Source organism: Abramis brama, assembly GCF_963993115.1.
Source record: "Abramis brama genome assembly, chromosome: 10".
Lineage (NCBI taxonomy): Eukaryota > Metazoa > Chordata > Actinopteri > Cypriniformes > Leuciscidae > Abramis > Abramis brama.
This window is the reverse complement of record NC_139972.1, coordinates 24,994,351-25,066,439: the sequence shown is the minus strand read 5'-3', so window position 1 is coordinate 25,066,439 and position 72,089 is coordinate 24,994,351. Positions and strand designations below refer to the sequence as shown.

The window sequence follows — 72,089 nt, the reverse complement described above, 5'->3', positions numbered from 1 at the left end:
CTCTCGTAAGAGAACATTACATATCAGTTTGTGCCTTATATTGTGATCTCACATAGCAGAATATTTTAATCCAGACACATGTGACGCATATAACAAATACATGCATGCAGTTTTGACAGCTTTAATCGCCTTTTTGATTCTTACATGAGTTAATTGACGACAGAACTACGGCTACAGCACGCCGCATTTGCACGCGATGTGCGTACCACAAGCACAGTAGGCCTACAACAGCTGTCAGCCGTATGACAGAAAAGTTAGTTTTGCTGACATTTGACCTGACAACATCTCATCTTCCCGAAGATAGCCAACTGAATAAGGACAACGCCCTTTTCTCAGCATCTGACAGAAGTGTCACAAGCTTTCACACACATCTTCTAAAATAAAAGTAGCATCAGAAAAAAAGAGAATTACATTTGTTGTTGACTGCACACTATTCGACTTCCTCAAAACGGTCTTGCAACCCACCAGTTGAGAAAGATTAACTATATTTACTATGTGCATATCACTGTCTGATGTTCTGCTGAAGCTCATTCGGCACTTGCTCATTTCCGCACTCGTTTGGCTTGCGCCTGGCGTGTGCATCTGAAAAGTCTCATGTTTTTTGTGGTCTTAAAGAGACGGTTCAGCGTTTTAAGAAACGCAATTTTTGTCAATAAAAAAAGAGACAGAAACAGCAGTTGTGAGAGGGGTGGCCAAAGGGGTGGCCAAACTTAGACCAAGGGTGGCCACGGCCACCCCTGGCCACCCCCTCCGCCAGTGCAAGTGGGTATTAATAAATCCAGCAATGGTTCCTCTTCAGTGTAACTCCCCATTTCAGACATGTCACATTGCAATGGTTGGAAGTAATTTGTTTAGTGCCTGTTTTGTTGAGATGTAAAGGTCTGGGGCCTCATTTATAAAACTGTGCGTAGGAACCTTACTAAAAGTGTACGTGCGCCCGAAAGCCAAAAATGGCGTACGCAAAAAAATATTCAGACTTATAAAACCGTTCGTACGCCAGAACCTGCGCAGAATTCACTTTATAAATCCCAGTCAGCGGAAGATTGTGCGCACATGCGTCTCCACCCCGAAATAACCATATATGGAGCTTACAATGCCTAGTTTTACTATGCAGATCCTCATCTGCATATCATTTGCATATGATTATTCATCCACGTGATAACGTTTATCGGTACAAGACACATTACATTAATAAAAATCAAGTAGTTGCCTATCCTTGCCTTGTTTTTGAATACATAAATCAAATAGTGTAAAATACATTTCAGAGAAAGTTTTTCTCAATCTTTTCCACTGGCCAAATTGTATTTTTAATTGATTTCTATTTTTAATGGAAACAGATAGGCCTTGGGCATTATTTGCACGAAACTATTTTCTCAGACAATCTGGTATTATCATGATAAGCAATTATCTCTGTGGTTAAAACATTAAAACACAGCACGCCACAGGAAAAGTGTTCAAAAACATCGCATCCACAACAAATATTTCTATATTGATTGAATTTGAATATAAAAAATGTTGTAACTTCTCAGTAGGCCTAATGATTTCATGTTTAAGTGTTTAACTCCATTAATTTGAATGGCATATTTAATCTAAATGTTTATATCAGAAGTAAAACATAGTTTAAATCATTATTTTATTTATTTAAACTGTTATTTGCGTCAGTTTCACTAAACGGCCCAACGCGCTCGCTGGCGCGGACATTTAAGAAGGGATGGATATTTGCTTAAGTGACAGGCTTGGTGAGTGAAATTATATTTGTATTATCTTTTTGTATATGTTTAATTTTCTTTAGATTCTCTGTCTAAAAGTGACCAAAATACACTTAACTCCAGCTCACCATCGGTGTCGCCAGTTCCCTTTGTCTCCATGTGCGTATGCACGGCTCAAAGTTTGCTTAAAGGTGCGCACATTCTCCCGTCAAGTTTGTTTTTTATAGATCACAACCTTTGCGTGGGAACTGGCGTACGTACGTTTCCAGCCCCGTTTTGTGCGTACGCACGCTTTATAAATGAGACCCCTGGTGCTTGTGATTTTTGCCCCTTTAGGCATGGCTGAACCTGTTAGGTCTGTCACAAGTGTTCATATGCGTGTACATTTTAAAGTTGCCATGAAATGGAAATTGCAATAGTACTTTCTTCCCTATTGTAACACCCTTGCCCATACTTTCTAGTTGTCTTATATTGTATGTAAGTCTGAAGATGCACTTATTCAAAAAGCAATCACACCCAACAGATTTTCATATCATTCATTTCGTATTATTCATTTCGTATCATTCATTCGTTCGTATAATTTCAAATATCCGGATAGATTGTTTCAGAGGGAGTGTATGAGTTGCAACCCACCAGAATGTGCCGAACAATCCGTTTCCCAGCTCGCTGCTTTGCGATGCCCCTCTTGCCTGAACAAGCCATTGAGGGCTGGGCTCTTACATAAATGCTCAGGGCTGTAGCTATAGGGGATCCGGGGCCCCAGTGCAAGTTGTTGCTGTGAGCCTTCTCTGGTGAAAATTGCTGGGGCCTCCCCCAAAGCCAGGGGCCCTGAGAATCGTGACCACTTTTCTCCCCTCTAGCGACGGCCCTGCTGCTAATGAAAGATAGTGATATAGCATTTGGATATATAAAATGATGGAACAAAAGCTTTGGAAATTATCACAAGCTTTGTTGCTCTTATAATTAAAATAGCTGAAGTGAAATGACTCAAACATCACTCGTCAGAAACATGATGCTGGTATCTTACTGTAGTTCTTGGAATCAGCTCAAATCAATCCAGCTGCATTTTATGCAAACTTCAGTGGGATGCATGTCACCACTAGCCCCCGTCTAAAGTGTCCTGCTTTGACCTCCACCTCTATTTAGAAAAGAACTGCAGCAAGTTTAGTCTTGCATTCTGAAAAAATACCCTCAGCCTTTGCTTTCTTAGTTGGGTTGGCTGTTTGCATTTACATTTATTTTATATATGTATATAGTTTGATCATTTGACCGGTCCGAACTGTGGATGAATGATTATATTTTTTATACAGTTAAGAATATAACAATATTTAGTAAAAGTAAAAACATTACCATATTGCCCATTATCTTACATAGCCAGCATTTCAAGAAAACTTTGTTTTCAAATAGTTTTCAAATAGAAATTTGTTTTCAAATAGTTTTTTAACAGCTAAAGAAGAAAGTTGAACTACTAAGCTCATACATGGTTTCTTTTTTTCAGACTTTCTTTAGGTAACGTTCGCTACATTCCATATTGACACAAAATGTCAGTGTATGACATGCTAAAACGAAATTCTGGAATAAAGGTGTGCCTTGACTTATCCCACATAGACTGCTTGAACTCAGGCAATAAGAATGAATGTGTATCTCCTGAGGAAAGACAAAAAAGGAGGACAAAAAAATTTCTTAAATGGAAAAGTTGATGAATGCACAAATACATTACACGCTCTGAGAAATTTATAAAACGCGTATAAATATGGACTTTTTGTGCAGATTTCTCTCTGTTCTAAAATATGATTTTTTTCTTAGCCTACATCTCACATTTGAAATATTTTCTAGATATTTCCACATGACAAATATTTTCTTCCTCGAGTAAAATTTAAAGATAGCAAAGATAGCACTTCAATGCTTAAAATATGTATCTATTATAAATTATTTTCATCATTAATATTTTAGATTTTATTGTTATACTTTTATTTTAAATTTTTATAAAATATAAAAAAGAAATAATGACAATACAAATAATGAAATAATATTAACGTTTTGTTACTTCAAAAACTGACACACAATTCCATGTCTAAAAGTTGAGTTTATTATGGAAAGTGAAAAATAAATGCAAAGGAGCCAAAACCTGTTTGTCAAATTAAACTTGGACTGGTAACATAAAAAAAAATTCAGTTTGAGAGTTTTTTTTGTGCAGCACATTTGTGCACGGTTTATGCAAATGTACACACTTACATACACATACAAAAACACCAAGGAAGAACAATCAAACCTCTATCACACCATGAAAAGAAACATGAAAAAAAAGAGAAAAAAAATCAAGATTTTCTAACAAAACACTGCAACATAATTTCTATTTTTATTTTAGATTTTACACCATCTAAATATGAGCACCATAAAATCATTGTCCATGCAACTGTAAACCGTACCCCAGAAAAATAAATTCATACTGCTGGTTTTAGGCATTTGTTCATTTTATCTGTTCCCTATACCATGTATATGAACGCTTCCATTTTTTGAGTTTTTTCATACAAACGGTAATGCATGGTTGTACAAATGTTTCCAAATCATGTAACAAAAACATCAGAAAGCATCAGATGTTGTTTTGTGTAACATCACATATGATCATTTATTCATGACGAAGATGAAACTGTGATTTTTCAGCCCATACTTTACAACAAAAAGAGAGAGAGCTTATTTATATACACATTTGGGGAATTTTGTATCCCCATGTGGACCAAATGTACTTGAACAAAAATCACCATTATCTCTGGAACAAACAGGAATGATCAATATTGAGTTTGTTTTTCTTTTGCCTTAAACTCAACTTCAACCTGGTAGGTTCTGGACCACTGCGCAAGTAAATGAAGGAAGTACTCTTCAGGTCTTGTTTTCTACTTGTGCTCTCTCTGCCCAGTCTAGATCTAGACTCTCCTCCGGGGTATTCCTGAGATTATGAAAAGAGAGGTCACGGAGATCAAAGCTTGTAGCACATTGCTTGTTCAATTGACGTGCATGCAATATAAAACATAAAAAAATCTGATAAAAAAAAAAAAGTGTCAAACTGATGTTTAGTGAATTATTTACCTGGCCTTCTTCCAGGCACCCTTCTTCCCTCTGGAAACAGATTAGCAAAAGACAAAGAGGTCAACCATGTTGGGACAGTTTAGCTTGACATACCTTTGCAAATGTTAGAATCTCACCTTGAATGAAACTAGTGATGCTTTCAGGGTCCTCACTGATATCTAGTGTGAAAGAATAAGAAGAAATGATGAATAATACTGACATTTATCTGATTATACACGAAGAACTAGAGAGAAAAGGAAAAGGGAGTAGAGTTCAGTGGTTGACTGGGTCGGCTTTACTCCGCAGCTTGCAAAAGATTCCAAAAGAGTATGAAAGGAAAAACAATAAATCAAAGGTTTTAGTTGTCTTTTACCAGTACCCTTAGCACAACAGAAAGACATTGTATTCTGTAACCTGGAATAGGACAAACTTAAAGGAAAAAAAAGATTTGGAGTGAGGAAGACAAAATGAGGTTAACTGTTAGCTCTGATGCTAGCATGCTAATAAAGGGTTCAAAGTGTCACACTACCATAAAGCTCCATATCGGAGGAGCTGGTGACTGAATATTCTGGACCTGTTGATACAAAACATTAAGCAAGTGTCAATACTTGTGAAATCCAGGTCCAGGAAAGGATGGGTTCATTGCTAGAGCAACATGCACTGTTGGGAAATATCACACTTGGTTTTCGTAGACATATTCCAAGTCACTTTATCACACATTTGTCTTTTGGAGAATGACCAAACATTTGTAGTATGAGTATGACTAAAAGGCATTCATAGTTATAAGTCGTCATTCATAGTTATTAGGACGTTTCTTTAGCTATGGGTGTGTTTGGCCCAGTGGACTTATAAAATCAATGCATCATAAGAGAAATCTGTTATTTGTTTAATCGCCAGAACATTTTCATCACATCTTATATTATTGCATTGTGTTTAATAGCGTTGTGTGGGGAAAATTACATTTTAAACATTTTAAGAATATAATGTTTGGCTGGTCATTTCATAGCTAGCATTTTACTAACACTTTTTGCAAACAAAAATAAGCAAAATTTGACTGTAATACTTACAAAAGTACAACAAATATACTTAGGCTGCGTCTCATTTCTCTGTCTTACCCCTTACTCTTACCCCTTCCCCTTGGTTTTGCGTGTTCATGTGAGGGGAAGTGGTGTCCCAATTCTCATGTTGATTAAGGGCTAGGGCCAAGGCGTAGGGCTACATAGCCCTTGAAACGAAGTTTGCGGAGGACCACACTTGAAAGAGAGGGGTAGGAATTTCTCAGAAGTGAGTCGCACAAATGTAAGTATTTTCAGCAGTTTAATGACACTCGTGTTTTATGATACTTTTAATAAAATGTTCAAGCGGTTTTAATTGTAATGTTTTTGTTTTGAATTGCTATGTGCTATTTGCCGTTTGCTAATGTTTTGCTTAGCTATGGTGTCGCCGGCGCCGCCGTTAAATACAATGAAACAATGTCTTTGACTGATGGCACACAAGCGTGCAAAGATAAAGAGAGACCAGACAATCGATATCACAACCCGAGACGACGGCATCTTCGTTTGTTTATGTCAACGCGTATCGCCTCTGTTGACGTAGCAGCCAGCTAGCGGAAAGAGAAGATGACGCAAACGGTAATCGAGTGGTGTCTCATTTCTTAGAGAAACGTTCTTCCCCCTACCCCGCTTCACTCGGTATCGAGGGGCAAGGGGAAGACGCAGACAAAGGGGAAGGGGAAGGGGAAGGGGAAGGGGAAGGGGAAGGGGAAGGGGAAGGGGAAGGGGAAGGGGAAGACAGAGAAATGAGATTGGCCCTTACACTTATCTCACCAAGTAACTTTTGAAAGATCTTTATTAGTCAACAAATTGTTGGTTGTGGTTGAAATGGCACAACAGAGGATCAGCCAAAAAGTGGTATAAATCCTTTTTCATTCAATGAAATTTCAATAAGTGGTCACATGTTAGATTTAGGTCCAATTCTCACTAACTAACTATTAACCATTACTTTTGCCTCAGTAAACCCCTAATTATGGCTTATTAATAGTTACTAAGGTAGTCGTTATGTTTAGGTATTGGGTAGGATAAAGGGTGTAGAATATGGTCATGGAGAACAAGGCATTAATATGTGCTTTAAAAGAACTAATAAACAGCCAATATCCTAGCAATATGCATGCTAATAAGCAACTACTTAATAGTGAGAGTTGGACCCTAAACTAAAGTGTTACACAATAAATTTACAATTACTTTACATTGTTTACATGACAATAGCTTTAATGCAATGCTATGTGCAATAACTATCATTGATGTGTTTAATGGTGTTTACCTCCAACGACTCTGGTGACTTTGGTCATAGTTGGTTCCCCTTCGATTACCCTGGTGACTTTAGTGATAGAAGGTTGACCCTCAATCACACGGGTAACCTTCGTAATCCTCGGGTCGCCCTCAATAACCCGTGTCACCTTGGTGATGGTAGGCTCTCCCTGGATGACTCTGGTGACTTTTGTAACATCACCAGGAACTGCATATATAAGAAACACAGTAAACAAACTTCATGCAGCACAGAGTAATAATCTAGCTCTCTCATGAATAATGAGTTTCATTGGTGTCAATTACCTGTGATGACTCTTCCTAGAGGGAAAAAGGTGAAACATGATTGTCAGATTTCAAGAAAAACGAATCTTTGAGAAAACAGATAAAAAGAAACTGATTGCGCTGAAATGAAAACCATTTTTGATATACATACTCATAAAAGTCAGAGGGATCTCCTGAAATCTGTATCCAGAAACATACTACAAAGGAAAGAAAATACACGTTGACACAGAAATTCACTTATGTAAATATCCTGTCTATAACACTTTTTAGGCATGGCGGTAGAATTACACAAATAAAAAGAAAAGATGGCATTAGGATCCCACTGGACATCTGTTTTGGGAGATCATTTATATGTTGCACATAATCGAGTCCAGATCCTCAGGGCAAACGGGCCCCTAAAAACCCTTGCCGTGGTGGAGAGGCTTGTGTATGAACTGCAATGAACCTGAGAGCTATGCCGGCAGGGATTTTATATCCCTGGCAAGTTTAACTAAGCTGGACAGGTCAAAGGAGAGGAGGCAGACAAAGCAGACATTATGACTATTTGACAGAAATGGTGGCCATCTTGAAAATGGTGGCCATCCTGAATTTTTGAGTGGCACATACCTTTTTCCAAAAGAGAGTTCCTTGAAGAGTATTTCTGCCTAATTTTATGCTTGCATCACCATTTGAACAATTTAAATAATTAATATTCGACAGGAACGGTGGCCATCTTTAAAAATGGCGGCCATCTTGAACTTTTTCTATTAACATGTACTTTAGAGAGTATATTTGTATCAAATTTTATGCTTGGATCACTGTTTGAATAATTGATATAATAAGCATTGAATAGCAATGGCTGCCATATTTTGAAAAATGGCCGCCATATTGCATTTTTGAGTGGCCAACGACTTTTTCCAAAATAGTGGCCCTTAGAGAGTATCTGTGCCAAATTTCATGCTTCTATACCAAAGTGAACGATTTTTTTTACTAATCTGCTGCACTAAAATGGGTCTTTCTGTGAACGACTTCAAGCTTGTTGCATGTTGCAATTCAATACCTTAATCTGGATGTATCGGATGATCCTTGTCAGGAGTGAACGGAATTCCTGGCTACCAACAGGTATATCTTTTAAAATAAAACAGACATTTAGTAGTTCTTGAAAAAGGAAAGATTTCCACACAAAAAAACAAAGAAAAGAAAACATCACAGTAACTGCAATTTCAACTCTCACCCTCAGGGTACAGAAGAGTCCTGACGAAGTGAACAACTCCATTTGTGGCCATTAAATCAGACTCAGGAACTTTCACAGTGTTGACCTGCATGCTCTCATTTGCCTGCATATTGCAATATTTTTTTTCAATAAATAAATGTTATCATAAAACATACATAGTATATATTATTATATTATGTAATATTTGCTCATTTTTAATTTTAACAAACAAGTACAATAACAACAAAGATCAAACAGACAAAAAGTGCTGAAATGTATAACAAATAAATTATATTTATGTATATACATCACCTGTATAAAAATTAATAAATAGAAACACACTAATAATATATATATATATATATTTTTTTACATAAATGTAAAGAATGGTAATACAGGTTCTTGTTATGTTTAGGAGCAATGCTGATCTGAATATTATTTTTTTATTTTCATTGGTGTAAGTAAATGTATTCAGATTTAGTAATATTAAATATGCTGACAGCTAATTTAGACTTTTTATGTTATTTGACATTGAAAACCAATTTGTTTACTCTTACAGTATAACCTTACAACATTTTATTTAACCAAAGATTTATGTGACCTTCCCAATGTAAAGGTATATTAAGGTTACAAAAAAAAAAAAACCCTGCTAATCATAAAAACATTCTGTACCTGTTTAATACTTCCGTATATCAAATAAATTCAGTTTTTCTTCTACATATAAATCAGAGGTTGTATCAAGGTAAGTGGTTTACTACAAAGCATGGTTTAATTTTACTCACAGGAAATTCCCACTGTAAAACTCTATATTACAGAGCGGAATCATATAATCTGATGAAGGTTCTTGCATGTGTTCCTATAACAGATGTTATGACTTGAAATTAATTTCAAGGCTGGACAGCAGGAGTGCTTGATACTTACATACAACACCTTCAAATTGCTGCCCTGGAGAGATTTGAGGAGGTTAGTGACTCCAGTCTCCAAGCCTCCACCGATGAAGACGCCGTTACTGAAGTGATAGAGCAGAATGGCTCTGAGGGCGTTAACGTCACCTGATCACAGAGAAGAGACACTGTCATATCCTGTATCCTCTGTCTTTCATCTTTAATCTCATTAATCCTGAATAAAACAAAGCTAAACAGTAATTCTAGATGTGGTGTGCCTTGAAAATGACATGTATGAAAGAACTCACTCTTCAAAAGAGACAAGTCTCTCTCACTGAGCCCTGCAAAAGCCTCATCTGTAGGGGCAAAAAGTGTGAAATCTCCTTCCTGTTTGAGCACATCAGTCAGACCAGCTGCTTCCATCAGAGACAAAAAGATCCTGCAGCAATGAAGTGATAGTCACAAGGACAAGAAAGCAATCTTCACTTTGACTTGATGAAAATTCACTTTTTCTTACTTGAATGCTCCGTTTTTCACCAGGAGTTGGTACATGGTGGACTCTGGTGCCGTGATCAGGGTCTTCATGAGATGGAGGGCACCGTTTCTTCCCTCTTTGCTTCCACGGATCAAGCAGGCGTTCTCAATGCAGACTGCCTTCATAGGTAAAATATTACAAGACAGTTCACTTCCCCTGAGTCTACTAATGGAAACTATTTGAGCTATTACTTAAAAATTACAATGCCAATAAATGTCAATGTAAGTAATGGACATCCCCAAAAAAGAAAGAAAAAAGAATTCATACACCTAACATGTCAGTGAAAACAAAACATCCTTTTTTTTCTCCCCCTGGCTAAAATATATTTTAAATGTATTGTAAATATGTGTAGTAAAAAATATTTTGTTTAAAAGAGGTAAGAAAAATACATTTCAAATACAGTTTCAGATATAAGAGCACATAGAACGAATACATGATTTTTTTTTAAAGTTTCATAAAACTATTGGAGTGTTTATCCATCCTTAAAAAGTTGTTTTATTTTAGTACATTGGAGAAAACTACTTTTTTGAATGATAAATCTGAAATCTGAATCTGAAATACCTGAAAATATATTTAAAATACATTTATATAAATAACATTGAAAATACATATTTCTGTATATTAGCAGTTTCATATGAATACAGTGTGTATATATATATATATATATATATATACACGCATATTTTGGAAATTTGTGCATATTACAATTTATAAATTAGTTGATTAATTAATATAGAAATATGTATATTTTTGCATAATGGAAGATTCTAAATCATAAGAAAATCAAGAACAAAGACATATAAACCAACTGACTGTGCGGTAGACGAAGACTCTGAGAAATTTCCCTGCGAGTGTTTCCAGGAGCTGACCGTTGTACAGCTGACTCAGCACAACCTTGCTCTTGATTATGTGGTTTTCCAGAATGATCTTCAGGAAGCTCTGGTCCATGGACATCACCTCATCTGGATTGCAGAGGAAAAAAATATTTGCACTTGGTTTGGTTTACCATCATGACAAAAAAGTTTTGTGATAACATTTGCCTAATCAATAACATGATATAACGCAACTCGCATTTAGAATGATTAAAAAGACCAATTAACCTCTTCCATGTTAAAACATACACATAACCAAAGAGGCTGTACCATTAAAACATTATATGTTTCAAACTGCAACATGTTAAGACTTGGCCAGCCTTTGGTGGTGAGCAGTTTGTAGAATGTGCATTCCCAGACAGGACTTTTGGTTATTGTAACCGCAGGCACTGTCCCTTTCCCCCATGCAGCCTAGTAAAAGGAACGATTTACCCCTGTAAATATAATGTGATGAATATGTTCACCTGTCATTAGCCACAAATGAACTACAAACATGTGACGATGAGGTGAAAGATCCAGTTAAGCCTCCTGTGAGGTCTTAAACGCTCTGTATGGGAGGTGGGATATCAGAAGTTTTCATCTTCTCTTTCTTTCAACATCTTTTCAGTGCTGGAAGCCCAATGAGGCCCATAGATTAACAGAAGCTGCTATTTTCCATTCACAGGCATTGAATGAATCATATGTTTTTACACCTGCTATCCCGCGAGGAATCAAAGTTATAGTTATGGGACAGCAGAAGTTAACAAAGGCAAGGCACATCAGCAATTGAAAGAACAGAGGTCTTGCTAAGGTAGAATTAAAACAGACAATGACAGAGAAGAAACAAGCAGCTGAGTAAAGGCAAGGAGACTAAGTTAGTTAAACAGAGGGAGAGGGAGATTGACATGTATTTGCTCACCGTTGAAGGCTACGTTAAGTGGAGCCAGGAGTGTGTACTCGGTCTGGGGTCCCATGGCTGCAGACAAGCCTAGCTCTGTCAACATGTCACCGTAGGTGCCCTGCGATTGTCCAACCAGCTCCATAACCTGTTTAGCTTTAAAAAAGCAGAATTACAGGATTTAGGGTCTATTTCAGTCATTTCTGCACTCAGAAAAAAAAAAGATGGTAAGAAGCTTACCAGAGTCTGGCATGAGGACTTGATCGATGAGGTGGATGACTCCATTGGAGGTGACAATGTCCTTCTTGAGCACCATCTTTATGCCATTGACTGTAAGGCTATCGCCATCGCAGCCAATCTCAATGTTGCTGCCCTCCAGGGTCTCATGAGATGTGCCGGCCATGATGGCCTCAGAGCACTGAACAGAGTTCAACAGATGGTAGTTGAGGAGAGCTGGAAGAGAAGAAACATCAGTCTTTGTCATCCAAGCACATCTGTTATTCCTCTTACACGCCTCTTGAGATATGAGGAAATCATGGAAAAAATGATATTATTTATATATTTTTTGGTGTTTAGAGCATACCACATCAGGTAAAAATCACAAATGGAAATGAGTCTGTTTGAAAATGCTTCATACAAACATACTAAATGACAATTTTGCACAGTGATTTAACACAGTATTTGCTTTAAATTAACATGAATGAAATCACTTGTCAAGCACAGTTTTCCTGAGAGAATGGTTGTAAATTTAAAATGCATATCTGCTAGGCTTGCACTAACATATGACACAGTAACTTCAACATGGACTTTGATTTCATGACCTTCAATATTAATTTAATATTTAAATTCTATGATTTAATATATAGATTATGCAGATATGCATGCAATCCATTATGTCATTGCATCTCCAATTAGTTCCCAAAAGGGATCCTGGGGGAGCCTTGGGAGCCTTTGGGTCCTCTCTGAGTGAGTCTCTCAGCAGCAACAAACCATTTGACTGGAAACAGAGTGCAAGTCAAAACTCTAGGGACAAATAAGAGGGCAGAGATCCCATCGCCACCATTTTTCAGTGAATCGTAAAGCGAACAGCTGTTTCCTCTCTATAGGTCTCTGGCAAGACAAGAATTATGCTCTTTTCAGAAGGTCTTAAATCTTTCTCCTTTGGCACTTACAATGAACATTATCGCTTTAATGGTTAAAAAATATATTCCGCATCACTCTGGAAAACATGAACCACTGGGGCCAAATGGGTGCATATGTTCAAGCTGGCTATCATCTCACTGTATTGTTCAATGTGTTAAATGTATTGGTATTATATGCATTCAGTGGTTAACTGTACAATGCATCAGTATCTAGGTTAAGCTTGGAGTTTTTCTTTTTCATTTCCATGGCTTCCCTCAATGAAAGTTGCTTAAGTAGCAGATCAAATGTCTTTCCGCTTGGCACAACAGATTTGGCCATAATATTAGTTTTATTTTAGTTTTCACTCAAGCAGTTAATATAAGCCTTAGGGCATTTCTAACAAACCTTATATTCATGAGAGTGGGGTATTATGTCATTCTTTTACATGATCACTTGCAAAGTTAATGCAACTCCAAAGCAAACATTAACCTCAGTATTCTGAAAATACTGTAAGACGTACCCATAAACTACAGAGAACCTTCAGATATGATCTCTTCTCCAAGTGGCTCAAAGTAGTCCTATAAGTGTTGTTATGGCACTGCTTGCCAACTGTCTGAGAATTCCAGGTCTACAGCTCGGGGTGCAGCGGGCCCATCTGGTTTGAAAGGGGGCAAAATAATCCTTGGCCTCACTCAGTTGACTCATATCAACAAACACGGCACGAGGGAACTGCCAGATCCTTGATTTCCTGCATCTTTGTCTCATTAAATAAGAATAAAGCCTTTCTTTGTGCCAAGTCTGCCATCAATATGGGATTTAACGTGTCCCTTCGACAACTTAAAGCACTCTGTTTGAGAATAGTGCAATGGGAAATCATGGCGCTTTACGTCTTGGGTTTACCTTGGAGGGAAACCTTGTCTTTCATAAGCCTGTCCATAACCTCTCTATCCAGATTTTCAAAGGCATCGTTGGTGGGGGCGAACAGGGTGAAGTGTCCCGACTGACCCAGCCTCTCAATCAAACCGGATTCAGTAGCCACAGTCTGGAAAAGAAATGAAGCATATTACAACTTTTGATTATTTGGTTTGGTTCATGAACTACACAGCTCCAAGTTTCCTCAACACTTACACTCAAAGTGCTTAGTTCGTCATGGACTTCGATTACATCCCTAATGGTGTTGCCAACAGCTGTGATGACGCGGTCAATGACATGGACCACTCCGTTGGTGGCCACCTGGTTGCCGTGAATGATCCTGGCACAGTTCACTGTGACAACCTGAACAAGAACCATGTGTAAATTAAGTCCCTCACAAAGAAGAAAGTAACCTGAAACATTTCTCAAGATATCAAATTACCCCATTGGAGTAATGATTGATGAGCAGGTTCAAGTCGTTGTACATGGAGGTTGCGGTCATTCCGTTCTTGAGGTCTTTGGTGAGAAGCCGTTTGTTGACCATGTGGTAGTGCAGAGCATTATACAGCTCAATATTAACATTGCTCACCAGAGCATTCCTCAACTCCTATAGAACAGAGATGAAGCCAATGCAAAACAGTCAAGGAATTACTCAGTTTCTATGTTTGTGCTGAATATAGAAGGAACAAGATGATACCGTATCCAGAAGATCCCATGCATCATTACTGGGTGCAAAGAAGGTGTATGACCCGGAACCTTCAATCTCTTCCCGTAGCTTGGATATAGCAGAGTATTCCTGGGTATTTTTGGCTTTGACCAGGCCGAGGGTGCCATAAACGTTGTCAATGGGAGCAACTGCAAGGAAAGTGACACAAATTAGCCACAAGATTGCAGCCTAATACATTTTTTCCCTACATTATAGCATCCAAACTAGATATCAATCATACTTAGCATACTTATCATTGTAAATTAGTATTTTATTGACAATATAACCAGACTTTTATGAAATTCCAATGTCAGACTGGTCAGTAAGTAACTACTACGAAATCAACCAACCTGCAGGACAGCCTCTCAAGCCGTCCAACTTCATGTAACCTGGGCAACACTCATACAACACGGTCCTGGACAAAGGGAGGGAAGACATAAAACCAGAAGAACATGTGTTAAGTGAATATTGAAGCCCAGACATTTGGTGCCACTTGAAAAAATAAAATACCGGTAATGTACAGGCTCAAATTCATTTTTTTTTCTTCCTGGATGCCATTCTCACGTCGTTACAAGCCATCCTGGTTTTAATGATAACACAGTTCATGGTATTGGACAGACAGTCTTTCCATATGGCAACCATTAACTGTCTTTGTACATAAACATGCTATGTGGTCCCGAGGTTTGTGCCTTATTCCACTATCATTATGTTGTCATAGCATTGCATTAATACTTAAAGTGCCCTGAAGCCAAGTGCTGAGACCAACTTGGTGGTTTAGTAAGGCTGAGGGGTATTTTTTGGATCCAGGAAGCCTTTAAAGTAAATTTATAACCCAGTGAAAACCCTTGGTTTGGAAGTTACAATGTACAATGGGAAGGAAATGTCGAATCAGCAGTTTTCCAGTAATGGAGGTTGCATTCTGGTTTTTCTGTTTTCATTGAAAACGGCCCTTTAAACCGTCAAACCAAGCTTGTAAATATGTTTCCATGACCACACAAATGGAATCTCATGGATGAGAAGTGCTCTTGGTAGCATTAAGAAACAAAACATTTTATCTAAAAAGAAATTATAAAACTGAAATTATCTTAAAAACTATATTATTAAACCGTCTGAATATAAATCTACACATATGTGCTTTAAAATACAACTATTTTATTAAGCATCATGTAAAAGAAGGAAATCCACTGTTGTACTTCGGAACTTGAATTATAATTTCAAATTGCACCATAAACATCTCCTGTCAGGCCAAGGTATTTTTGTGCATCAATATTTTTTTTCTTTTTTTTCCCCCATTCCATTTAGTGTGTGTTTTGCCAGTTACAAGTTCATATGCATTATAACAGGCTTTTAATATGAATAATGGGTTCAATAAAACTTACCTAAGCTAATTATACCAACTATACAGCAGCCATATTGTAGAGTTAATAAATAGCTGTTAATGGGAAACAGGTTTTTTATAAGGTCCTCTGAGAAAACACCCCTGGAGAGTTACAATCCCTTGAGAAGTTTTCAAAGCTGCTGATAATAAACAAACTCCAGCAGTGGTGGAGATTCAGAGAGAAACACTAGTCAGGGTTAGTGCACATGGAAATCCATGGAAATTAATTCCGCAGAAAGATAAAACAGCCTGCAAATCACCAAATGAGAACTGACAGTCAGTGGTGAGTTCTGTGGAAGAGTGGAAACTGACAAGTCCCAGAGATTGAGCATTCACAAGACTAAGAAACTAATGGGGATTTCAAAGCTGTTCTCTATGTGACCGCCCCACTGAGAATCCAGAAGCAATAGTTTTGGCTCATGGCTGGGCTCCATGTCTTCTATAGAAGTGAAGTGCTGGGAAAGGATAGCTGATGAGATCATTAGAGCCTCACTAGAACATGAGCTTCTAAAGAATCTCTCCCCAAAACGGGAGGAAAACATGACTCCTTTTGACCAGACATGTTGATGGAATGCATCCACATTAATCATTGGGGAGAAGGTCAGATTTTCCAATTGAATTGAAGTTCTCCCTTGTGAGTCACCAGTTCAAAGGATCCACAACATTATGCATATGTTCAAACCATTAGGATGGAGCTAAAACCATCAGATGGAGGAAATTTCTAACAAAATATATAGAGATAAGCTTTGTAGAACATCAAACCAATGACTTGAATGAAAACAGACACTACAAAATGTAGTAATTCTCAAACTTCTCGCATCTGCACATTGAGCCACCATCAGTGATATAATTTTTTGCACCAACCTTTGAAGAAGAACTAAGACTGTCATACTCATTTCAGTTATGTAAGCTAAGCACACTAAACCAGATATTTACAAAGATTGCCAGACCGCTATGTAATGGTCTGCTGAGAGCAGAGAAAATCCTCAGAGCAGAACAATTCCTGGCTTTTCGATATACAAAACTGCAAGATAAGCAGAAAATCTACAGAATATCTCAGGCAAGTCTGGCTTTGCAACTAAGGAAGTTTGAAAACACTGGAGGTTTCCTCACATCAGTGCTGTTTGGTCACATATGAAAGGCCCGGGAAAACTCTTTATGTTGTTGTTCCACTCTTTTCCAACCACAGAAAAAGGACAAGAAACCGGAGGCATGACAAACTCTACATGAATCAACGGTTGTGGTTAACCATGTTGGCCTCCAGAAACCACAACCTCATTACTGGAGCCTTCACGGTAGGACATTTCTGCTCATCTTACGGTAAATTGTTGATCTAGATTTTGAAATCTTTTCTTTGCTGTTGTTGTTTTACATTTCACACATCATTAACTTCACTGAGTTTTGCCAAAGAGCTTCTCGAAATACAAAAGAGCCTGCTGACATTTCCACCTTGTAGACAGCTGTGTATTTTCGCCCTAGGACAGAAATTTAAGGAAAGGTGTTTCAACACAAGCCAAGCACTCCAGGCGAGCTCTACTGCTTTCTTTAATCATCGATGGCATGTCCTGACAACGTCAGTGGGTCTCACCATTTTATACCCATTAAGGTTCTGCAGCTCTCCGGTGGTTTGTGCCGTAGAAACACATGGAATTTGGTTTGTAGCTGTAGAGCAATTCTTTGTCTTTGTTTTGGCAGCCATGTTGAACTATAAATCTACTGTTGCTGTCTATTTCTGTATTTTACAAAGTCATTTGGATAGGAAGCATTGTAAATTAAACTATTAAGCTGCATTTGGAGCTCAGCTTGAGTAGGAATTCATCTGTGAATGTAACTGTTGGAAGTCTTCACCACTCTTACCAGTTGGGACAGTGACCTTTCACCTTTGACCACTGGAGCAGCATGGAACTTTCCAGTTTCTGTCAAAGAGACGGGATTTGTAATAGCCTCCAGAAATCATAAAACATCACACTTACGCTTTCTTTCCACAGATGGCCCCTTGGTACCAATTACGGCAAGTGCTGAAGTATTTCTTCTTTGTCCCCACGACTTGCTGGAGAGCGCACACATTTGGTCTGCAGAGAGGTAAAGGTAAGACAGGACGAAATGAGTAAAGCTGGGAGGTCACACTTTAGATTAGGGTCCAATTCTCACTATTAACTAACTATTGAGAACTTTTGCCTCAATAAACTCTTTAATTATTATTAGTTACTTAGGTAGTTGTTCAGTTTAGGTATTGTAGGATTAAGGGATGTAGAATATGGTCATGGAGAATAAGGCATTAATATGTGCTTTATAAGTGCTAATAAACCAATATCCTAGTAATATGCATGCTAATAAGAAACTAGTTCATAGTGAAAATTGGACCCAAAAGTGCAACAGAAATTATTTTGTGACAGCATGGTGCTTTAAATCATTTACAAAATACATAAAAATAAATCATGTAAAAACATTTTGTGCAGGTAACCTAAATATATACTTATAAAATCAAGTGTTTCACTATAAATAAATATTTTTTATATGTTATGAGTCAATAATATTATTTAGTATGACAATCAACCTGACTAGATTTGTTTACACAAAATAATAATAATAATAATATAAATAATTTCACACAGTTTGCATATGTTGCACAAAGACAAAAAAATAAAAATATACAGTAATAACAACAGCAATGTAATAGTATGTAAAGTAATAACCATATGTAAAATGTTTAAAAAAATATATGTATAAATTATGAAAATTATTCTTAATTGAAATATATTTAAATGATATATGCTATTTATAATTTAACAATTGAATAAATAAAATGAATAATATCTCTTACCCTTCTTTCTTTGCTCGAATACGACTATGGGCAACTATCTTGTCATAGGCTGAGGAGTCTGCCTGGTCAAAGGCAGACAGCACAAAGAGTGCAAAAGTAGCTGCAAAGAGTCGCTTCATCCCTGCTTTCCCCACTGTGAGACTTCAGAGCAAGAATGGGCTCCAGCTGAGGGGGAGAGGTCTTTTATAGCTCAGCTCTCTGCAGCAGGACAGACTGGCAAACTGTCAATGCACCAGCCTCCCCTGTTCACCAGTGTGTCTCTGTGATCTCACCTCCAACACTGAATAAGCAAAACACAAAGAATGGAGGATTAATTCAACAACGAGCTGAGGTGTGAGGAGGAAATGTTGTCGAATTCCTAACAAAAGAATAATTATATACAGTACACGCAGAGCTCTTTTAGTCCATATTAGGACTGGTGTGGAACTTAAAAAAAAAAAGAAGTGATAATTGTTGTTCTGTGCAGGTGCTATTTTGCATATGAAAAAAAAAATCAGCAGAAATATGCAGCATACATATGCTGCGGTTTTCCTAAATGACTAAGGGTCCAAAAATCTGAGAAATGCTTCTATTTTGCTTTTCTGATTCCAAATTTTCATTCCAAATTATATAATCAGAATAACTATTTGAGTGAAAAGTTAAGAAGAAAGTTGATAATGTCTTTGACAGTATGTATGACAGCAGAACTCAAACTAGTTTGTATAAAAACTGATGATCATGTATATGCAACAACTGAGAATGATCCAAATAGCATCTTTTGTTTCAATGGAAGCAAGGACATCTGACCTTTTGAAGATCACATGCTCAATGTCACAAATTTAAATCGTAAATATTTCTTCTTCATTTTACGTTTTATACATACTAAGATTCTAAATATTTTCAAAGATTATTTCTAGATACATGTTTTTTCAGTATAGCTTATTTCCACTTGAAAAAAATCCCATATTTTCACTATTGTCTCAGACTTTTCGACCTCATGCTACATTAATCAGGTATATTATATAATGTAAAATTGTTTTAAAGGAAGTCTGTTGGTAAACCTATTAATGTAAAGTATTTTAGAACTAAAACAAGAATAAAACTGTGCAAAACGAAGGCTGCCGGAGTAAAGTATAAATCAGTTTTACATAACGCCATAGCTTCACTCCAAGTATCCACATATTGACACCAGTACAAATCAAGTCCTGAAGCATCAGACACAGTTGTTTCATCCAGATTCATGTCTCTGTGCTTGGCACACTCTTGTGGCCAGATGCAAACATAACTTTGGAAATATGATGTTATCTTGACAACCTTTAGAACATTTTGAATGAGTGGCTCCATCCTGTGGAAAGCTATTGCAACAACAGCAATACATAAATAAATAAAAACATGAAAAAATATATATTTTTGACTTCACACTGTATAGACATATTAGCATGGTTTTTAAGGATGTCGCCCAATTTGAAGTCAGCCATCTCTCTGCCTGATGCCGCCCTTAAAGTGCACTTTGTTGGCCCTGGACATCCAGCAGAAGTTATAAAAGGCATAAAGGTGTAGTGAACATAAATAACCAAGTTTTTCCAAACACTCATCCCATCTGCCATTGGTCACAAAAGATATCGGCCTTTAAGGGCCTTTCTTTCTTCTGACCTGCAACAACCAAATTGTTTGATTGACCTCATAAACCCTAGTAAACACCAACTACATCTTTCGAAACATGTGATGTTTAAAACTGTTATTTAGAATAAATCGCACAGAAGAAACGTGTTCCTGAAGTGAAAATGTGTAGCATGAGACAGAAGAGACGCATCTGGAAATAGCTCCTATATGCTTTCTTCCCACTCTTTCACTCTTCCCTCCCCTCCCCGTCTGTGCTTTTATAACTTTTGGACAAGCCTGGTGCAAGTGTTGCATGCTATCCTGGCGAACTGAAAGACACTGGTAGTAAATATCAGAACATGAACATAATCCCCTCAAGCTGCGGTGGGATTCTGCTGTAAACAGATGGGAGAGCACGAGATGTGAAAGAAAAGTACACGACAAAAAGAACAACAAAAAGTTAAAATTGAAAAAAGAACACTAAGTTACATAACAATATATAGTTCACTTAACTCAAATGACCTCCACAGTGACCAGATCCAAAAGAGCAGCTTTTGTGGTGGAACGGGAGATTCGCATCATGGATGTGCGGCCGACACATCTGCAGCAACTGCGTGATGCGATCATGTCAGTATGGACCAAAACCTCTGAGGAATGTTTCCAGAAGCTTGTTGAATCTGTGCCATTAAGGATTAACGTTAAACCTTAAGTGCATTAATGTTTTGCCAATCCAGGGTTTTTCCTGGGTCAAAAATGGTCTTCAGTGGTGGCCGACAGACACTGTCATCCTTTTTTTGCCCTCTTTTTGTTTTGTTTTGTAAGATAAAATCCTTCTTTGCTAGATATAATAATTATTTTGGTATATAATCATATCAATATCAAAAAGTAGAATAAAAAAAGTAGCATTAAAAAGTTTATTTTGACTAATAGTATCATAGTCACCCAACCAAAATCACACACACACGCTGTTTAAAAGCCAAAATGACAAGAAAAAACATAAAAACGAATGAAAACTGATAACCGCAATGCCTTGCAATGGACAAGCAAGCAGAGAATGTCCGGGTTAGCTATGCGTACTGTGATTGGCTCATCGCGTTTGGGGGCGTGGCTTAGCCATTGGTCAATTAGCATACATGCGCAGGGAAAAATAAATGTAGAAATGTGGAAATACAGAAATAAATAAATGTAGAAATGTGGAAATACAGAAATAAATAAATGTAGAAATGTGGAAATACAGAAATAAATAAATGTAGGAATAAATAAATGTATAAATAAATACATATATAAATATATAAATAAATAAATATATAAATACATAAAAATATAAATAAATATATAAATACATAAATAAATACATATAGAAATGCATAAATAAATAAATAAATACATGTAAAAATACAGAAATAGCCATTTATATTACCAAAATGTATTTATTTTCACTATTATTTCTGCATTTACTTATTTATTTCTACTTTTATTTATTTATTTATTTATTTTTCGTTCTGTCATTTTTAGTCCTTCATAATGTATAGCCTGAGTATTACAAAACTAAATCCTCAACTAACAGTTTTGGTTCTTGGACCAATATTTATAAAAACATAAAAGGAATATTCCTAGAACAAAGATTCACAGAAAATTTGCACCAATACCACGTAGGCCTACTTAAAGACACTGCAACACAGGGACGCAACACATTTAAACAGAAACAAAGTCTGAGAAACTATCTGCTGACACTTTATTCACAATAATTGAAAACAGCATGGTGTGCCCTCAGATAAAGGAACTACTGTGAAGTCAATTAATTAAAGAACAAGAGCGGGCACTGTGTTGCCATGCCAACAAAAGACAAATAGCAAGCGATTATTGAGAGTGAAAGATTCTCTGACTGCTGTAATATCAATCAGCTAGCGTAGTGCAACCAGCCGCTCCAGACTGGAAAATGAGAGATGACATTGTGACATGACATCTTCGTTTTTCAAATTAGAATAAATGTAACAAAATATTGAGCATTAATAGCCGTGTTTTACAATCCATGCTTAATATGAAATTGAAAAAATACTCAATTGGATGCTAGCAATTGTGGGGAGACTTTGTAAGCAGAACATAAAGATGACAAAGAATCTGAAACTTGGAGCATGTTGCCAGGAGAGAGTTTTTATTTCTCAAATAACCACAGCTGAATTATTACTGAATGTCATGTGGTCCATGAAAGTCAGGTGAAACTGTAACTTATAAGAGCACAGAACATTTCAAGAGTTTCCAACATCACAATATTGAGGATAGTGCTTAGAAATCTGGTAACCTGACCCATAGACATCTGTAGCATATTATGAGTGCTATACTTAAATTGCATAGTCATTATTCTTTTTAAATTAGGCTGTGCATCATATGGAACTACATCTAAATAATTTGGAGCTCAAATGCGATTAAACTCTATTCTTATTCATTTATACACTACCGTTCAAAAGTTTGGGGTCGGTAAGATTTTTAAATGTTCTTGAAAGAAGTCTGTTATGCTCACCAAGGCTGTATTTATTTGACCAAAAACACAGTAAAAACATTAATATTGTGAAATATTACAAATTAAAATAAGTTTTCTATTTTACTATATTATAAAATGTAATTTATTCCTTTGATCAAAGCTGAATTTTCAGCAACATTACTCCAGTCTTTAGTGTCACATGATCCTTCAGAAATCATTCTAATAATGATTTGCTGCTCAAGAACATTTATTATGATCATCATCAATGTTAAAAATAGTGCTGCTTAATATTTTTGTGGAAACCATGATACATTTTTAGGATGCTTTGATATATGAAAAAGAACAGCATTTCTTTGAAATAGTAAAGACGATTTTAATGTTACTAAAGATTTCTGTCACTTTTGATCAATTTAATGCATCCTTGCTGAAAAAAAACAAACCTAAAAACATTTTTTTTATATCTCATTTCATACCTTTGAACGGTAGTACATATTATGTTATATAATAATAATACCAACCATAATAGGCAGTTTCTCTGGGCATTATTAACACTTTTTCAGGGAATAACACAATTGTTATTTTCCAATCGGTAATGACAAGAGTGAAAGGATGCTGCACAAAATGTGATGAGTCCAAAAACAACCAAGCAAATATCTTTTCCAGAGACAAATTTCGTCTCACAAAACCTGGCCCATATCAGTGCATAAGAGAGGATACTGCTCCATCTCTGACAAAGTACTTCAGCTAAATATGAGATTCAGATAATCCTTGGTTACAAAAGGTCTGTTTATCTAATGTTCATGTGAAGATGCAATGTGCTCTTTCTCTTGGTCCTCCAACACACTTCCCTCTTCCTCCATTAGGCACTTTGATTCATTCTCTTCCTGTTCAACCTTTCCAGCCAGAGGTTTCTCAACCATTTCCTCTCTCACCCAGTCTAATATATCAGGATCAGATTCCTTTGTTGCCTCTTCAGCGAGTGAGTAGATCTTATTTGGATTGAGACTGATATGTTTCTTCGGGAATAACCCAAAGTCTGTAAAATCTTTAGGGAAGTCCTTCCTGGCTTTGTCTTTGAGCATCGGGTCAGTCAAAGCTACTGGTGATCCATTGACCAGACAACCGAGAGACTCCCTTGTCTCCTCAGAGTTGTGTTGCTGTAGCGATGCAGTGACATCGTACAAATGTAGTTTGTTCTGCTGAAGAGCCGAGGAAAACTGAAGCGAACAGTCTGGATGAGACGCATCGGAGGCCGCAGTGCCCGGCTTATTCGCACGAGTACTTTTCTGGTCGCCTTTCATCATTCCAATGACTTCATAACGGAAGCTAGATATGTCCTGCTTCAGCTCCTGTTGAAGTGATGACAGTCCACAATTACTTGTGTCGAATCGCTTATTTAAAGGTGCAGTTTTTCATTTAAAAAGTTTCTCACAATGACTAGTATTTTGATAACCATGTTAAAAATGTTTATTTAAATTAGATGAAGACTAATTTGAATGTACATGTGTACTAATCTGATACAGGAAAGAAAAACATATTTTATTCAACCTAAGAGAGGTCACCTCATGGTGGCTGCCATGTTGAAATCACATGACCCGCCACATACAACTTTATCTCAGAATTGTATCTCTTTCTACTATTAGACACTTGCAAAATACATGAATCAAGAGTCATATCATATAGGGGTACTTCTACAATGGCACTGATAACTTAAAAATATTGCTGTGTGATGTAATGCTTCATCTACACCAATAAGTGTCAGAGTAAAGTACACGACCACTGTTGTATCCATTGTTTTAAAGAAGACAAATAAGGGCCTGTGAATCATGAGCAAGAAATTTGCTTAATGCAACTTGCTTTCAATCTCAAATCAATGTGATATATATATATATATATATATATATATATATATATATATATATATATATATATATATATTAGGGCTGTCAATCGATTAAAAAATTTAATCGCGATTAATCGCAATTCATCACACATTTTTTATTTGTTCTAAATGTACCTTAAATTAAAACTTTTCAAGTTTGTAATACTCTAAATCAACATGGTCATGGATAAATATGGATGCTTTATGCAAATGTATGTTTATTATTGAAACCATAGTCAACATAGAGCATGAAGACGAGACATGTTTCAAAGGTCATATATGTTTTTTAAAGAACTTGTTCATGTCTATTAGACACATGTGGAAAGAACAAAGAAATACCAGGTTCCCATTATTCTCTTTCTTTGCACTGAGCAATTTACTAACACAAACATGTTTAGATTTTTGCATGACAGGGCAGCTCTTCTGAAAATGCTAAATGTACATTTATTATTTATTATTACATTAGTTTGTCTCTCTCTGTGCCCATTTTAATGAAGCTAAATTCTGAATAAAACTGTTTTCATTGGTATATTTTACTGTTTCTTTTGTCAAACAACGGAATGAATATGAAATAGTGACTGTGAAGGTGACGTCACGCCGTGTTGCATTATGGGTCCGCCGCCATATTGAGAGGATCGCGCCCTATTCCGCTGTATGTGAATTCATGTGTTGGAGGCTGTGTTTAGATTTTCTGTTGAGATTTTTAGTAACGTCGATATGGTTGGTCAGTACTGCTCGATCAAGAACTGCCATAGCAGGTCACACGATCGTTCAGGGAGGAAAATGAACAACAGAATACGTTTTTTCCACTTTCCTTCCTTGAAAAAACAACATGGGAAGCAGATGGAGGAGCTGACGAGAAGGTGCCGGATCGCGTGGGTTGCCGCAATAATGAGAAAAAAAAAATTAATGAACAAATACAAAATATTGTCTTCTAAAATTCCCATAAATATGGTTCTGCCATGTGAGGGTGAGACTGTAGTTCTTGGACAAAGTTGTCATAGTCTGCTGTGCTCTTACAAACATGTGTCCAAGTGTTGTGCAGTGATTGCTAAATCAACTGGTTTGTAAAAACGTTTGTTAAAAGTTGTACAAAGCTAGAGGTTTTGTATTGTATATTCCTTGATGACTTGTAGGATAGTTGATGAATTATGTTGATTTTGTGGTTCATGTTAGCAGACGATAAAGCCACATTGCATGAATCAAATAAATTACATTTATTTTGTTTTCAATTAACAATTTGCTTTGATATTCTGTACATCTTTTTACATGCCCTTTTAAAATGTATGTGAATCAAGGTTTTGTATAACTGCTTAATAAATACATTAAGTGACTTTTATCTGTTTCTGTATTGATTGCATCCACAAAGACTCTTTTAAATAACGTTACACATAAACTGGGATGGGCAAAGAATACATCAATCTATTTTGAAGGGATGTATAGCTCTTAAACTCCTGCAAAGTGTACGCACTCAATTCAAAAACAAGGTTAACGATGTCCAGATTTGTGAGCGGAGGTAACGTTAGTGCGTCTGGATCTGTAATCCAGTCTTGGGCTGCTAAATCATATGGATCAACGTTGTTTATCACGGACAGTTTGTCCAAATAACATTTTTGGCAGTGGCATTTAGTTTCTCCCGATAGGGTCCCTTCTCTTTTTCTTTCAATTTCTTCCGTTTTTCTTCAATTTTACCTTGTTTTAGCCAAACACACCCAACTATTACATGTCATAGCAACGGGCGGCGAAAAGGTAAACAGAGATCGTGCCTCCTAAGATGGCGCCCACGTCCCATAATGCAACACTCCGTGACGTACCTTCACATTCCCTATAAACATAACCAGCTCTCCCTTCCAAGACGTTAATCTGCACAAAAATCCTGATAATCGAGCCGTCGTCTGATGAAATAAAATGCACATAAGATAAAGACAATATTTGTGTTGTAATTTCGGCTATACTTGCATGTAAAATTAGAGAAGCAACATAATATCTGTGTTTAACTGAATTAAAGCGCTGCTCTAGCTTTAAGAGAGAGACAGAGAGAGAGAGAGAGAGAGAGAGAGAGAGAGAGAGAGAGAGAGAGAGAGAGAGAGAGAGAGAGAGAGAGGTGCGCGCGCGCACGTGCTGGGAGAGCAGTAGCCTACCGGCGATTCTCAGAAACTAAATAAGGTTTGGGCGTCTTTTTGAAGGGAAAAAAAAAAAAATCGCTAAAGGGGTCTGCAATGTCGCTAAGTTGGCAACACTGTGTATCTCCATTTCTCCAACTAGGGGTTGGGCCACGGGTCAAACAGAAAATACGCGCTGCGTTAATCACCCGTTAAAAAAAATTGTGTCGTTAATAAGATTTTGTTATTAACAAAATGTTGTGATGTTAGTTATTAACGCGCTAACTTTGACAGCACTAATATATATATCTATATATATATATATATATATTATATATATATATATATATATTATATATATATATATATATATAGATATATATATATATATTATATTTGGTTTCACTTTATTTTGATGGTCCCTTTAACACATTCTATTGACTAAAGTAAGATTGCACCTACATGTCTACTAACTCTACTAAGTAGACTGGTAGGGTTAGGGTTAGAATAAGTTGACATGCAGTTGCAAAGTTACTTATAGTCAACAGAATGTTCAAAATAAAGTGTTACCATATTTTTTTACAAAGCTATTTAGACATAATTTTTCAATGCTTACTTTAAAATTCTCCTCTGTGAGACCCTCCTCAGTCTTGGCGTCTCGAATCATGGCGGCCACATATCGTTTTACTAAGTTTCTCAAGACTTCCTGCATTTAGGGAAATAGCAGTACAATTAATTGCCGGAACAATTACAACGAAATCAAATCATAGAGAAAGAACTGTATGGTGAAACAGTTTTTAAGTATCTTTTAGTGGAAAACTACCTGGTATTGGTGGTTGAGTCTCACATTTTCAGCAGCTCTTCTCTGAAAGGACCAAAGGAAGAATATTTGTAATGCATTAATTCTCTCTGTCCCCAACAATATTAAAGTATCTGCTGATTCAAAGACAACCAAGCACGCTAGACATCTTATGACACATATTTAGTTGAAATTCCCCTTAAGCTATTACATAATATTAACCTTTTTGCAAAAAAATGAATAAAATTCACATTTCTGTGATGTAAGACCAAAGAAGAAGAGACATAAAATAAACAGTTTTTCACAGAGTCTCACCCCTATTGTCCCAAATGTCTCAGTCCTCTTTGACCTCCTCTTGAACACATTCACCTTAATCCATGTAATCAGGTAACATATGGATTTGGGACTGGGGATAATGTTGAAGGGAGGTGGCAGGGTGCCTCCTTCCTCAAAATAACTCATCCATAATTTAGTTCTGGCAAATTTCCATTCAATATCAGCATGGTCCTTCAGAAAAGCCAGAACACATAAATATGAGAAATTTACATGTTCTCAGCAGATGCTTTCATACAAAAGTGACTAACAAGGTAGCGCACACTGTACCGTATTTTCCGGAATATAAGTCACGTCTTTTTTTTTCTCATCTGAAACGTACTATGACTTATATTCCAAAGATACTTATATAATGCAACTAATGTCAAAAAAAAAAAAAAAGTTCACATATCTGATTTGTGCTGAATAGGAAAGGAATGTGAGTTTCCAACATGCCAGTAGTTTTCACTTTTGCTTTAAATAAATTTGTTTAGGCTTGGCCTTTTTAATAAATTTTGTTTAGAATGAATTCCACTATAATTGATGTTTGTTTATGTCAGTGTTTGGGAAAGTTACTTTGAAAATTGCATTACTTAGTTACTTTTTAAGAAAAGTAATGCAAGTTACTTTTGCGTTACTTTTTTCCACCTGGGCTGGGCTTTGTTTTTTATGACAAAAAAAGTGATATTTTTTGGCAAATGTAAAGACCTTTTGAGTGAAAGTGAAATAATAAGCCTCAGGCTGAAGGAAATGCAAATTCACGTGTGTACAGTAGAGGGCGCAGCTCAAACAAACCTTTCAGCTGTGCAGCCATTCTGGTTAAGAAGAATAGGATGCAGGAGAAAAAGTTTAACACTTACTTTACAAAAAAATAAAAAAATAAAAAATCTATAGTCATTTTTGCTTATGGTTTAACTGAATCATCGAAGGTCAGAAGCAAGTACATTGGTCAATAAAGTGTGATTAAATGCATAAAAATTTATGTTTTATTTAACATAATAATTATTGGAGGTTTTCATCGTATTCTGATTCTGCATTGCATTCTGATTTTATTCATTTTGAGGAATATTGAATCTTTTTCGTGCAAGTGCGATGAGTAAATGCAAGCTCACATTTAGTCTAGAACTACAATAACCATCATGTTTACACACAAAGCCTCTGCACTTCGATTCGTCTCAACATGGGGACAAGAGAGCTGTCAGTCAATAAATGGGAAAACAAAGTAACTTATGTTACTTATTTGAAAAAGTAACACAGATATTTTGTCAAGTAATGTGTTACTTTATAGTTACTTGAAAAAGTAATCCGACTACGTAACTCAAGTTACCTCCAACACTGTTTATAGTTTACTGTCTGTAAATATTTATGATATTTCACATAATTTCTGAATAGAACAATAAAATGTGACTTAGACACTGATGCGACACTGTATCTGTGCAATTTTGACCGAGTGCGATAATCATATGTGCCTTATTTTTTCAGAAAATACGGTATATGTAATATGCAACAATTTCCTAGAGTAGGACATTATGAAGATATATCTACAAGTGCTCAGGTCAGACCTCAGAAAGGACTTACAGCGATATGTTGATATGAATTGTTCATCATGGCAATAAGCATATTGAGGAGGACCACCAAGGAGATGACGTTATAGGTCCCAAACATTGTGGCGCCCACAAATTCTGTGAACTTGTGGTCAGCTTGGACATTAGTCACATACAGACTGATCAATCCAAAAATTGACCAAAACAAAGACTGCAAGGTCTCAAATAGCCTACAAATGGAATACAAACAAAATTAGGATATGCAGCTGCAACTTATACACAACTTTTCAGCTTTCATTGTAACCTAGTTGCCGGAATGACTAACTATTTAAGATTTAGCTGATTTATAAAAATAAAAATGCAGGTGTAGTAGTCAATGAAAATAGATACATTATGCACTGAGATATGAGGTATTAGGAATTTAGATATTAGGCCTTTTCCAAGACTTACGTTGAGAAAGCATTGTTTTGACGTTCGCAGCGAATGCCTTTGCAGTCAATGCCATCACTAGTCTCGTAGTAGAAGTAAAGCTGATTGAGTCCATTAGCAAAGGCAAGCAACACCAGGCAGTAGATGAACAGGAACTTTAGGATGTCCAGGAGCATCCGCCCTAATGATATCTGCAAAGGACCTAGGTGAGAGTTGGCGGTGAAAAGCGAGATGAGGCGTAGAGAGCTGAAGATGTTGGCAATGGCGAACACTGCCTCAGCCACCAATGTGGGGTGCCACATTTCCCAGGTTTCCCTGGGTTTGCAACCACTGTACTGTTAGGAAAGAAGGAAGAGTAACTTACTCTAGTTCCATTCCAAAGTGATTCCCACCAGTGATTGTTGTGATGTAACATACCTTGACATATGCAACAATCTTCAGTGAAATGGTTGCAAGATACAAGGAATTCATCACAAAGTCCATAAGATTCCACCAGTCATGCATGTAATCTTGAAATCCACCATCCCACATCTGCTTGATCTCAGTCCATATGAATCCTGCAAGAGCAGCCAAGAGATTTTGTTGGTTCATGTTCAAAGAACTTATTTGTTTTCTGGCCCAAGATGAATCTTGCAAATGTTGCATAGAGAACATATAGTAAAACTGCAATTTTATCTTATTTTACTTACAACAAAAATGGATTTGTATTATTTTATTTATTTACTTGAGTTGTAACTTTATACAATAAACTATTTTATTAGTTAATGAATTAGGTATCAAACTAAAAATTATAATAAAAAAAATAAATTATTTATATATATATATATATATATATATATATATATATATATATATATATATATATATATATATATATATATATATATATATATATATATTAATATTAATATTAATATTAATGGGTAATGTTAATTTGTATATGTACTAATAAATTTTTTAACATTACACGTCTTAAGTTAAAATGCATGTATTATGAATTATTCAGCAAGGACACATTTGATCAAAAGTGACAGTGAAGAGATTTATAATGTCACAACAGATTCCCATTTAAAAGAAATGCTGTTCTTTTGAACTTTCTACTCAAAGAATCCTAAAAAAAACTTATCACGATTACCACAAAAATATTAGGCAGCACAACAGTTTACAACATTGATGGAAATAAGAAATGTTTCTTGAGCAGCAAATCAGCATATTAGAATGATTTCTGAAGGATCATGTGACACTGAAGACTGGAGTAATGATAAAAGAAAAAAAATTGTTTTACTTGTAATATTTTTCACATTATTACTGTTTTACTGTATTTTGATCAAATAAATACAGCAAAACGTTTGCATAGTAGCATTAACCTTAAATAATGCTGTAAAATGTTAATGAATTAAACATTATTGTAAAGGGTAATTATTATTATTATAATTTGCTACTATAATATTTTGGTACCTCTTTGGTATTTTTACCTTTTAAAGTATTGAAGTATTGACTTTTCCATGCACTAGTGTATACTAATACACAAACAAATACAGTAGCTCAGTTTAGGACCAGATTATGAAATCATATCAGTTCTGTAGGGATGTGGTGTTACCTAGAACCCAGGGTAGGATCATCCACTCCACCATGGTGGGCTTTGGTCCTTGACGATCAGGATTGTTAGAGACTATGTGCTGGGAGGTCAGCAGCAGGAGGAAGAGGAAGGTCAAATAAGAGGTGGTGTGGCAAATAAACTTGATGAAAGGCTTGCGGATGAAGAGGCCATAGCGGCTCTTGGGTGCCACCAGGTAACACAGGGAGAGCAGGGGGAATAGGAGGCCGATGAAGACACAGGTGATGAACTTGCCAGCCCAGTGACGTCTCCTCCATCCAGGAAATTCATCATACCAGCGAGAGGCCAACAGCTGCTGGCAATTTGGCTGAGCTACAAACTGAGAGAGAAAAGAAGAGAGGAGAATACAGGGAAATCATACGTTACTATCCAAGTATGAACAGGTGGTCTGGGAAGCAAGCTGGCAAATCAGGAATTTTCCGGTCAGATTTCCCAGAATATTCAATTTTTACCATTTACAAGACTTACTAGAATTTTATGTCTGTGTACATATATTACTTTGGCATAGTTTTTTTTTTTTTTATGACATAGGAACATCAACTTAAATAAACATCATTACGCCATGTATTCCAGTCTAACTGAGCCATAAACTGTCAGTAAAATTAAATTACAGCACAAGCAAACTATACATCAGTGTTTTCAGCAGTTTCCCCAAAGCCAGACTCCAGGATACACCCATGTAAAGTGAGCATTAGTGTCTAATAAAGTCAGAATGATGAAGTGAACATGAACAGTAAGGCAGGAGGTCTGAGTTTCTCTCATTTATTCCCATTCAGACTGCTGAGCCTCCAACACAATATAGTCAACATGTTGCTTCATACTGCATGGCAGTCAAACACTTACGCAAAGGTTTGTAATGTGATTTGATAATCATATTTTTGTAGCCAAAAAAACAAACAAACAAACAAACAAACAAACAAAGCAGCCATTTAGATGCCAAGATCCAAAGGCATAGATGTTGTGAAACGCTAAAAATGCTGCATTGTTCATGTCCTTTATTAGACATTTTGTTCTCTGTAATACAAGTTATAAATATTATATCTAAAATAAAAACGAAAACTATAAAATACAGAAAAAATAAAACTAAACTATACAGTTAAACTAACAGTCACAGAGTGAAAAATAACAAAAATGTAAATGTAAAATCAATAGGACATTCTGAGAACAAAATATAAATAATAACTAAATTAAAAATTATAATAACCCTTTGTAACATCCACTATATCATTCATAAGGATGCAGAATGAATTAAGTAATTCAGTATATGACCAAGTAAGTATAGTCTAAGCCACCTACTATTAAATATTAAAGTTTTTATATTATATATATTAAATATATATTAAAGTTTTTCCTCAATCGCTTTGACTCAATTCTCGAATACGATTTTTTCTCTCACAAAGTGTCACGTTTTGGGTTTGTTCTTGTCATGTTTCTGTGTCATGTTTTGTTTCCATGTCTGTCATGTGATTCCCTGTTTGTCATGTGATCCTGCCATGTCTTGTCATTGGTTAATTGTCTGATCATTGTTCACAGGTGTCCCTTGTTTTGTCAAGTATTGTTTCCTGTAGTCTGCTGTTGTGCAAAGTTCATGTTCATGCTTTGGTTTTTGTTTTCATGCCACGCCATGTTTTGTTTCATGTTTTGTTTTTGTTATAATAAACTGCACTTGGGTTCTCATCTCTCAACTTGCCTCCAGTGGACCCTTATTACACAAAGCAATAAGTTCAGATCTCTGAACAATTTGTTTATTGTTCACATCTGATTTGAATTTCTTATTTAGAATTGCATGCGTTTTGGCATATGTGTGCAAAAAAGTACAACTGTCTACAATTTGCACAGAAGCTAAATGCACATGGCTTGTTGATCAAAACTGATGAGTTGATTCTCATTGAAACTGTCAAACTCTTCACAACTAAACATTCTTTCATTTTGTGAGCCATCAAATTACCCATTCAACAAATATTTTCAGGGAGAAAAAAACATCTAAACATTTTGACCAATGTGATGACAAAAACAATTTTTATTTAGGTGGCATTGTCCAATTTACTGGCACAACACAAGCAATTAAGTTCTGATGTTCCAGCAAACAGTTGTGACAATTGATTGTTAAAAAAGTTCTTTAAAAATGTGCCAAAGTGATTGAGAAAAAAAAAAGTTATTCTTTGCAATAGAAATAAAAATTCATAATCATTATTTTTTAATTATGTGCTTGGCCCTGAAACTGCAACTTGCAGCCATATATTGACTCTAGCTGCTTATTTGTTCTTCTCCCTCATCCTCTTCATCTTGTCTCCTGTGATCAGCCCAAAGCCATTAACCTCCTGGGACCCAAGAATAGACTTTTGTCCACTGTAGTGGACATTATATTTTAGTGAATTTCTCTGACATCATACATGTCACATGACACAACCTGGGTGTCCTGTAAAGAGCACATTCAGGACTTTCCAGAGATATGAAATGTTTGGAGGTTTCACCATGAAAACAACTTTTCCTTGGTCTTTAAAAATGTCTGACATTAATTTAGTGATCAAATGTATCATTCTTATGGAAATATGATAATATATTGTAATTATAATTTAAATTGGACTACTTTTCAAATTGTATTTCATAAAACAACATCTCAGGAAAATGTTAAGGGGTTTCAAATAAAAAAAATATTTTCTGTTACAGAACAGGGCGTTGATTTCAAACGTGTCCACTGTAGAGGACACCAGGACTTAAATCATGTTTATCAGGCATTTTGTGAGACACAACAAGTGAATATGGAAATAAATTATACATCAATATTCCTATGAAATATTAGATATTATTATTAAAATGTTGCCAATTATTACTCCAATTATTACACTTCTTTTTTCATTAAATGTTGCTCCAAGAACACATTAAGGTGCAAATTAGATACAGTTTATAGATACATTGCATTGAATGGGAATATTAATTTATGGACATTTTACCCACATATTGCATAAAGTAAAATGGTGTATCAATTCATTCCGTTATTTCTTTCATAACATAGTTGAGAATCATCTTAATACAAATTTTGGTTGAAAAAATCCTGAAACCCCCAAATTTATTGGTGATTGAAAAAAAAATCCCATTGTTTTGCCTATACATATAATTTCATGTCATTTTATTTTTTAAACAACTTAGTCCTGGCGTCCACTACAGAGGACATAGCATAACGTATGAATAAAATATTATTTTTCAAAAATGTTTTTTTACCATTTGTTTATTGTGCTCTAAACAGTGTGATGACATGGAAAAAAACTAAATTCAAAAAACTTATTTTTTCTGGGTCCCAGGAGGTTAACAAAGCATCTAAAATGTCAAGCGGAAGTGGGAGGGAGCCTAACCAAATTACAAACAAATGCATCCTCATTACAGCCGAGCCAGTCGTTCTGAAGGCGATGAGGTCAAGTCTGAGTGTCCTCCGTCAGGGCCGATTAGCACGGTACAATCTGTTTTCTTCAGATCAAATAAAGAACTCTGTCACGGGGCTGCTGTGCAATTGACAACATCACCTTAATACACCTCAATGGGACAAATAGGGACGCCACTTCAAATAAAAAGAAACATGCTTAGCAAACACTGTCAATCTGGAGTGGAACGTGTACTTTTTTACTGCTGCACTCTACAGCAACCAGTAAAAAAATTAAAAAACATGCCAACTGACTTTATGCAGGACCAAGTTCATTTCACAAATAAAATGCATTTACCGGAATATGAAAAGTGAGGAAAAAGTGACAAAATCTACATCACATGGACCTTTATGTGAGTTATGAACTATTTAAGCACAAAATGCTTTACCTCCACAAAACATTTGCTATCATTTCCCACTCCATCAGATTCTTTAAGGAGGTTTGGCTATGATGTATAGGCTCTCAGCAGATCTTCTGCAGATGTCAGACCACCATGCCATCATGTTATACAAACTTTGAACATCTGAGGTAATACAAAGCATGCTGCTTTTCTGTTCTGATCTCTGATTTTATAGTGGATATTCACATGCTTAATTGGAGACATTCTAGTTACATTTAGAATAATAAGATTAGTGCCGGTGTGACTGTCTCTGCCATTTCCAATGATTGTGTGACTACTGGAACAAATGCCATTTAATCTGAACTGTGTCATGTCTAACATAATCACGGGATGAGAAGAATATGACCAATGGACATTTATGCAACTCACATTCAAAAACTGAAACTATTGTCAGAGAACTCAGCTTAGCTGGATGATGACATCACTGTTTTCTGCAGAGCTGCTTTATAGCTGAATTGAACTCCTTTCATAATTGATGTACTTTACACAATGTACTTTACTGAATAATGACAGTTTGCTGTTGTCTTTTTTTAGAGCTGCTTTACAGCAGAATTAAATTATGTTTGCATCATTGAATTGTTGTTTCCCAGTTTATCACTGTGAAGCTGCTTTGAAACAATCTGTACTGTATAAAGCGGTATATAAAATTAAAGGTGATTTGACTCGCATACAGTAAGCAACAAAACAAAACAAATATGCATAAATTCATCTAAAACAATCCTAAAGTACTGGCAAAAGGCGGCAAAATTATTTTAGCAAAATGGCTGCAGGATGTGTCACGAATTGCTGTGTTTAATATGTACTAGTGCAAAATGCCAGTGCAAAATCAGTTTTTGTGTGTGTTTTTAGTAATTGTTGGTTTGGTGTGTTTGAGTGCTCATTGTTAAAATTACACAGCAAAAGTTCAATGACATTTTATTTGTGCATGGTTCACAAAGTGAACTCTGAGAAAATGCTATGCTTGAGCAAACAGTCTGTGAACGCATTGAATAGGATATGTTTAGTTGGTGAATAGCATAGGCTACTATTAAACAGCAACGATAACGTTAAGCACACCAGAATGAAATATAATATTTAGAAGTAAACAGCATAGCTGACTTACAGATTCAGATAACATCCACAAATGAATAAGCGCGTCGATTCAGGGAGCAGTGCAAAGTGCCCGTGCAAAATCAGTTTTTGTGTGTGTTTTCAGTAATTGTTGGTTTCTTGGTAAACAAAACACATTTTTACTCAAATTAATCAAAATGGATTTATCACGTTTTGGAACCAAACTATAATATTCAGAAGTAAACAGAGTGTTTATGTCAGAATGTTTTTTTTTTAAACCACAACCTTCTTGGGGCTTCTTTGACTGATACAACAATCTTAATGTCAGAATGTTTATTTTTAAACCACAACCTTCTAAGTGCTTCTTTTACCAATATATTTAACGATATCTTTTGCATTTCTCATCCAAACAATGTCAAACTTGGCACTGCACTTACTCGTGCCCGTAGCAAGACACCTGTTTTAGTTTGAAATACTAATGCAAATAACACACACACACACACACACACACACACACACACACACACACACACACACACACACACACACACACACACGTTTTTGTAATTTATAGATATATATAATTTCTGTAATTGAATTTATAATGCATTTGGAATTTATGATGCTTCATTTTCACATTGCATTTAAAAAAATGACAAAGTAGCAGAAGGGCTGTGCATATGGCTTCTGGATGTGGACTATTTTCGAACAAAGCAATGAAACGTGTACAGACTTGATTCAAGAGGCAAAGTAATTAATAGCTATATGAACCCACACTGTATGCTGAAAGTGGATTAACTCTTCACTCCTACACTGCAGCAAGTCATCACAGGTCAAAAGGGCATCTTTTATGAGATCTATACGGCGCTGAGGCATGTGATGACCTTTTCAAGTGTGAAGAAAATTACCCGATTTTTAGTTTGGGCTTGTAACACTTCAGTGCTTTTAAATGAATGCACAATAGAGGCTTGAGTTTCACCTGGCACCCCTCAAGTATTGCTAAGAGGACCTTCTTAACATTAAAATATATGTGGAAAAAAGTTAATTTGTCCTTAGCTTAGTCAATCTTAGGGAGAGTGTTAATCACAATCAGCAAGAAGTAATTAGCAATTTTTTTATTTTTTTATTTTTTAAAGTATTGTCAAATCAACTTGGACAATTAATGTGTTTCAGATAACTTAATATTTTGAGGGGTTTTTGTATTAAACCAATCTCCTTAATTGTATAACTCTTACTTTTAATTTCAATGAACTTAATTCTAAGGCAACCAGGTAACTTACCATTTTAAGTTGAACCAACAATATGTTTTAAAGTGCATAAAAAGCCCCAAAAATCTGGATATTTTAGTTACACATAAACATATGGATGTCACTGTATTATGTAACAAAATATCAATCCAAATAGCATTTAAAAATATAAATCCCGCACACTAGGCTACTTAAGTTGAATGATCACAAAACCATATTTAAATGTGCAACATTTCTGTCAATCGACGTCAAGCAGGTTTCGAAAATATATATAAATGATCCTGAAACCACAATATAAAATAGAAAAATATAAATCCCGCACACTAGGCTACTTAAGTTTGAATGATCACAAAACTATATTTAAATGTGCAACATTTCTGTCAATCGATGTCAAGCAGGTTTCGAAAATATATATAAATGATCCTGAAACCAGTTATTAAAGCAAATGTAAAAATGTGTTTGGCGATGGGTTTGTGTTTGTAAATGCAACTTGGTTTATCCATTTTAGGTGTCCAAATACTTTTTGGACCATTGTAAGAAAATACATCATCTTCAAAACAGAACGGTACCTCTTTTTGGCGGTATTTGATAGCCAATTTCAGGCGAGCCAGCTCATTATTGGCCTCATCCTGCAGCAGGTTGACATCATCACGGAAATTGAGGATCAACTCCAGCTCGCGTGAGGACCGGGTCTGGTCCAGGAGATCCTTCGCGAAGCGTTTGCATTGACGGGAGAGCTCCTCGTATTCAGTTTTGAACTCGTTTTCCACTTTGCTGAGTTCCTGGAGCTCCCAGCTGAGTTGGAATGCAGTGAGGAAAGGATCCTCGCTGGATAGGGCAATGAGAGAGGGGCTGGCTAGGGCCTTGTAGATGTTCAGCCGGGAGCGCGAGTGTCGCAGGCTGTCCACGTCCGAACTGGAGACGCACTCTATGCAGTTACAGCGCACCTCATGAGGCTGAGGGACCGACACACCTTTTTGCACCAACATCTTGATGATCTCGTAGTTGTTGGTGTGGGCGGCCAGGATGATGGGGGTGATGTCAGGAGTGAAGTCTGAGAACTGTTTATCGAGCAGGATGGGTGGTACCTGGTTAGAAATGGGAAAAGATGGATTAAATTCATCTGATGAAACATATATACACTGCATTTCACTATACAGCAGCCCAAAAAATGAATGACACATTTGGACAAAGTCACCAAAAATATCTGAATATCATTGCATTACATATGAAATAACAAATTATAGTATTAAATATGCTACAATTCTTTAAAATAAATGCCACTTTATTTGATATTTTGTCATAAAATGTTTAATTGTGAATCAAGTGTCCAAATATTGCTGTACACTGTATATATTTGGTATAGGATTGAATTTTAAACCATTTTCATAAATTTCACAAATTATTACAAAGTAACACACTGAATTAAACATGACATTTTGAAATAGAAAGACTGAAATGGTATTTTCTTGTATAACCTACTCCAACAATAGTTTTTATTTAACTTAAATTTGTTTTCACAGTTTACCGAAATACTGAATTAGTGACATTGTTCTATGCTATGAAATATTTGTAAAAATGCATACACTTGAATAATTCAACAGGGTTATTATTAATATTATTATTATTATAACTAAAACAATATTTAATAAAATATTGTTAACAAAAAAATTTAATAAAATATTAAAAAAAACTTTTTTTTAATTTCAGCTAGTTGCCAAAGAAACATGAAACTTAATGCATTTAGTTTAATTTGATGAACTAAAAAATAAATAATTATGCATAACATTGAATGAGTATTCAACAGGGTTATTATTATTATTATTATTATTATTATAACTACAACGGAAAACTATAATAATATTTAATAAAATAAACGTTAACTAATAAATAAAATAAAATATGAAAAAAGTATTTTATTTCAGCTAGTTGCCAAGGCAACATGAAACTAAATGCATTTAGTTTAACTTGATATACTAAAAAAAACGAAAATAAAAATTAATAAAAACTATAGACATTAAAAAAAAATTAAAAGGTACCAAAACACACAACAAAATTACTAAAACTTTAACTGAAATTAAAATAACAGAAAATCGAAACAAAGTCGAATTCAAAATATTAATAACTATAATAGTAGAGCAGCACAATTAATCGATAAAAGATCATAACCTCGATTCAAACACCCATGCAATCTTATTCCTAAATGACAGCGAGAAGTACTGGGATGAAAGTTTATAGTTATATTGTTATATTGTTGTATTCAGAGCCTGCGTTGACAAGCGCTTCGTGATGAAAACAATTGTCTTAATGAGGATGCATTTGCTTTCCAATTGCCATCTCACTGTGAATAGCTGAAATAGCCACACTTGCCGGATAGAAACCTCACAATTAAGCCCTTGTTATTATTCAGATCTCAAATGTGAAGGACAGATAATGAACACTAAAGAATATTCCAATTGGGAGAGAAAAACAAATGCATAAATCATGAAGAAGGGTATAAAACAATTGGAGCATCCACTGTTGGTTCAATCATGATGAAATGGAAGCTACATCAAATGACCCAGACATTGTTGGGGAAAAGGTCTTTCCTGAAAATCCTCTGAGCACATGAGGAAAAACGCTTGGGAGAGAGGCTACAGAGAGGCCTATGATCACTTTGAAGTAGCTACAGAGCTTCGGTAGCAGAGAAGAACCGTGTGAAATCCTGTCTGGAGTTTGGCGAGGTTTTTGCTCGAAAAGCATAATGGTGACACAGTTGCAAAGGGAAAAGATTTTGTGAGCTTTTCTAGCCAAAACAATATGTGTGGCAAATCTAAAAGTGCCCACAACAACAAACAACAATACCTCCAATAAAATTACGTTGGTTGAAGCACAACGCTGAAGAGATGCTATTCATCAGCAAGGATGGCACACCTTATTAAAATAGAGGGAAGAATCATGAACAGCACAATATGAAAGGAAATACAGCAATCTGTTTCGGTCTGAAGTTTGGGAGGAAGCTTATCTTCAGGACAATGGACAAGGGCAAGGATTAATTAACATCATTAGCATCTTAAGAAAAAGATACTGAATGTCCTAAAATTCTACAGTTTAAGAACTAATCCATACGCCTTATCCAACCATGAAGTACATGCAGTATTTGAATTCTGGTGCTCAAGAATAATCCATTATCCTAAGAAAAATCTGCCAAGAAGCCTGGCCAAAATCATATGTGAAATGCATGGACTGACATTAAAGACTTGAAGATGTCATCCTTGCCAAATGCAACACTAAAAAAGATTATAATAACCTATAAAACAAAAATAATCAGACTATTACAGTGTTTTAGCTTTAACTATATATAAACATATCTAGCTTTAACTTAAAATATTATAGAGATCAAACCATCTTATAAAGGACTTTTAATGCACTACAATGAGAGAGTTGGTTAAATATGTAGTTTAATTGCTGCACCGCTAACATCATGAAACAAACTCAGGGGCCATTTACATGACTCTGTTTTCAACCAAAAACAGAAAACTTTATGTTTTGGCAGTACATTTACACGACAGCGGCATTTTGGGTGCCTGAAAATGCAAACTTTAGAAAGTTCAAAGTGCAAGTTTATGAAAATCATACCGTTATCATCTCCATGTTAAGCCAAGTCACCTTCATTTATAGCGCTTTTAACAATATAGATTGTTTCAAAGCAGTAAACTACAAAAACTACAAAAAACCCCGCAAATTTGTGAAAACAGTGACGTTTTGCACATGCATATTACTGTACATGTTCAGTCTTAAAGGGATACTTCACCGATTAGCATTAAGCTTTGTATCAGTAGAAACCCAGTAGTATTTTCGAATGACCGTGCTTCCTTCCCTTCCCTGAGATGAGAGATTTCTGTATTGTGTGTCTGGAAAAAAACGTCTGATGACGCAAAAATCGTCATTTTACGTCATCGGAGGCTTTTTTGGCCAGAGGCTAGAGACTACAGCCAGTAGTAGGAGCTCGTTCCGCATGTTTTCAACCCGCCCATAGGGGGTGGGATCTCACGATAAAACAGCGTCTTTTCAGTTTCGAGTCAACTAGTAGCCTAGTTGTATCATTTCTTCCGATACTGCCCTCTGTAACCGGTAGGCGTGGCTTGGGAGTGGCCTCGTAGGGCAGCGAAGCAAGTGCATTCTGGGAGTTGTTGTCTTTCATCCACATGCGCCAAAAATACATTTTCTGGCTTTTCTCAGTCTAGAAAGCACCAACTTCTAAAATAATTTCACATTTCTACTACATAAATGACCCAATTTAAATACACATTCATCTTTCCAGCGGTGAAATGTGTTTCTTTATACAAAGTGACCTTGCCAACCATAGTCTCTATATTATGTCTATATTGCCAACTACTGGCCTGGCATGAATAATACAGCAATTTTATTTGTTTTTGTGGATCTGTGTGAATAGGGATCATTTTGACAAAGTTGTCATCTGTACAAAGAAAAGTGCAAAAAACAGCTTTTCCGTTTTTAGTACATTGTTCACGTGTAAACACACCCTCAAAAAATAAAAAAATAAAAAATCCTACAGGTTTGGGGAAAACTCCCCCCACCTGCCATTGGTCAGGCAGCACCAGATAGTCCCACCTCCAAACTCATGCCACTGGTTAAGCCATAATGATGTATTGAAATGCTCAAACTATAGCACCAAAGAGTTACACTTTTCACAGATGTATCAACCTGATTGCTTATGAAACTTGGGCTTGGAGAAAACATTGAGGTGTTGCAATTAATATTTTACACATAATGAAAAGACTACAGTGTGAACATTCTAAACATACACGAGGCACATGAAGGGAATTGAATGACTGCAAATCCCCTATTGCTTATGCTATTAGCATAAATCTCAGCTACATTCTTAAATGTCTGGATGGTGTTTTATTATCGGCCAGCAATTATGCATTGAAAGCAATTACAAAATATATGCATTTACAAAATTTGCAATTCATGGTTATATTAATAAAATTAATTTCAAGGTCAGGACACAAAAGAACATATTTAGAAAATAAATGTTGCAGTTTTTTTTTTTTTTTTTTTGACTGAAATTCTAGTGGATAATATCTAATCCTTTAGTGGCAAGTGTTGATGCAATTTAAATTGGGAGCTGTAAGATATACACTAATACATGAAGTTCTGTGATCACACAACATTTGGGGGAGATGGATAAAAAAACAGAGAGAAAGAAAGAGTGTGAAAGAGAAAACCAAGCAACGTGCTAAAATGAGAAAAAATAATGAGTTAGGAAGGAGTGAAGTGAGAGAAAATGAGTTGAGAGTTTATAAATTAAAGCCACATGAGAAGAAAAGGTGCGATTTGAAGGTAGAGAGTGATTAGCACATTTCGACTGATATCCCCCTCCTTTTCACAAGAGCTCCAAGTGACAACAGCAAAAGCTCGACTATTTGAGGAAGATAATGAAGGCTCCAGTTGGAGAGACGTGTTCTGGCTGGCAGCCATACTGATTATCTACTGCAATATGACGCTTTGAAGCTCATCCTAGAACGGAAAGGGGAAGGAAACGAATTGGAAAAGTAGAGGGCTTGACTTGAAATGTCAGTAAGATGACAGTTCAAGTGAGCTTTGTGTTTAATAAGTGAAAAGAAGCCATTCTCATGATACATTACTTACATTTCCAACAAAGCTGAGAGACAGGATTTTTTTTCTTTAACTGCTAAAGAAAAAAAGACCCTTTACTGCAGTATAATTTTTAATGACACCTGATCTGTGCAGTGCAACTCATTCCCAAACTGACAATAATTCTAAAAATGTAATTTCCATTTTAAAGTAATTGGACCTATTATCAGATGCTTTCAGTTGTGGAATAATTAATGATGGATGACAATATGCATGCAAAATAGACGTCAGGTTGAATGCAATGACTGAAAATGTTTTATTTTGCCTGAAACTGCATCAACATAGACAGCTGTCAGTATCAGTCCATGACCTTTGTGCAAAATAATTATAATAAATTACTCCGTTCACCTTAAGAACAAAAGAGAATGTTTTTTTTCTGCCCACATAATATCCAGTTTGCTTATTTAATACTTGTTCAGAAATGACTAGTTCCGTAAACAACTTGCTAATATGATAAAGATCACATGCCACGAAGACAGAATCATAATATCATAATTTCGTCATCAGAATCATAATTTAGGAAATCAAAGCCAACAACCCGTGCCTGTGTACTCACTCGCCCTCTTGTGGTCTTTAGATATGCTGATTTAGACATTTGCATATCAAAACGTTTTATAAATGTGACATTAATAGACATAGACAGGAAGAGAAACAGAGACAGAGGAAAAGAAAAAGCGCTCAGGGATTGCGGAAGGAAAGATCATTTGCGCAGCTGCTCTGGTGCATCCATGCCATCACTTCTCTGAATCAGTGACTCAGCATCCAGTATATTCCTACTAGCCAATAAAGGACAATTAAATCAAAGTTAAGAGGAGAGGACATACAAGTAAGGCCGAGCAAAGTTGAAAAACAAAATTTTACAACAACAGTTATTAATTCACATCATGCCTGAGTGTCTGAACATAGAGCTTTTTATAGCAGGCAGTTTTGTCCTCTGAAAAAAAGCAGGCGTACAATTGAAGGCGTAATTCCTTTTTTAGCCCTAAAAAGCACTCCTATCTGCAATAATGGGTTGTTTACTTTACATGAGAAGTTGATAAGAGATGTTTTGAGGGTTTCACTTTCAGAGAGACCCAATAGCTATCAAGCAATGGCAAACATCTAAATTCAGACCTACTGTACAAGTTCTGTCGTTTTGAGGGTTTCTTTTCAGGACTAAAAATGACCACATGTATGTTCTGGGTCACAGAGAGAAGGGGGAAAAAAACATGCAAAAGCAAATAACAAAACAAAACTTCTCAAATAATAATGCTCAGTTAGGATAGCAAAATAAATTAAAGCTGCAAGCAGCATTTATCGGGGTTCAAGCATTTAAGGCCTTTAAGCACATAAACATTTAAGACATTAAGATTTATTTACAAAGCTTTTAACCACTGAAATAATAGATGGAAAAGTCAATTTACAGCTAATACAGGCAATTTACCATAGGAAATATGTGGTTTTCAAAGCTTTTTAACAGTTATAGCGCCACCTATCATCCGATCTACATGACAATTTGCATGCTTGTTTAGAATGTTATGGCACATATGCTCACCAATTTTCGTGAAGTTCTGAGCTTTCGTTTAGGATTTATAGGCTTTTGAGTGTATTTTGCCACGCCCATTTTCTTTATGACCCTGTTACAGCCACCCAAATGCAAAAGTTCAACTTTTTTTTCGATAATTATTGATCTAGAGAGTCCAGAGAATTGTCCTAGACTGGTTTGGTTCCGATCGGGCAAAAAACCAGGGACTAGTTCGCGAAAGTAGGTTTTGGACAAAATTCGACATAGCAGAACATTTTACCTGCCTAAATGAAAATCGGAGATAGCCATTTTGTCCGCCTTGAGCCAAGGATTCCAACGGTATAAGACACTTGGTCCTGGGACAGACGGTCTAAGAGTTATGAGCAATTTTGAACTTTTGGTTGCTGTAGCGCCACCTATGGGCCATTCGGGGTCATACTCTGATAGGTTGTCCCCAAATTGAGGCCTACCATCTGGCCAGGTTTCATGTCTCTATAGGCCTTACGGTTTGGCCTGCACGATGCGTTTTACGAATCCTTACAATTACAATAGGGTTTCAGCATTTCATGCTTGAACCCCTAATAAGCTTTTTAAACTGCAGGGAGAAGAAAACGCTTCCCGTTTCTGTTACTGTTGACATCACAGGTAGTGTGCCTGATAAAACTATTTTGCCAGAAATTCATCCATCACTTGGCAGAAGTTAACCAAATAAATTAAAAAAACAAAACAATTGTTGGCACCTGCTTAATTTGGCAATTCATTGTTTTGTGCAGACAGCATGATATTAAAATTCAAAATCATTTATCAAAACCAAAACTGTCAATGTGTTTTCCTGTTCATGTTAATATTTTGCATATTGTTGTTGCATAGTTAAAATAAAATTATATGTTTTATTTTAAAGACATTTTACTTTTTTAACAATAAGTTTTGAATCAACCTGGTTTCCACTAGTCAGGCTGGTCTAGTTTGACGGTTTTTAAGGAGTTTGGGCACTTTATAGGGTCAGCCAATCAGTAAACACAGAAAACCATCCATCTAAAACAGTAAACCACTTCAAAGACTTTATTAAGTTGTTATGAAATACTGTTGTAGTTTTTCTGGAACATTAATTTGATTGTCAGTTTTAGATAGATAGGTCTATGTGAGTTAGCAAACTATGAACTAGCAGACAAGTACTTTACACAAACCTGTTTCTCTCCACTAGGCTTCTTGTGGTTCAGCAGGAGCTCCACGGCCCCCACCACCTCTTTACGGATGGCATGGAGCAGAGCGTCACCGACATACACGTTGAAGCTGAGGAGCAGCTCGATGATCTCCAAGTTCTCATTCTCAATGGCTATGAGCAGCGCTGTGCGCCCCAGAGGATCGATGCAATTGATGTTGATCTTGAAGTAGATCTCCGCCTCCTCCAGCGATAGTTTCACGCTGGCGTAATCGCCCTTCTCCACGGCGCTGAGGTAGGACTTCTCCTGCCCAGAGAGCTCCGACTCGGCGCGCACTATACGCAGCGGAATGCGATCCCGGTACGAGGAGTTATCCGTTCTGCGGTAGTACAGCTGCGACATTGTGGCTCAATCCATCACAAAACAGGTGGAGAGCGAGAAGTAGAAGCAACCTAAAGACAAACACATTCGTGAAACCCTCGAACTGATGGTTTTATAATGACATTCTGTTGAAAATCCGTTTTAAGCTGGTCTAAGTGTAGCAAGTGCAAGGTGGTAGACCACACTAACCAGCAATAAAACATCTACTCGTTATTTTTTTATATATATTTTTTTACATTGTAGCTGATTGATAGGAAATCGTGCAAAAGGCTTGGCACATATTTACATAAAACACAACAATAATCGTTATTATTAAAAGTTATTAAATTGTAAGAATAAAAAGGAAATAAAAATTAAAGAAACTTCAACATCAAAGTACAACCATTAGTCCCTGGTGGTGTGAAATAAAGCAAGAAATACTAATAGGAAGCTTTACTCTTCAAATCACGCATATTTTACGCAGACCTTCCCAGCTCATGTTTTAGAGATTAAAATAAAACAAATAAAAAAAATAAATTAAAATTACGCACGCTTACGCCGTGATAGCATCATAAACTTCACCGCTTCTCAATTTCATCAAGGATCACGACTCAACTTTAAACGATCATGTGAAGGTGGATGCGTTAACATCACAATTCGCATTAAACACATGCGGTCAAATAAACAATGCACAGTTCAAGGCTTTGGGATAATAATGCTGTACTGTTCTACTAAGCTCAATGCACTACACAATCCTAAAACTCACCTTGCTGTCAGAACAACTTTGATTCTCAGATTTATTTAGTTTATGCGGTCAACTTACCCGATTCATCACAGAAAATACTTTTGGAGGAGTATTCCTACGACCACACGAGGAATGTTGCGCATGGTGACTGTATTGTGCTGCCACGGAACCGACGCACCGCTGGAATCATGCTGGAATTGCAAATTCATTACGCCCCAGCAGACGTCTGTCATTGTCCACAGTGCATTGTATTAACATAACGTTTCCTCTCTGTTATTTCAGTTCAGCTGAGCCCTAGTCTTACGTAGATGATGCTGACAATGGTAACCAAATTAGTGAATTACGTAATGCACATGCTTCGTCAGAGAAAATAATTAATGCAGTCTTTAATATCCGAGAAAAAAAGTTGTCCTTTTTCGTAAATCACATAGCGGCGTTTTGTGAGCTCGGTGTTTTTTTGTTTTTTTTTGTGCGCTCTTTTAAAGAGACTGCAACTACAAAGGAGGGACATTTTAGATAAACAGTAAACATTACTAAACTTTAAAGACCTGTTAAAATTTTAGGGAGACCGGTAGGGGTGTGGATTGTAAAGAATTCTGGATCCAATTTACAGATTTAAACGAACAGATAAACATATTTAAAACAGTTATTGAAAAGGTGTGTATGTTGGTCGCGCTGTATTTTGATTCAGTAAAAAAGAGCCGACTCATATGAATCATTAGCTCGGGAATCTGACGACAATAGTTACACTAACCATAAGGGTAATTTGTTTTGAGGGCGCGTGCACGCAACAGGAATTAAGCGCGCAAGGCATGTGTAAAGCGCAGTGCGCTGGACATCATGCATCGTGTTCAGGAACTCATGTGCCCCAAAATCACAAGATGTCAAGGAAAACACACTGTAAGTTAAATTAATTAGCCAATTTATTACATATCATTTGTTAGTAAAACATAAAGTTTTAGACATTTTATTCATGTATTTTGTACAACATTTGCAACAGCTTTTTATTACTTACGGCCAACAATTACTAAGTTGTGTTGTCTGTTAGGCTACATAGGTTATACTTAACAGACATTTAGAAGTTTATTTTAAAATGCAAAGTATTGAAATACAAAATAAAGTACTGTAAACACTTGCATTTTAAACTATCTCCCAGTTTCACAGACAAGGCTTAACCTAGTCCCAGACTAAAATGCATTTGAGCTGTTTCAACTGAAAGCAACTTGCAATGACATATCTTAAAATATGTCACTGCCATTGTTTTGTCTCGAGATGCACACCAGTAATGTCACATTTTACATAACTTGTTTAACAATTCCCGGACCAAATTATTCTCTCTTTCATAGTTTACCATCAGTGGGTCAAAGGAAAAATGGAGAAGGCAGTCAGATGTATACATTCCCATATTCATACACATCTGCATACCTCAAAAATGTTATTCATCAAATTCAGTTTACTCTGTACATACAGTGCATGTTTCCTCCTGCTTAATCAACACGAAATACTGAGTTCTTTGTATTCAACATCTATTTACACAGTTTAAGAATATGTTGTAGACGTAATAACTAAACCACTTTAATGTGTAGCAAATAAACATAGGAATATTATATAAAGTTTGAAATTGGTTACATAAAGCAAAACAGTTACAGACAAATGTTTACACCCTCCCAGTCTCCCGTATACGAGTTTCCTCAAAGGTGGTCTCAAGAAGCAAGGCGATCATTTCATGCAATTTAATGCTGGCAGTTGGGGTTTTTATACCTATTTCAAATAAATAAAAGTAATTATATTGCATAACGTTGTTTGTGTAATTCTCTTTAGTCTAATAAACTTTAAGGGGTTTCACCACAGATGTAATATAACACCATAGACTTACAACAAGGTCTACATCTATATGCTGTCTATAAAGACGGATCATTTTCCCATACCTGTCAAGAGTTGTAGTTGGGGGCCTTAAGCACATAAATAGGTCATTTCGTGCAAAATCTAAAAGCGCCAAATTTGGCACAGATATAGCTCAGGTCATACTGAAATGATTTAGCTAGGGCGCCGGAGCCAGCGACCCTCGGGGCCAAGATGGCGGCCAAATCCAATATGGCCGCTGCCTGAAAAGGGTTCCGACTATAACTTTTGACTATAACTTTAACTTTTTTAATTTTTTTAGATAAATTGCCGCAAACAATGGGGTGTAAGGCCCCATACTACAGTCAAAACTGCTTTTTTGGACAGCGGCCATTTTGGAATTGGAGGATTAAGGGGTCCAGATATACTGGGTCAAATATAAACATTCCTATTTGTTTCCCATGATCAATTAAGCTGAAAAAGACATCAAGTTTGTATTTGTAGCTCATGTGGGTCAAAAGTTATAGCTGGAACCCTTTTCGGGCAGCAGCCATATTGGCGCCCTAGCTAAATCATTTCAGTATGACCTGAGCTACATCTGTGCCAAATTTGGCGCTTTTAGATGAATTTGCGCGAAAATGTGCTTAAGGCCCCCAACTATGATAAAATACGATTGTGAATGTCCTAAAGCAAATTCTATGGTTTTTAGTAAAAATAAAACATCCCTGTTTGTATAATTGTCCGCTCTATTCATATGATCACAATAAATGCCTCATTTTATTTATTGTCTGTGGAGTTAATATAGGCCTTCACAGACAGGGCTTAGATTAAGCCAGGATTAGGCCTTAGTTCAATTAGGGCATTTAAGTAGCTTTTATAAATGTGTCTTAGAATTTTTTTTACTGGTGTGCATCTTGAGACAAAACAATGGCAGTGACATATTTTAAGATATGTCAGTGCAAGTTGCTTTCAGTTAAAACAGCTCAAACATACATTTTAGCCTGGGACTAGACCTAAGCCTTGTCTGTGAAACCGGGGGACTTTTCTAAAATGGAGGCTGCCATCATGATGGCTTCCATGAATGGGGATTTTTTAGAAATATTAATAAAAAAATATATCAAAATTTAGGTGAAAATATGTAAAAATCTGTAAGTTATCAGTGTAACACCACAGACAGTTCCTCTTTTTTCTTAAATGGGCAACATCCATTACTGCAACACCACAGATTTGGTATGCAGCTCAGATTTGGAAATTGGGGATTCAACTTTTTCTTAAAATATAACAACATTTAGTTAAATTGTACTTTGTTAAATTAGCTTTCCATGACCATGTGAAATAATATCTGTTAGAATGTCTAGTATATTCCCATAAAATTAAGCTAATTTGATGAATACAAAAACATAAATATCAGTTACTTGTTTGTCGGTATCATTCAATGAATATTAATAGTCCTCTTTTCAGAAAACATAATGACTATCCTGCCGCTGCTGTTCTTAGGGTAGCCTATATTCTATGAAAAGAGAGAGCACTATAATTAAATTTATCATATTCATAAGTCATCATTCAGTCATTTCAGAAAGTTTGTTGCTTGCCAGACAGCACTTGGGGAAGAGGAAAAGTTTCTCGAAATGTTTTGTTGTGTTGTCTAGACGTTACTCCCATGAGATGGTCTGACTTGCATTCTGTCATGAGGAACAAGATTGCAAGAAGGTGATAGGACACTGTTTTAATGGTTCTTCCCTGAACCAATTAAGAGAAGGAAATTATATTATCTTGGCTATAACCTTCAGTTAATAATGAGATCGTAGTGTTGGTTAATTAAAAGATCGTCGTTCACTATGTGTCTTTGATTCTCCTGCAAAAGTATTGTTCAGTGTTAGACCTATGTGGAGATTATCTTTAAATAATGCAAAATAACAAAGTACTCTAATTCTGAAAGCTGATTCCACAGACAAGTGGGCCCATCTGGGAACCAAAAGGCATATATGTCACTTCTAGTGAAATCAGTGTCACTTTACAGCCTGTCAGCATGTCCCAGTCCTGACACTTCCTTCACGCTGGCGTCATATCTGTGAACACTCATAAAATGTCTTTCTTCCCAATTTAATATTTGCAAACATATCTTTAGTTTTATCTATTTCTATGTAAAATATGCAGCATTTTTAGCAAGATCAAGAATGGTAATATTCAACAATCAAGGTTGTTTTCAGTGAGCTTCAAAATACGTCGAACCCTCGAGCATGATGTGTTTACAGCAAACTGGGGTGAACATAAATCAGACTATTTTGAGATGTGCACATGAATATTTGCATAACAGCATACAAGCCTTCCAAGTGCTATATAGATTATTGACGTTCAATTCTGAAAACAGACAGATTAATAGATAGATGGATGGATAGATTGTGTGAATTATCTACAGTAAGTGTTTAGTGGGTATGGCCATCTACAGTATTCTATGGGTCGACAAGACCTGGTCCTTGATATGCAATTTAACCCCTTCTAGAGATGTCATTCTCCAATACAGAAGACCAGTATAACTCAGCATGCACATAATTACATTTGACCAGTTGGATGACAAGATGATGTTTCATACTCTGTGGGATATGAGAGTCTGTGAGAGTTATGGGAGTGTTAACTAGGTGAGAATGGACATTCAACAGCCACAACAAATTGATGTTTCCTTGTCACCTTAACTGAGATTTTTAAGACATAATATTTCTTATGTTTTCCAGCTTGCTGTGTTGCCCAGCTTTGTTTCATTCACAAATAAATTGTCATTAGCATTAGATTGTCACCTGCTGCCTATTATTGATTTTTGTTGTGGTTGTTTTTCAATGGATAAAATTTTGGTGCCAGTAAGATTTTAAAATCACTGTAATGGCAAAGCTAAATTTTCTGCATAATTTCTCCAGTCTTCAGTGCCATCCGTTAAAAATTCTTATAGTATATGCTGATTTGGGGCTCAAGAAACATTTATAATGATTATCAATGCTGAAAACAGCTTTTTAATGTTTTTGTGGAAACTTTGATAAAAATTTTTCGTATTCTTTGATGAATAGAACATTCAAAAGAACAACATTTGAGATGGAATTTGTTTGTTACAATGTAAAAGGTCTTTACTCACTTTTGGTCAGTTTAATGCATCCTTGATGAATACAGTTATTCATTTCTTTAAAAAAATAAAATAAAAGTCATACTGACCCCAAACTTTTAGTGTGTGTAATTAAAGGTTTAGCCTGTAGGGTAAGTTAAACCAATTGGGCATGAAGATCTTTTACATATGATTGAACTTTTTCAATCTTTTCCTTTAAACTATCATATAGATTCAGAAGACTTGGATTCGAGCATGAGTCAAATGGACTACTTTCATTATACACTATAAAAAATTGTTGTTTTAACTTAAAAAAGTAAGTATTCGTGCTGCCTTAATATTTTAAGTTTAGTCAACTCAAATATCCAAGTTGTCACAAGTTGACTAAACTTAAAATTTTAAGGCAGCACGAATACTTACTTTAAGTTGAAACAGTAATTTTTTGTCATTTTTGGAGCTTGACTATGTCACAATCTCTTATTGTTTCAATTTCATGTTCATGTACTTTTATGCTGTGTCCGAAATCGCCCACTATACCCTCATTATCTATTCTCTACATTAGTCCACTGGGGTGGGAAAGCAGAGTGAATATTCTTCTAAACTTCTCCATTTGTGCTCCACGTTGCATATGGGTTTGGTAAAACATGGGGTGAATAATGTTGATTCTAACAATGTAACCATAAATTAAAGACAGGCAAGCAGTGAGGTCTCTATTTACGTATATAAATGGCTCAAAGTAAATTAAATAAACATATAAATAGCTCAAAGTATTTCACATAAGCTCTGCTCTGATAGCACTACACAATTAATGATGCAAATAATGATGTCTGATTGTTGTTGTACCAGAGGACTTTCCACTTGTAAGCTCTTCAGATATCTGGTAGAGTGTTTCATCTCTGAACCCTTGGGGCAGAGAGGGTGCTCTTTTAACCCACAGTGCATTATGCAAGTTTATGCAATTCTTTGAAAGGAGAATAAAATTAGTTACAACGATTCCTCTGTCTAACACATAGAGAATACTCATTATCAGCTATTAATAAACTAATAACTAATAAACTTGCTTAAAACTTTGCAGACAGCTGACATTTCTGCATGTAAGATTAAGAGGCATGTCAAGCCTTTAATTTTATAATGTTGTAATGTAGTCACATGGGACTTTGTAGCATTTGAATAATTAATCAATGTGTCATTTAGTTAATCTTCTTGTTTTGAACAGAGCAAAATGTCTATGTCAAGCCAGAAACAAGTTAAATTTAAAGCGTTTAACACTAATTTGTGATGTTTATTTCAAGTGTTAGAAAGAGAGAGTCTGTCTTCAGTCTAGTAATAGCCTATTTTAGAAAGCATTGTGTTTATGTTCAAATTTTGTGTCACATGGCTTATTGGCGAATGTTCAAAAATGTGGCTTGGAAATTCAGCTGTGGGGATGTAATTTTACTGGAGTGTAGTTTAGTGCCACATTTCCTGTTGCTTGTGTTGTGCATCAGATCCTAGATACGGGGCGGCAGTCCGGAGACAGACCTTGGCGTGTGTTATGTAAGCAAAATAACTTTTGTAAACTGGCGTCTGGATAATGTTTACTTTACTACTGTAATCAATTCACTCCGTCTTTGGTTGTCTGACCAAACCATGCAGCTCTGTAGCTTTGTTTCCATTACAAAATAGCTTCTGTCTCAGGCATAAAGTTTTTCTTACATCTTTGGAACACTGCAGGAGACATTTTGAATAATGTCCTGATCTTTTCCATGCAATGACAAAAATGGGGACTGAGGCTTTCAAGCTTGAAATAAACCATATATGAAATTGGTGACATTCTTTAAGGAACAGACCAAAATTTAAGTCGAATTTGACCAGTAAAAAAAATCTCCTTTTGTGTTCTACAGAAGTAGGAAAGTCATACAAGTATGGAATGGCATGAGATTTTGGGGTGAATGATCACTCTAAATATAATACACTGTCACTCCTTTTGTGTGTGTGTGTGGACTATATATATAAAAAAATCTGATCGCTTCAGCTATTTCATGATGAAACCATTGATCTAGGTCCTAGAAAACACAAAATCCACCTCTGTAAATACAATGCTGTCTCGACACATTGATTGCAGCTGTTGCCATGCCAGTGTGTAAAATGTGGATTAATTGCAGCTTTTCATTCTCTGATTTGCATATTCCTCTATAAAGGGGAGTGAGCAGCTTTTCTCATTGCTGATGGAACTGGATGAAACCCAGACAAGAGAAAAGGGTGATCTGTCCCTTTCATTCATACACTCTAAAAACTCCTGGGTTATTTCTTCAACCCATTTTCTGGGTTATTTGTGTTGGGTTAAAATTATGGGTTATTTTTTCAGAGAGTAACCATTTTCTGGGTTATAGGGCTAATATTTTGACCCAGTTCATGGGTTGTTTGGGTTTCTGGGTTATTTTTCAAAGAGTAACCCATGTTCTGGGTTATAGGGTTGGCTCTCTCTCTCTCTCTCTCTCTCTCTCTCTCTCTCTCTCTCTCTCTCTCTCTCTCTCTCTCTCTCTCTCTCTCTCTCTCTCTCTCTCTTGCCCGCCAGCTGTTGTTCTGGAATTTTCTCACAACAGTCGTTTGAAATAACCGTCGTTCCGCACTCGATCCGTTTTGGCCTGTGCTTCATCGGTGCAACTTAATCTATATTCAACTCGAGGTAACGTTATCGATTGAACACGGTCCTGAGCCATTGCTGGGTGCCGCGGACAGACGCCGGATGGCGCCACCGGTGTGTGTACACTCATAGACAATAATGTGTTCGAATTTTAAAGGCACTGCGCTTCTCGTCCGCGACACAGCGCTTCTTGTCCGGTGTGCGAGCCCCATAGCCGCGGCTACAGAGCGACGAGGCAACAGTTGAGTTATGTTTACCAGCTGCGCCGTGCTTATCATTGTCAGGTTTGGCATAGACGAAGCAGACAGAATGGTAAGTTAAATGCTTTAATTTGCAGAATGGATCGGTACAGCGAAACAGGTGAGTAAACTGTAAGTTGAATTTCAGATGATAGCTTAACTGAAGTGTAACCAAGTCTCTCTCTCTCTTTCTCTTGCAGATGATGATGAAGGAGTTCCTTAGAAGACGGAATGGTGACTGGCTGAGAAGATCGGGATCGACGGTAGGTATACAGGTAAGTATGGCAGAGAGTCTGTGTCATGTATAGACGAGATCAGACAATGACTGAATGTTTGTAGCAGGTATATATGGGTGAACTGATGATGAGGTCCAGGTGACGGTGATTAGTAATCAGGTGACAATGAGCGTGTGGAGTGAGTGGGCGGAGTGAGGGAATGAGTGGAAGGAGATGGTGATGGAATCCTGACAGTACCCCTCCCCTCCCGAGGCGGCTCTTGCTGGCTGGGAAGAAGAGAGATGTTGCCGGCGGCGAGTTCGACCCCGACCCCTGGGAGCTGGGCGGTCAGGATGGTCAGAATGGAACTGGGAGAGTAAGGCTGGATCTAGGATATCATCACGGAGCACCCAGGAACGCTCCTCTGGACCGTAGTCCTCCCAGTCCACCAGATACTCCAGACGGGGACCTCGCCGCCGGGAGTCCATGATGGATCGAACTCTGTAGATGGCCTCTTCTTCCACAGGAATGGGAGGAGGAGGCACGTCATCCGAGGTGGAATCTGAGGGAACAGAAGAGACTGGGTCAGTGAAGGGTTTGAGGAGAGAGACATGGAAGGAAGGAGAGATCTTGTACTGAGGTGGAAGTTTGAGTCTGTAGGTTACTTCGTTCAACTGCCTCTGGATGGTGAAAGGTCCAATGAATCGAGGACTCAGCTTACGGCAAGGCAGGCGGAGGCGAATGTCCCTCGTCGATAACCACACCTTCTGACCAGGTTGGTATTGGGGTGTATCGGCTCGTAGACGATCCACTTGATCCTGGTGCCTCCGCACTGCCTGTTGTAGATGCACATGAGTGTCCCATACCCCCTCGCTCTGATGGAACCAAAAGTCGACAGCTGGAACCTCCGAGGGCTCACCCGACCAAGGGAAGAGAGGTGGCTGATATCCGAGGAAGCACTGAAAGGGGGTGAGCCCGGTGGTACGCTGAGTGAGGGAATTCTGAGCGTATTCTGCCCAGGGGAGGTAACGGTTCCAGCTGTCTTGGTACTGGTGGCAATAAGTTTGCAGATAACGTCCTATCTCCTGAATCTTCCGCTCAGTCTGGCCGTTGGTCTGCGGATGATATCCTGAAGAGAGGCTGACAGTGACCCCGAGGAGCTTGAAGAAGGCGTGCCACACCCGGGAGATGAATTGGGGTCCCCTGTCCGAAACGATGTCTTCTGGAATGCCGAAATTTCTGAATACATGATGAAACAATGCTTCAGCTGTTTCTAAAGCCGTGGGTAAACCAGGTAAAGGTATCAGCTTGCAGCCTTTGGAAAATCTATCCACAACGACGAGCACACAGGTAAATCCACCGGATCTAGGAAGGTCAGTCATGAAGTCCACTCCGATGTGTGACCAAGGGTGTCTGGGTATAGGTAGTGGCACAAGTTTACCCTCAGGTAGTTTCCTGGGAGTGTTGGTGATGACGCAGACTGAGCAGCCACGGACGAACCTGGAGACATCTTCGGAGATGGACGGCCACCAGTACCGCTGACTGAGGAGCGAGAGGGTACGCTTGCTACCTGGATGTCCAGAGCCCGGAACTGTGTGAGCAGAGTCCAGAAGGGGAGTACGAAGATGTTGAGGTACGAAAGTACGCCCTTCTGGACCTCCCGGCGGAGCAGGATGGCGAGAATTTTCCTGAGAGATTTGCTGGTCGATGTCCCAGAGAATGGGACTGAGGATTAAGGCTGGAGGGAGGATGGTTTCAGTACTGAGGTCCTCTGAAGATGAATGATGGAGTCTGGAAAGAGCGTCTGCCTTGCAATTCTTACTTCCTGGACGGTAAGTAACAACGAAGTTAAATCGAGTGAAGAAGAGTGCCCAGCGGGCCTGGCGAGGATTCAATCTTCTTGCCTCACGAAGATATTCCAAGTTACGATGATCTGTAATTACTTTGAACTGATGATTTGCTCCCTCCAGCCAATGTCTCCATTCTTCTAAAGCCAGTTTTATGGCTAGCAGTTCCCGGTTACCGATGTCGTAGTTTTGCTCCGCCGGGGACAGCTTTTTGGAAAAGAAGGCACATGGATGGAGTCTGGGAGGCTCACCCTGCCGCTGTGACAGCACCGCTCCAACCCCAGTGGAAGATGCATCGACCTCAACGATGAAAGGAAGTTCTGGATTGGGATGGATGAGGATATCGTCAATGTAGACAATCACAAAGCGGTTGAGGTACTCATGGAACACTTCATTCATGTACCCTTGGAAGACCGCTGGAGTGTTGGACAGCCCGAAGGGCATAACCTGATATTCATAATCAATAACATAATGGCCAGATGGGGTGACGAACGCTGTCTTCCACTCATCTCCATGCCGTATACGGATCAAGTTGCATGCACTCCGAAGGTCCAGTTTCGAAAATATGCGAGCCCCACGCACCTGCTCCAAGGCAGCTGGGACCAGAGGAAGGGGATAACTGTATTTGACGGTTTGAGAGTTGAGATGACGATAATCGATGCAGGGCCTCAAGCCTCCGTCCTTCTTACCCACAAAGAAGAAACTTGAATGATTCGATGATGAAGAAGGGATTTTCTTGATGGATGATAGACAGGACAAATGGCAGGACTCACCCCAACGTAATACTTCACCAGATTTCCAGTGGAGCGTCGGCTGATGTTGAACTAACCAGGGGCGTCCCAGGATGAGCTCAGCAGTGGACTCCTCCAGCACCATAAAATAAATCTCCTCTGAATGAAGACAACCAACACGCAGCGTCAGAGTAGGTGAACAGTGACGAATTCGACCTCGACCCAGCGGTTTTCCCTGGATGGTTTGTACATGGAGGTCTTGAGAATTGCGATGTTTGCGGATGTTCAATTTTTGGAGAAGCTGTGTGGAGATGAAATTCCCCGCCGAACCAGAGTCAATAAGGGCTTGCGCTGAGACACAAAAATACGAGAAGTTAATACATGCACAGTGGTGCGATTTAAAGCTTCAATTTTAGGTGAGACTTGAATTGTGCTTACCGCTGGGCATGGAGGTCGAACAGGGCAAGAGCTGAGAAGATGATTATCAGATGCACAATAGAGACTTCTTCTTTATGAAGAATTCGTCGTTGACGCTCTGAAGCTGGAAGATGGGCGGAGCCGAGATCCATAGGCTCTGGTGCTGGAGGAGTGACTGATGGAACTGTGGGCGGAGGACATACAGTGGGAGTCGGAGAATCACAGGCTGATAGTCTTTGCGAAACTCGAATGGATTTTTGAATTAATTTCTCCTATCCCAGACTGTCGTCGTAAACCACCATCAACTGACGAATGTTAGGGTTCAAACCATGACGAAAAGCTGTGATCAATGCTGCCTCATTCCAACCACTGGATGCCACTAAAGTGCGAAATCGTAAAGAGAAAGTACTCACAGAAGATTGGCCTTGACGAAGATTGTACAGTTGATCATGTACTGATAGATCGGCAGCTGTTTGACCGAAAACTTCTTTGAAGTGTTGTATGAAACCGGAGAGGGATTTGACGACTTCCGAATCCGAATTCCACAGAGACTGTGCCCACTGAAGTGCTTGCCCAGACAGAAGTGAAATGATGAAAGCAACACGAGCTGAATCGTTGATGAATTGATGTTCTTGCATGGAGAAATAAAAGATACCTGAAGTAGAAACCCACTGCAGTCCTCTGCCTCACCGGAGAATGTCGCTGGTCGGGCCATGGGACAGGCTGAGGCAGTGAACGAAGCAACGGGCGCTTGAGGAAGTGAAGCTGAAGTGTGTGTTGATGAATGGCGATCGGATTGACAGGTGAATTCGCTGTGGATTCCGAAGGATTCTGCATGGTGGTCTGATCTTCTGTCAGGTTTGGCATAGACGAAGCAGACAGAATGGTAAGTTAAATGCTTTAATTTGCAGAATGGATCGGTACAGCGAAACAGGTGAGTAAACAGTAAGTTGAATTTCAGATGATAGCTTAACTGAAGTGTAACCAAGTCTCTCTCTCTCTTTCTCTTGCAGATGATGATGAAGGAGTTCCTTAGAAGACGGAATGGTGACTGGCTGAGAAGATCGGGATCGACGGTAGGTATACAGGTAAGTATGGCAGAGAGTCTGTGTCATGTATAGACGAGATCAGACAATGACTGAATGTTTGTAGCAGGTATATATGGGTGAACTGATGATGAGGTCCAGGTGACGGTGATTAGTAATCAGGTGACAATGAGCGTGTGAATGACTGAGTGGGCGGAGTGAGGGAATGAGTGGAAGGAGATGGTGATGGAATCCTGACAATCATATTATACAGTGCTCTACTGGCTGAAGTAGTGAGAGTTAAAGAAGCGGGTCAAGTCTTCAAATTTTTGCTAACCTCTATATTGCTATGTTTTCTCCAGGTCAATTTTGAATGGACAGTTTTGTCGCTGATAGAGAATTTTAGAGGTGAGCATTTTACTCTTATTGCCCTTATATCATATCTCTCTACCTATTTTTTTTTTTTTAAAGACTTAAATGTGTCAGTGCAAGATTTTGTGAAAGTCACAACTTCTTCGACAGTGGGGTATGCACAACCCTAAAAGATTCTTGTGCCTTGTCTTTAAGCTGTTATGCATAAGAATGGGCCAGATATTCACCTTTGAATTGATGTCATTACACTTTTTAATGAAAGAAAAGATGGACAGACTGTCATTCACACAAAATGGGTAATGTTAATGCTGCAAAAGAACCACATTAGTTAACTAGCAATTTGGACAACGTAAGAAAAGAAAAAAAAGCTTGATAATGAAAGGGTGTCTGGTGAGTGGTTCACAATTGTCTCAACTTATTAACAATAATAATTATTGTAATAATACATTGTGAAATTATACATTTATTACAGTGCCATAATACATTGTGTTATACCTTTATTACAATGTAATAATAAATGTGTAATTATACCTTTATTACAGTGTAATAATACTTTGTGTTATTATACCTTTATTACAGTGTAATAATACATTGTGAAATTATACCTTTATTACAGTGCCATAACACATTGTGTAATTATACCTTTATTACAATGTAATAATAAATGTGTAATTATACCTTTATTACAGTGTAATAATACATTGTGTTATTATACCTTTATTACAATGTAATAATAAATGTGTAATTATACCTTTATAACAGTGTAATAATACATTGTGTTATTATACCTTTATTACAATGTAATAATACATTGTGTTATTATACCTTTATTACAATGTAATAATAAATGTGTAATTATACCTTTATAACAGTGTAATAATACATTTTGTTATTATACCTTTATTACAATGTAATAATACATTGTGTAATTATACCTTTATTACAGTGCCATAATACATTGTGTTATACCTTTAGTACAATGTAATAATAAATGTGTAATTATACCTTTATTACAGTGTAATAATACTTTGTGTTATTATACCTTTATTACAGTGTAATAATACATTGTGAAATTATACCTTTATTACAGTGCATAACACATTGTGTAATTATACCTTTATTACAATGTAATAATAAATGTGTAATTATACCTTTATTACAGTGTAATAATACATTGTGTTATTATACCTTTATTACAATGTAATAATAAATGTGTAATTATACCTTTATAACAGTGTAATAATACATTGTGTTATTATACCTTTATTACAATGTAATAATACATTGTGTTATTATACCTTTATTACAATGTAATAATACATTGTGTTATTATACCTTTATTACAATGTAATAATAAATGTGTAATTATACCTTTATAACAGTGTAATAATACATTTTGTTATTATACCTTTATTACAATGTAATAATACATTGTGTTATTATACCTTTATTACGGTGTAATAATAAATGTGTAATTATACCTTTATTACAGTGTAATAATACATTGTGTTATTATACCTTTATTACAATGTAATAATACATTGTGTTATTATACCTTTATTACAGTGTAACAATACATTGTGACATTATACCTTTATTACAGTGTAATAATACATTGTGTAATTATACCTTTATTACAGTGCAATAATACATTGTGTTATACCTTTATTACAATGTAATAATACATGTGTAATTATACCTTTATAACAGTGTAATAAGACATTTTGTTATTATACCTTTATTACAATGTAATAATACATTGTGTTATTATACCTTTATTACGGTGCAATAATAAATGTGTAATTATACCTTTATTACAGTGTAATAATACATTGTGTTATTATACCTTTATTACAATGTAATAATACATTGTGTTATTATACCTTTATTACAGTGTAATAATACATTGTGACATTATACCTTTATTACATTGTAATAATACATTGTGTAATTATACCTTTATTACAGTGCAATAATACATTGTGTTATACCTTTATAACAGTGTAATAATACATTTTGTTATTATACCTTTATTACAATGTAATAATACATTGTGTAATTATACCTTTATTACAGTGCCATAATACATTGTGTTATACCTTTAGTACAATGTAATAATAAATGTGTAATTATACCTTTATTACAGTGTAATAATACTTTGTGTTATTATACCTTTATTACAGTGTAATAATACATTGTGAAATTATACCTTTATTACAGTGCATAACACATTGTGTAATTATACCTTTATTACAATGTAATAATAAATGTGTAATTATACCTTTATTACAGTGTAATAATACATTGTGTTATTATACCTTTATTACAATGTAATAATAAATGTGTAATTATACCTTTATAACAGTGTAATAATACATTGTGTTATTATACCTTTATTACAATGTAATAATACATTGTGTTATTATACCTTTATTACAATGTAATAATACATTGTGTTATTATACCTTTATTACAATGTAATAATAAATGTGTAATTATACCTTTATAACAGTGTAATAATACATTTTGTTATTATACCTTTATTACAATGTAATAATACATTGTGTTATTATACCTTTATTACGGTGTAATAATAAATGTGTAATTATACCTTTATTACAGTGTAATAATACATTGTGTTATTATACCTTTATTACAATGTAATAATACATTGTGTTATTATACCTTTATTACAGTGTAACAATACATTGTGACATTATACCTTTATTACAGTGTAATAATACATTGTGTAATTATACCTTTATTACAGTGCAATAATACATTGTGTTATACCTTTATTACAATGTAATAATAAATGTGTAATTATACCTTTATAACAGTGTAATAAGACATTTTGTTATTATACCTTTATTACAATGTAATAATACATTGTGTTATTATACCTTTATTACGGTGCAATAATAAATGTGTAATTATACCTTTATTACAGTGTAATAATACATTGTGTTATTATACCTTTATTACAATGTAATAATACATTGTGTTATTATACCTTTATTACAGTGTAATAATACATTGTGACATTATACCTTTATTACATTGTAATAATACATTGTGTAATTATACCTTTATTACAGTGCAATAATACATTGTGTTATACCTTTATTACAATGTAATAATAAATGTGTAATTATACCTTTATTACAGTGTAATAATACATTGTGTTATTATACCTTTATTACAGTGTAATAATACATTGTGCTATACCTTTATGACAATGTAATACATTGTGAAATTATACCTTTATAACAACGTAATACATTGTGAAATTATACTTTTATAACAGTGCAATAATACATTGTGTTATTATCCCTTTATTACAATGTAATAATAAATGTGTAATTATACCTTTATTACAGTGTAATAATACATTGTGAAAGTATACCTTTATTACAGTGTAATAATACATTGTGCTATTATACCTTTATTACAATGTAATAATAAATGTGTAATTATACCTTTATTACAGTGTAATAATACATTGTGTTATTATACCTTTATTACAGTGTAATAATACATTGTGCTATAAATTTATGACAATGTAATACATTGTGAAATTATACCTTTATGACAATGTAATAAATTGTGAAATTATACTTTTATAACAGTGCAATAATACATTGTGTTATTATCCCTTTATTACAATGTAATAATAAATGTGTAATTATACCTTCATTACAGTGTAATAATACATTGTGTAATTATACCTTTATTACAGTGCAATAATAAATGTGTAATTATACCTTTATTACAGTATAATAATACATTGTGCTATTCAGGGGCGGCCTTAAGCATCTGGGGGCCCGTTTCAATAACTAATATGGGGCCCTGCCCACATAAAATGTAAACATGAGCAGAAAAAGCAAGGATTCTTGTTGGTTTGCATCATATTATTTTATTATGCACACTTTCAGCTTCATGAACAGGCACCACTGTCATATGTACGTTTCATTTCCTATTCAAATTATTTCCCTGCTCAAAAAAAAACAACGTTTTAACCTTACGGAAAAAAGGCAAAGTATAAACACATAAACTACCGGTATTTATTTACTTCAGATCACCGTTAGCGGGGGCGGTAAACGTCGCCATGGTAACCGCGGCGTGACTCAAGTTCGACCAATCAGAGACGTCAGTGTTTTGCTTAGAATTATGGGTAGTGTAGTATTTCTCCAGAAGATCGCAAATAACAAGGTTGATTTTTATACTTTGTGGCTTTTATAGGAGCAGAAACTTTCGTTTCACAACCTCGTAGCTCATGGTCAATCTAACTTGGATGGTTTAGGGGTCTCCAACCTTTTTTAGCTACTTTTTAAAAATTAAAGTGGCCGAGAGCTATATGCAATAATTAAATCTCTTAAATAATGTCTCATAACTCTCATATTAACAACTATGCTAACTGTTTTAGACCTAAACGAGTTATTGTAGGCCTATATATGTCAGCCTTAATTGACATAAAAAAAAAATTATACTGTAAAAACACATAATTATTGTTGATTTTATAGTGCATCATAACTAGAGATGAAATGAATAATTGTGAAATGAAAATGTAATTTCATGATTATAGTGACCAAAATGAGCATGGTTATCACATAATCCTGTTCAAAAAGTACTAATACTATACACAATAAAATCAATTCACCAAGTTTTATGTCGAAAACCAGCAAATAACAAATAAACTTACCATCAATATGCACTTTTTGTTTACATAAACATTAAAATAGTAACATTAAAAATGATGGCCAAATTTGAAAGGAGTGTCTTGCAACATGTTATCTACTAACATGTACAAGTTCAAATAAAGTTTTGACAAAAAAGTTTTTATAAAAAGATAAACCTCGCATATTTCAGCCTTTAAATCATTTTTATAAAAAGAATGATTCAAAAAAGACAAAATACTGACATTTACAATGCACATTAGCTTATCTTTTATTATTAATAGTAAAATTCGGTCCAATTTTCCCGTGGCGTCTGTCGTTGCTATAGCCTACCATGCGCTCTCCACAACGACAGAGAAGTTTTAATAGCTAATGGATTTCCACTACCGATAAACGCTTGCTGTAGCTCTGCTAGAAGATTTATTTACGGAGAATAAAAAAACACCCGTAGTTTGGGTGCACCCCCATCCTTCATGTTGACTCGTTGCGCCTGGAAAAAATTAGCGCGTCGCTTCAATTGTTTGAAATAACGAACTTGAGCGCGCAAAAGACGCGATATGTCAACGGCCCTTGGCGAGCTACCTCCAATCAGGCCACGAGCTACTCTCGCGAGTGACGTGTTGGAGACCACTTTAGACATTATGTCTGAAAATAAATATCCTAGGGAGAAAATGAATGGGATTTTCCTGTTCTGTTGGGGGCCCCCTTGGAGGGCGGGGCCCGTTTCAATTGAAACGGGTGAAACATAGGTAAGGCCGCCTCTGGTGCTATTATACCTTTACGACAATGTAACCTTTATTACAGTGTAATAATACATTGTGAAATTATACCTTTATTACAGTGCAATAATACATTGTGTTATACCTTTATTACAATGTAATAATAAATGTGTAATTATACCTTTATTACAGTGTAATAATACATTGTGTTATTATACGTTTATTACAATGTAATAATACATTGTGTTAGTATACCTTTATTACAGTGTAATAATACATTGTGTTATTATACCTTTATTACAGTGTAATAATACATTGTGTTATTATACCTTCATTACAGTGTAATAATACATTGTTATTATACCTTTATTACAGTGCAATAATACATTGTGACATTATACCTTTATTACAGTGTAATAATACATTGTGTAATTATCCCTTTATTACAGTGCAATACATTGTGTTATACCTTTATTACAATGTAATAATAAATGTGTAATTACACCTTTATTACAGTGTAATAATACATTGTGTTATTATACCTTTATTACAGTGTAATAATACATTGTGTTATTATACCTTTATTACAGTGTAATAATACATAGTGTTATTATACCTTTATTACAATGTAATAATAAATGTGTAATTATACCTTTATTACAGTGTAATAATACATTGTGTTATATACCTTTATTACAATGTAATAATAAATGTGTAATTATACCTTTATTACAGTGTAATAATACATTGTTATTATACCTTTATTACAGTGTAATAATACATTGTGTAATTATACCTTTATTACAGTGTAATAATACATTGTGTAATTATACCTTTATTACAGTGTAATAATAAATGTGTAATTATACACTTTATTACAGTGTAATAATACATTGTGTTATTATACCTTTATTACAATGTAATAATACATTGTGTTATTATACCTTTATTACAATGTAATAATAAATGTGTAATTATACCTTTATTACAGTGTAATAATACATTGTGTTATTATACCTTTATTACAATGTAATAATACATTGTGTAATTATACCTTTATTACAATGTAATAATAAATGTGTAATTATACCTTTATTACAGTGTAATAATACATTGTGTTATTATACCTTTATTACAATGTAATAATACATTGTGTAATTATACCTTTATTACAGTGTAATAATAAATGTGTAATTATACCTTTATTACAGTGTAATAATACATTGTGTTATTATACCTTTATTACAATGTAATAATACATTGTGTAATTATACCTTTATTACAGTGTAATAATACATTGTGTTATTATACATTTATTACAGTGTAATAATACATTGTTATTATACCTTTATTACAGCGTAATAATACATTGTTATTATACCTTTATTACAGTGTAATAATACATTGTGTAATTATACCTTTATTACAGTGTAATAATAAATGTGTAATTATACCTTTATTACAGTGTAATAATACATTGTGTTATTATACCTTTAGTACAGTGCAATAATACATAGTGTTATTATACCTTTTTTACAATGTAATAATACATTGTGTTATTATACCTTTAGTACAGTGCAATAATACAGTGTTATTATACCTTTTTTACAATGTAATAATAAATGTGTAATTATACCTTTATTACAGTGTAATACATTGTGTTATTATACCTTATTACAATGTAATATTAAATGTGTAATTATACCTTTATTACAGTGTAATAATACATTGTGTTATTATACCTTTATTACAATGTAATAATACATTGTGTAATTATACCTTTATTACAATGTAATAATAAATGTGTAATTATACCTTTATTATAGTGTAATAATACACTGTGTTATTATACCTTTATTACAATGTAATAATACATTGTGTAATTATACCTTTATTACAGTGTAATAATAAATGTGTAATTATACCTTTATTACAGTGTAATAATACATTGTGTTATTATACCTTTATTACAATGTAATAATACATTGTGTTATTATACCTTTATTTCAGTGCAATAATACATAGTGTTATTATACCTTTATTACAATGTAATAATAAATGTGTAATTATACATTTATTACAGTGTAATAATACATTGTGTTATTATACCTTTATTACAATGTAATAATAAATGTGTAATTATACCTTTATTACAGAGTAATAATACAATGTGTAATTATACCTTTATTACAGTGTAATAATACATTGTGCTATTATACCTTTATTACAATGTAATAATAAATGTGTAATTATACCTTTATTACAGTGTAATAATAAATGTGTAATTATACCTTTATTACAGTGTAATAATACATTGTGTTATTATACCTTTATTACAATGTAATAATACATTGTGTAATTATACCTTTATTACAGTGTAATAATACATTGTGTTATTATACCTTTATTACAATGTAATAATACATTGTGTAATTATACCTTTATTACAATGTAATAATAAATGTGTAATTATACCTTTATTACAGTGTAATAATACATTGTGTTATTATATCTTTATTACAATGTAATAATACATTGTGTAATTATACCTTTATTACAGTGTAATAATAAATGTGTAATTATACCTTTATTACAGTGTAATAATACATTGTGTTATTATACCTTTATTACAATGTAATAATACATTGTGTTATTATACCTTTATTACAGTGCAATAATACATAGTGTTATTATACCTTTATTACAATGTAATAATAAATGTGTAATTATACATTTATTACAGTGTAATAATACATTGTGTTATTATACCTTTATTACAATGTAATAATAAATGTGTAATTATACCTTTATTACAGTGTAATAATACAATGTGTAATTATACCTTTATTACAGTGTAATAATACATTGTGCATTATACCTTTATTACAATGTAATAATAAATGTGTAATTATATCTTTATTACAGTGTAATAATACATTGTGTTATTATACCTTTATTACAGTGTAATAATACATTGTGCTATTATAACTTTATGACAATGTAATACATTGTGAAATCATACTTTTATAACAGTGCAATAATACATTGTGTTATTATCCCTTTATTGCAATGTAATAATACATGTGTAATTATACCTTTATTACAGTGTAATAATACATTGTGTTATTATACCTTTATTACAGTGTAATAATAATACATTGTTATTATACCTTTATTACAGTGTAATAATACATTGTGTAATTATACCTTTTTTACAGTGTAATAATAAATGTGTAATTATACCTTTATTACAGTGTAATAATACATTGTGTTATTATACCTTTAGTACAGTGTAATAATACATAGTGTTATTATACCTTTTTTACAATGTAATAATACATTGTGTTATTATACCTTTAGTACAGTGCAATGATACATAGTGTTATTATACCTTTTTTACAATGTAATAATAAATGTGTAATTATACCTTTATTACAGTGTAATAATACATTTTGTTATTATACCTTTATTACAATGTAATAATAAATGTGTAATTATACATTTATTACAGTGTAATAATACATTGTGTTATTATACCTTTATTACAATGTAATAATAAATGTGTAATTATACCTTTATTACAGTGTAATAATACATTGTGCTATTATACCTTTATTACAATGTAATAATAAATGTGTAATTATACCTTTATTACAGTGTAATAATACATTGTGTTATTATACCTTTATTACAGTGTAATAATACATTGTGCTATTATAACTTTATGACAATGTAATACATTGTGAAATGATACCTTTATGACAATGTAATACATTGTGAAAACATACTTTTATAACAGTGCAATAATACATTGTGTTATTATCCCTTTATTACAATGTAATAATACATGTGTAATTATACCTTTATTACAGTGTAATAATACATTGTGTTATTATACCTTTATTACAGTGTAATAATACATTGTTATTATACCTTTATTACAGTGTAATAATACATTGTGTAATTAAACCTTTATTACAGTGTAATAATAAATGTGTAATTATACCTTTATTACAGTGTAATAATACATTGTTATTATACCTTTATTACAGTGTAATAATACATTGTGTAATTATACCTTTATTACAGTGTAATAATAAATGTGTAATTATACCTTTATTACAGTGTAATAATACATTGTGTTATTATACCTTTAGTACAGTGTAATAATACATAGTGTTATTATACCTTTTTTACAATGTAATAATACATTGTGTTATTATACCTTTAGTACAGTGCAATGATACATAGTGTTATTATACCTTTTTTACAATGTAATAATAAATGTGTAATTATACCTTTATTACAGTGTAATAATACATTGTGTTATTATACCTTTATTACAATTTAATAATACATTGTGTAATTATACCTTTATTACAGTGTAATAATAAATGTGTAATTATACCTTTATTACAGTGTAATAATACATAGTGTTATTATACCTTTATTACAATGTAATAATAAATGTGTAATTATACCTTTATTACAGTGTAATAATACATTGTGTAATTATACATTTATTACAGTGTAATAATACATTGTGTTATTATACCTTTATTACAATGTAATAATACATTGTGTAATTATACCTTTATTACAATGTAATAATAAATGCGTAATTATACCTTTATTACAGTGTAATAATACATTGTGTTATTATACCTTTATTACAATGTAATAATACATTGTGTAATTATACCTTTATTACAGTGTAGTAATAAATGTGTAATTATACCTTTATTACAGTGTAATAATACATTGTGTTATTATACCTTTATTACAATGTAATAATACATTGTGTTATTATACCTTTATTACAGTGTAATAATACATTGTGTTATTATAACTTTATTACAATGTAATAATACATTGTTATTATACCTTTATTTCAGTGCAATAATACATAGTGTTATTATACCTTTATTACATGTAATAATAAATGTGTAATTATACATTTATTACAGTGTAATAATACATTGTGTTATTATACCTTTATTACAATGTAATAATAAATGTGTAATTATACCTTTATTACAGTGTAATTATACCTTTATTACAGTGTAATAATACAATGCGTAATTATACCTTTATTACAATGTAATAATACATTGTGTAATTATACCTTTATTACAGTGTAATAATAAATGTGTAATTATACCTTTATTACAGTGTAATAATACATTGTGTTATTATACCTTTATTACAATGTAATAATACATTTTGTTATTATACCTTTATTACAATGTAATAATACATTGTGTTATTATACCTTTTTTTCAGTGCAATAATACATAGTGTTATTATACCTTTATTACAATGTAATAATAAATGTGTAATTATACCTTTATTACAGTGTAATAATACATTGTGTTATATACCTTTATTACAATGTAATAATACATTGTGTTATTATACCTTTTTACAATGTAATAATAAATGTGTAATTATACCTTTATTACAGTGTAATTATACCTTTATTACAGTGTAATAATACAATGCGTAATTATACCTTTATTACAATGTAATAATACATTGTGTTATTATACCTTTATTACAGTGTAATAATACATTGTGTTATTATACCTTTATTACAGTGTAATAATACATTGTGCTATTATACCTTTATGACAATGTAATACATTGTGCTATTATACCTTTATGGCAATGTAATACATTGTGAAATTATACCTTTATAACAGTGCAATAATACATTGTGTTATTATCCATTTATTACAATGTAATAATACATGTGTAATTATACCTTTATTACAGTGTAATAATACATTGTGTTCTTATACCTTTATTACAGTGTAATAATACATTGTTATTATACCTTTATTACAGTGTAATAATACATTGTGTAATTATACCTTTATTACAGTGTAATAATAAATGTGTAATTATACCTTTATTACAGTGTAATAATACATTGTGTTATTATACCTTTAGTACAGTGCAATAATACAGTGTTATTATACCTTTATTACAAATGTAATAATAAATGTGTAATTATACCTTTATTACAGTGTAATAATACAGTGTTATTATACCTTTATTACAATGTAATAATACATTGTGTAATTATACCTTTATTACAGTGTACTAATAAATGTGTAATTATACCTTTATTACAGTGTAATAATACATAGTGTTATTATACCTTTATTACAATGTAATAATAAATGTGTAATTATACCTTTATTACAGTGTAATAATACATTGTGTTATATACCTTTATTACAATGTAATAATAAATGTGTAATTATACCTTTATTACAGTGTAATAATACATTGTGTAATTATACATTTATTACAGTGTAATAATACATTGTGTAACTATACCTTTATTACAGTGTAATAATAAATGTGTAATTATACACTTTATTAGTGTAATAATACATTGTGTTATTATACCTTTTTTACAATGTAATAATAAATGTGTAATTATACCTTTATTACAGTGTAATAATACATTGTGTTATTATACCTTTATTACAATGTAATACATTGTGTAATTATACCTTTATTACAATGTAATAATAAATGTGTAATTATACCTTTATTACAGTGTAATAATACATTGTGTTATTATACCTTTATTACAATGTAATAATACATTGTGTAATTATACCTTTATTACAGTGTAATAATAAATGTGTAATTATACCTTTATTACAGTGTAATAATACATTGTGTTATTATACCTTTATTACAATGTAATAATACATTGTGTTATTATACCTTTATTACAATGTAATAATACATTGTGTTATTATACCTTTATTACAATGCAATAATACATTGTGTTATTATACCTTTAGTACAGTGCAATAATACATTGTGTTATTATACCTTTATTAAAATGTAATAATACATTGTGTAATTATACCTTTATTACAATGTAATAATAAATGTGTAATTATACCTTTATTACAGTGTAATAATACATTGTGTTATTATACCTTTATTACAATGTAATAATACATTGTGTAATTATACCTTTATTACAGTGTAATAATAAATGTGTAATTATACCTTTATTACAGTGTAATAATACATTGTGTTATTATACCTTTATTACAATGTAATAATACATTGTGTTATTATACCTTTATTACAGTGTAATTATACATTGTGTTATTATACCTTTATTTCAGTGCAATAATACAGTGTTATTATACCTTTATTACAGTGTAATAATACATTGTGCTATTATACCTTTATTACAATGTAATAATACATTGTGTTATTATACTTTTATTACAATGTAATAATACATTGTGTTATTATACCTTCATTACAGTGTAATAATACATTGTGTTA

The 72,089-nt window shown here is 34.7% G+C and overlaps 2 protein-coding genes across 4 annotated transcripts; both read right to left on the bottom strand.

The window, feature by feature from the left end:
* Positions 1–3,775: 3,775 nt before the first annotated feature.
* postnb (periostin, osteoblast specific factor b) lies at positions 3,776–19,046 on the bottom strand. 3 transcript variants are annotated; one of them, XM_084126859.1, is made up of 22 exons: positions 18,666–18,865; positions 17,815–17,913; positions 14,814–14,878; positions 14,455–14,612; positions 14,200–14,364; positions 13,974–14,120; positions 13,746–13,887; positions 11,964–12,176; positions 11,745–11,879; positions 10,788–10,936; positions 9,957–10,093; positions 9,748–9,878; positions 9,477–9,607; positions 8,577–8,679; positions 8,403–8,470; positions 7,515–7,560; positions 7,385–7,399; positions 7,095–7,289; positions 5,305–5,349; positions 4,913–4,954; positions 4,797–4,826; positions 3,776–4,656 (listed from the first exon to the last, which is right to left on the bottom strand). In XM_084126859.1, the coding sequence occupies exons 1-22, from the start codon at positions 18,782–18,784 to the stop codon at positions 4,634–4,636; spliced, it is 2,358 nt and encodes a 785-aa protein (XP_083982985.1). In that variant the 5' UTR covers positions 18,785–18,865; the 3' UTR covers positions 3,776–4,633. The 3 variants fall into 3 exon arrangements, with proteins under 3 accessions (XP_083982985.1, XP_083982984.1, XP_083982986.1); XM_084126858.1 differs by lacking the exon at positions 7,385–7,399 and having other exon boundaries at positions 7,497–7,560; positions 18,666–18,947; XM_084126860.1 differs by lacking the exons at positions 5,305–5,349; positions 7,385–7,399 and having other exon boundaries at positions 7,497–7,560; positions 18,666–19,046.
* Positions 19,047–21,964: 2,918 nt separating this feature from the next.
* trpc4b (transient receptor potential cation channel, subfamily C, member 4b) lies at positions 21,965–47,252 on the bottom strand. The gene is made up of 11 exons (XM_084126639.1): positions 47,042–47,252; positions 45,883–46,310; positions 38,100–38,618; positions 31,397–31,733; positions 30,214–30,353; positions 29,818–30,131; positions 29,402–29,597; positions 27,827–28,018; positions 27,536–27,577; positions 27,329–27,418; positions 21,965–24,077 (listed from the first exon to the last, which is right to left on the bottom strand). Exons 2-11 carry the CDS (start codon positions 46,258–46,260, stop codon positions 23,520–23,522), a joined length of 2,766 nt encoding a protein of 921 aa, XP_083982765.1. The 5' UTR covers positions 46,261–46,310; positions 47,042–47,252; the 3' UTR covers positions 21,965–23,519.
* Positions 47,253–72,089: the final 24,837 nt, after the last annotated feature.

Excerpts from the sequence above, each read along its gene's own strand:
- trpc4b (XM_084126639.1), bottom strand. The coding sequence starts at position 46,260 with ATGTCGCAGCTGTACTACCGCAGAACGGATAACTCCTCGTACCGGGAT. Across the intron at positions 30,354-31,396 it reads GATCCTACCCTGGGTTCTAG|GATTCATATGGACTGAGATC; the intron begins GTAACACCACAT and ends CTGCTCTTGCAG. Across the intron at positions 29,598-29,817 it reads CAAAACAATGCTTTCTCAAC|GCTATTTGAGACCTTGCAGT; the intron begins GTAAGTCTTGGA and ends TTCCATTTGTAG.
- postnb (XM_084126858.1), bottom strand. The coding sequence starts at position 18,784 with ATGAAGCGACTCTTTGCAGCTACTTTTGCACTCTTTGTGCTGTCTGCC. Across the intron at positions 14,365-14,454 it reads CATGGGATCTTCTGGATACG|GAGTTGAGGAATGCTCTGGT; the intron begins GTATCATCTTGT and ends TCTGTTCTATAG. Across the intron at positions 10,094-10,787 it reads GAGTCTTCGTCTACCGCACA|GCAGTCTGCATTGAGAACGC; the intron begins GTCAGTTGGTTT and ends TTACCTATGAAG.